The sequence below is a fragment of the Chiloscyllium punctatum genome, chromosome 38 (genome assembly GCF_047496795.1).
Source record: "Chiloscyllium punctatum isolate Juve2018m chromosome 38, sChiPun1.3, whole genome shotgun sequence".
In the NCBI taxonomy this organism is placed as follows: domain Eukaryota; kingdom Metazoa; phylum Chordata; class Chondrichthyes; order Orectolobiformes; family Hemiscylliidae; genus Chiloscyllium; species Chiloscyllium punctatum.
Window position 1 is genome coordinate 18,755,377 of NC_092776.1, and position 72,089 is coordinate 18,827,465.

Consider the following 72,089-nt stretch of genomic DNA (forward strand, 5'->3'; position numbering starts at 1 on the left):
GAAGGCAAAGAGCAAAGGAAGCAGCAGTGACATGAAGAAAATCTTCTGTCCCATAGCAAATAGTTCACATTTGCACCTGCACTGCCCGTGAGTATAGATAAAACAGGTCCAGTCGAGGTATTCCAAGGCTCCTTTAATATTGTCATCGTCAAAAGTGGGAAATCCCGGTACATCATTGCAAATGACAAGGCTAAAGCATGGGCAGTCATCATCAGCCAGCAGTGTTAAGGTCTTGATCCTCAGTTTGAGGCCCATCATCACAGATGCCAGTTTTCCACCATTTCAATTCACTCTACACATTATCAAGAACGAAAGCCTGGGGCAACAGCTGCCAAGGCGCTGAGGGGAAAGACCACTGTCAGGTCTTCTTGCTGAAGGTAAATGGGGCTCGGTTCAATATCGGATCCCCCCACTGTATCAAATGCATGTAAATATAATCTTGTACAAGTAAGAGATGCCTTCGGTTTGTTTAGGTAGAGTCAAATTCCAATGTTTGCTTGTTTCCTTGATACAGTACTGTACAGAACTGAACTGCATTTATGAATATGTCTATATAATGATATTTTTAATGAATAACTTGTATTCTTGAAATTTAAAAAAATCAAGAAATGATTGGATGCACAGGACATTGCGAAGGCTTTGGGCCCTGACAGCATTTTAGCAATAGCACTGAAGACATATGCTCCAGAACCAGCCCGGTCCCTATCTAAACTGCTCCAGTACAGCTAGATATCTGCCCTACAATGTGGAAAATTGCTCAGGAATTTCCTGTACACAAAAAGCAGGACAAATCCAAATTGGTCAATTACCACCCCATCAGTCTACTCTCAATCATCAGTAAAGTTCTGGAAGGGCTTATTGAAAGTACTAAGTTAAAAATCACAAGCTAGTGCTTCCAAATAAACCTGTTGGACTATAACCTGGTGTTGTGTGATTTTTAACCTATTTTTAACCCCAGTCCAACACCGGCATCTCCAAATCTTGACGGTACTATGAAGCAACACTTCCAAATGAATAACCAGATCACTGACAATCAGTTTGGGTTCCACCAGGGCTATTCAGCTTCCGAGCTCATTACAGCCTTGGTCTAAATATGGACAAAAAGCTGAATTCCAGAGATGAGGTGAAACTGGTTGCTCTTGGCATTAAAGTTTTTTTTGATGGAGGATAGCGTCAAGCAGCTTGAACAACATTGAAGTCTATTGGAACTGGAAGCATGACTCTACAGGTCGGGAGCACACCTATCACAAAGGAAGGTGGTAGTGGTTGTTGGAAGGAAATCATTTCAATCCTAAGGTGGCACTACGGATGTTCCTCAGGGTAGTTCCTTTGAACCATCTTTAGCTGTTTCATCAATAGCTTTTTCTCCATCAGAAGGCTGGAATTGGGGATGTTCTCCAAAAATTAGACCATAAGACCATAAGACATAGGAGTGGAAGCAAGGCCATTCGGCCCATCGCCACCACTCCTCCATTTAATCATGGCTGATGGATGTTTCAATTCCACTTACCTGCTCTCTCTCCGTAGCCCTTAATTCCTTGTGAGATCAAGAATTTATTAACCTCTGCCTTGAAGATACCCAACATCCCAGCCTCCACTGCACTCCTTGGCAGTGAATTCTACATGTCCACCACTCTCTGGCTGAAGAAATGTCTTCTCATTTCCATTCTAAATTGACCCCCTCTAATTTTAAGGATGTGTCCACGGGTCCTAGACTCCCCATCTAACAGAAACATCTCCCAGCGTCCACCTTTTCTAAGCCATGCATTATCTTGTAAGTTTCTATTAGATCTCTCCTCAACCTTCTAAACTCTAATGAATTCAATCCCAGGATCCTCAGCCAATCATCATACGTTAGGCCTACCATTCCAGGGATCATCCTGGAATGGTAGGCCTGAAAATTGCACAGTGTTCAGCACCATCCACTACCGCCTCAGATACTAAAGCAATCCATGTCCAAAATCTGCAGGGCCTCAATATCTAAGTTTTCAACCAATAATTGGGGAATAACATTCATGCCACACAACTGCCAGACTACAGCCATTTTCAACAAGGGAGAATCTATCCATTGCCCCTTCACATTTAGTAACACTACATTGCTGAATACCCAACTGTCAACATCCTGGGGACAATGTTCACCAGAAGATGTAGGGGACCTGCCTTTATTAATACTGTGACCACAACAGTAGAACAAAGGCTGCAGCAAACAATTAATTTCCTAACTCCTCAAATCCTACCCACCATCTGCGAGGCAAACGTCAGGAGTATGGTAGAATACTCTCCACTTGCCTGGATGGGTGCAGCCCCAGTAACACTCAGGAAGCTTGACACCATCCAGGATAAAGCAGCCCACTTGATTGGCACCACACGCACAAGCATCCCCTCCCTCCACCATTGATTCTTAGCAGCAGCAATGAGTACTATCTACAAGATGCATGACAGCAACTCAGCATGGCTCATTTGACACTTCCTTCCAAACCTGTGACCTCTACCCTCTAGAAGGACATGGGAAGGAGATATATGGGAACACTGTCATCTGCAGGTTCCCCTCTAAGTCTCATATCAGGCTGACTTGAAGCTATATCATTTTTTTCTTCACTGTTGTTGGGTAAAAATCTTGGAATCTTTATCCCAGTAAATGAGCCACCATGCCAAGAAATGCAGCAGTTCAAGAAAGTAGCTCACTACCATCCTCCTCACAGATCTCAGAGAGAGCAATAAATGCCAGCCCAGCCATGGGTGCAATATCCCCTGAGTTGGATCGTTACATAGAACATAGAACATAGAAAAATACAGCGCAGAACAGGCCCTTTGGCCCTTGATGTTGCGCCGATCCAAGCCCACCTAACCTACACTAGCCCACTATCCTCCATATGCCTATCCAATGCCCGTTTAAATGCCCATAAAGTGGGAGAGTCCACCACTGCTACTGGCAGGGCATTCCATGAACTCACGACTTGCTGAGTAAAGGATCTACCCCTAACATCTGTCCTATACCTAGCACCCCTTAATTTAAAGCTATGCCCCCTCGTAATAGCTGACTCCATATGTGGAAAAAGGTTCTCATGGCCAACCTTATCTAAACCACTAATCATCTTGTACACCTCTATCAAGTCACCCCTAAACCTTCTTTTCTCCAATGAAAACAGCCCCAAGTGCCTCAGCCTTTTCTCATACGATCTTCCTCCCACACCAGGCAACATCCTGGTAAACCTCTTCTGCACCCGTTCCAGTGCCTCCACATCCTTCCTATAGTATGGCGACCAAAACTGCACACAATACTCCAGATGCGGCCGCACCAGAGTCTTATACAACTGCAACATGACCTCAGGACTCCGGAACTCAATTCCTCTACCAATACAAAACCAGTACGCCACATGCCTTCTTCACCGCACTATTTACCTGGATGGCAACTTTCAGAGATCCGTGGACATGGACACCAAGATCCCTCTGCTCATCCACACTACCAAGTATCCAACCATTAGCCCAGTACCCCATCTTTTTGTTACTCATACCAAAGTGAATCACCTCAAACTTACCCACATTGAACTCCATTTGCCACCTTTCTGCCCAGCTCTGCAGCTTATCTATATCCCGCTGTAACCTGACACATCCTTCCTCACTGTCAACAACTCCACCGACTTTCGTATCATCCACAAACTTGCTCACCCAACTTTCTAGCCCCTCCTCCAGGTCATTTATAAACAACAATGGTCCCAAAACAGATCCTTGCAGAACACCGCTAGAAACTGCACTCCAAGATGAACCTTTACAATCAACTACTACCCTCTGTCTTCTTCCAGCCAGCCAATTCCTAATCCAAACCTCCAACTCACCCTCGATGCCATATCTCTGTATTTTTTGCAGTAGCCTACCATGGGGAACCTTATCAAACGCCTTACTAAAATCCATATACACCACATCTACCACTTTACCCTCGTCCACCTCCTTAGTCACCTTCTCAAAGAATTCAATAAGGTTTGTGAGGCACGATCTGCCCTTCACAAAACCATGCTGACTATCCTTGATCACATTATTCCTATCCAGATGTTCATAAATCCTATCCCTTACAATTCTCTCTAAGACTTTGCCCATAACAGAAGTGAGGCTCACCGGCCTATAGTTACTAGGGTTATCCCTACTCCCCTTCTTGAACAAGGGAACCACATTTGCTATCCTCCAGTCTTCTGGCACTATTCCTGTAGACAACGAGGACATAAACATGAAGGCCAATGGCTCTGCAATCTCCTCCCTTGCTTCCCAGAGAATCCTAGGATAAATGCCATCAGGCCCAGGGGACTTATCTATTTTCATGCTTTCCAGAATTTCCAACACCTCTTCCCTACATACCTCAAAGCCGTCCATTCTAATTCTAATTCTAATTAAAATTCTAATTACATTAAAATGAAACATTTATGTGGTAAAGGCAAGGTAGTGAGACAAGGAAAATTGCTCCTTTAGATAGCCAGAACTGACACAATGGGATAAATATACTGTAACCATTCTATTATTCAATAAATTGCAATACCACGTTCAAATATCACATCAATATTTACTATCTGCAGGGTCTCAGTGCTCACACTGGGCTCCCTAAAAATGGTATTTCATTGTTAGACATTATATACTTCATATGCTCTTCAGCTAAGGTTCATCTGTCTGTTCATGCTTTCATTAGAGGTGAAAAGTCCCAATACATTACCTGTTCCTATGGGTGTTCATCTTGGACAGCAATCCCCAATATCCCAGCACATCTTCCATGAGGAGTGACTGCCTGCACCCTTCAGCCATAGACATTGGCATTGGCCACATAGCAGCCTCAATGCACCCACATGGCACATCCATAACACACAGACATTACTGCCTTTGTCCTTCCAGGGGGTAGAGGCACAAGTTTGAAAGGAGGCATCCAATGAACCCTTGTATTCATATCATCAAAAAACAGATTTACTGCTTGTTTGTCACTGTTTGTGGAACTTTATTCAGGGCAACAGGTCTGCATTAACCACAGAGCTTGTCCTTCCAAATTGTCTAACTCCAAGATTAATTTTGAGAGGCTTATTAGAGATCTGATAAACTGTTATATAATCAAAAGCCTTTTCCTTTCATCTAGCATTGCACATGAAAAATGGCCATGATTGAGAAATCTATCAAAGAAAGCAGAGCACTCCAACATGAGCTATGATCTTTGAGAGGGAGAAATGAAAGGTATTATTGAAAAAGGAAAAGAAAACATGGTTTCTGAGCCCACATTGGTGGTTTGATTCTTTAGAAGATGCAGTCATGTTGCATAACTCAGCAAGGCCGACACAACACCAAATAGTTTTAGTGTGAAAGTATCACAGTTGATGTGGAGAGACTCACAAGAGGTTTTGAGTTTCAAACTATATCTCTTAAATCTTTTATATTTAACATCAAAGATAATCAAATCGACAGATCAACTGAAAATGCTGAGAGGTTTTTGAAAGTTAATCACATACAGTGAATTACTTTTTAAAGGACAACTCTTATGAAGCTTCTCATGCATTTGCTTCATTTATTGGCACCTACTGTTTCTTGTTAAATTCTCTTTGCTTTAGTCTGATTTCTTTCCCCATTAGAAAGGGCTCCAGCTGAACTAATAGAAAATTGTCAATTGACTGCTGTTCTTGAAGGACATAGTCTTCAGCAGCTTCTCCATTTGGGAGAAATCTTGGACAGAATCTTCCCAACCTCTGAATATTGTGGGTGTTGGCAAGTCCCTTGGGAAAATACACACTCTGAATATTTGTCAGCTGGAAATAATTGATAAACATTTTGTTCTTCAGTTTCTGAAAGCTGTAGAACCTAAAGGAACAGTGAAATAAAATGTGTATTGTTATTTAAACTACAGAACAGACAGAAGTCCTGAATGCAAGATTAGTCCTAGGGACTGGAGGATTGCATGCATGACACCATTGTTTAAGAAAGGGGCAAAGGGTAACCTGGGAAACCATAGGAAACCATAGGAAACCACAAATCTATCAGCTTGACATCAATAGGGCAAACTGATGGAGACCATAATAAAGGTTAAAGTAAGCACACACTAAGAGACTATTATAAGTTAATCTTAAATAGTCAACATGACTTTGTTAAAGGCATGTCACATCTGATAAATTTGTTTGAATGCTTTGACAAGGTGATACAGGCTGTGGATGACGGTACTACTGTGGATATTGTATATTTAGGCTTTCAGAAAGCATTTGTTACATCGCCACATGGCAAGTTGGTTAGCAAATTAGAAAGGTTTGGGATTGATGGGTCCTTAGCAGCATGGATTGGAAATTGGTTAAAAGGTAAGAAACAGGGTAGGTATGGATGAGCATTTCTCAGACTGGAGATAAGCGTTGTTCCCCAAGGATCAGTGTTGGGACCCTTGCTTGTTCTGATTCATTTAAACAATTTGGAGATGGACGTTGAGGGCAAAATCTCTAACTGTGCAAATGATATTAAGCTGGAGAGCTCAGTGAACTGTGAGGATGATGCTGAGCAACTTCAGAAAAGCATTGACAAATTGGACAAATGGGCATACATCTCAATGCAGAGAAATATAAGATAATGCATTTTGGCAGGAGAGACATGGAAACACAATACAGGCTCAATGGTGCAACTTTGAGGGGAGTACAGGAGCAAAGGGACTTTGGGGTTCACATGTACATAATTCTCTGAAGGTGACCAGGCAAGTTGAAACAGATGTTAAAAAGGCATATAGGATCCTTCGGATTATAAATAAAGGCATAGAGTATAAAAGCAAGAATTTGATGCTCCACCTCTACAAATCATTAGTCAGACCACATTTGGAGTATTGTGTTTGGCTCAGAGCACCTTATTTAAGGAAGGATGTTAAAGCTCTTAAGAGAGTTCAAAGGACATTCCCTAGAATGATACCAGGAATGAGAGATTTTAGACACAAAGAAAGATAAAAGAGATTGGGTTTATTCTCTTTGGAGAAGAGCAGATTAAGAGGTGATCTTACCGAGGTAGTCAAAATGATGAGCAATTTTGAGTGGGTAAAGAAGAATCCTATTGTCAGCAAAGAGAGCAATGAGTGATTGAAGAGAAACTTCTTCGTTGTTAGGATCTGGAATGTTCTGCCCGGGAGAGTGGTGCAAGCATATTCGATACAAGGTTTCAAAAGATAGCTGGATATATATTTGAAAGTGATCAGTTCAGAGGGCTACACAGGGCTGGAAAATGGGGCTAACTGGGGAGCTGGAACAGACATGATGGGTCAAATGGCCTCCTTCTGTAGTGTAAAATTCTATGATTCTATGAACAAAGGCAGCAAATAAATATTCTGTTTTTACAATCAGAGTTTCCAACAAAAGCAATGCTATTAATAGACAGGTTAATTATCAGGATCTAAGCTGCTAAATTGCTACAAAACCTGTCATCATGATTACTTGAACCAAAGAATATAGAAAATGCAGACCGGACTACAAGAGCCGTGACAAAATGAGAACAGATGCAGTTTGCATGTGGCTAGCTATTGTGTTGTAGTGAGACTCATTCTTATCAAACAATAGACCCTCACTGTAATAGCTCGTGAAGATGTACAAAGGTACTTATGGGTCCACTTTACTCACACTGTGAAGATTACAGGAGCTGGATATTAATAATGGAGCCTGTTATCCCCTACAGACCTCAGCAGGCATAATTTAACCTGTGAGACTGCGTTCCAAATACAACCAATTACTATTAAGAAAATCAACTCCCTTTCCAGAAAGGATGATTACTTATGGGAAGAGGTTCCAAAGCTCCTGCACAAGGGGAAAAAAGGACAGAAGGAAACTTAGTGATAGAAGTAATGCCTCCACACATTGTGCAACAGAACTAATGCAAGTTAATGAAAAAGGAAAGTTTATTTGTCATCACAAGTCGGGCAAAATGAAAGGAAGAGGACTGTGTGGGTTATTGCTAAAAACAGCGTTTCTCAGGCAATCAACAAAAACCCACCAATGGAAACATTAATATAACCACAGTTAAGGCACTTGGGGGATATCTTAGAGGAGTCTGAGTGAAACAGCCACTAGTGGGACTTGAGGCAGAATTGGACAGTTCTGACAGCATCTTGCTGTACTGTTTCTCCATGTGACGAGTAGCAAGGCAAATTTCTTGCTAGACGCCAATTAAAGGGGATTGGGGCTTATTAAACACCTCATCAGTGCCACAATTCTTAAATCTTCAGCTTCTTCATCTTACCAAATGCACGTTAGATGGTGTTAAATCCCAACATGGAAGTCAGCACGGAGCCCTGGCAAATTCAGCTCATTCACAGGGTGTGCCAAGCCTCCCCATGTTGCTCAGCACCTCAGGGTGGACTGCAGTCACAGCCAGCTCTCATCCACAGATACTGGCATCCAACACTTGCCAACCCCTCACAACAACCATGGTACCTCTCTGATCCATGTACAGGTGCCTTAGGCAGTACAGCCTCACCTTGCAGGCCACATTGGTAACTCACATTGGAAGTGGTGCTGGAAAAGCACAGCAGGTCAGGCTGCATCCGAAAAGCAGGAAAATCAACGTTTCGGGCAAAAGCCCTTCATCAGGGTGCTGCCTGACCTGCTGTGCTTTTCCAGCACCACTCTAATCTAGATTCCGATCTCCAGCATCTGCAGTCCTCACTTTTGCCTAACTCACATTGGAAGTCTGCTGCAAGGAGACTTAAATGTGGCTGATTTGCTTGTATTTTACTTGCATACTTTTTACAGGGCATCAGAACTCAACGCCGGCTGTTTCTAGTATCCCTTTGTTTGAATTAGGGCAATTACTGCGAGCACAGACATATAGTTTCTTGTCTTCAGTCAGGCAGGTTCCAAGAAAACGGACCTCTCTCCAACTCTGATGTTAGTGTTTTTTTTAAACAAAATACCATCCAAAAACTTTCAGCTTACCTTTCATTTTAACGTAAGTAATCCTTTGCGAACTAGAAGCACATTGCAGCTGTCAAATATTTCTCACTCTATGATTTTCAAACTGATATTTGACCCTTCCAAATTTAGTTTTAGGAAATGGAGATGTAGAAGTGTACCCCAAACCTCAAGACAGTTGACTCTCTAATGCTGACAAATCAACTCTTGTCCTCTCCAGCAGACTGAACTGCAGATTCAGGAAATCAAAAGCAAACAGCCCTTCCTGCGTGTGTGGGGGGGTAGAAATGAGTGAAAGGTTTGGCTGTCAAAGTGCTATTGTTGTTCTCAAAGGGTTCAATCACTTCAACCACCAACATGAAATAATTTACTTCATGTCTCTGGAAGTTGGTTTTCTCATACTTTGTTCTGACGATTACTCTGATTGAATATGTGCTGTCCCACCTCCTTCCCCCCACCCACTCCCCACACCTGCTGCATAGACCACCACTGGAGATTATGACCGTCGTCTGTCAGTGTGAGGATATAGAAACCATTGAGGGGGTCCCTTTATAGGTCACAGGGGTCGCACAGGGTAACTCTTTTATTGTCCTTTTTTCCTACCCTCTTCCTCTTCACCACCCCTACTATTCTCAACCCATTCCCTCCTTCCTGTTCCCAGCAGCGACCTCAACTGCAGCACCATCACCGCTTTATTCCCCCAGCATCATGGCCAAGTGGCATGGCCTGTAGCACTGTAGGTATTGCACAGAAGGAAATGGATTAAACCAAATGAAGAGGGAAGAAAAAGGTCAGAAGGGACAGACCGATTTAAAATATAGCAAAAGAATGAACAAAATTGCTGTACATTGAACATGTTTGTATATCCCTGCCATCGCCCCGCCAGAAGGACAGGAATATATCTCATGCCCTTCAGAATGAGCAATTTTACTGGGCACTGATTGGGCACTCCCAGATTTCAACAGAGTTCATAAAATCTTCTGATTGTGAGATGCATTGATTGCAGTGATGACAGACTGAACTCATTTCTGGAGCAAAGTAGCACTCTTCCTCACCCCAACATGGGAATTGACTTGATGCAATGAATTATTGAGTGGCCTGAATTATAAGTTATGTTTGTGTGTTCTTAAAACAGCTTGTTTCTTGTACATGTGGTCTTGTCTAAAATGATGAAACAATTTCTCCAGGAGGTGTTCTAACTAAGTGGGATCACCCACACTGCGACAATCTCATATGGGAAGCCTCTCTTGAGCCATGCAATGATTTTTCTTTGATATTAATTATTTAGCTTGGCTTTTTTTTTGAGCACTGTACAGTACCTCTGCTTGGGGTCAAAGGTGAGCAGTGGAAGGATTGGAGAAAAAAAAACAAGTGAAGCTTGAGGCCTGTCATGTGATCTGGAATTTGCGAGTGCTTTATGTTTTTCACAGGATGTCCCTTGAGATTATGACGCTTCAGCCCAAGTGTGAGGATGTAGAGACTGCAGAGGAGGTAGCACTAACTGTCACAGGGGTTGCTCAGGTAAATAACCCCAAAATCCCAAAAAGTAATCTAATTTCTAAAAACTCTTTGCAGCCTAAGTCTGTTAAAAGGCACAAAAAACCTACTAATCCTTTTGCTTATCTTAACAAAACAGTCGGAGGCCACTTATTCTGTAATTCTTGCATAAATAACATTCAAGGGTGGAAAATGTGTTTAGCTAGGACCTGACTGTGATAGCATTCAGGCTCATGGTTGTTTATATTGTTCAAGGGTCCTCCATTCATAGATCATGTTTTCTTTCCTCACTGAGCCCCACTGTGAGAGTGTTGAAGCTTGTGGTGACATAAAGCAGATCCATGGAAAGTTCCCTCAGAGAGTCCTGGGGTTTCACCAACAAAATTGTGCATTTGTGGACGAAAAGGTCCCAAAAGATTTGATGTGAAATCTTGCACACATACAATTTTCCACCCCTGATTATTAAAGGTGAGCTGTTTGTTCAATTTGAAACAGTGGGAACATTTTCTGTAACGTTCAATTAACTTTTCAGGCTTTGGTGACTGTTGTTCAATTTTTTAAGTTTCATTTTCTATTCCTATTCCGCCTCAACTGGTTAAGTGGAACTGCATGATCTTCCAATGAAAGGCATTCCCCCTGGTCTGAGCCCACACAGCATGGGAAGTCGCAAGCATCCGGAGTTCTTAGTGTCACCCATTGGGACAACCAACCCATTGCAGTACACAATGCACCGAAGTGCTCTGTAACTTCCATCAAACTACTTGAGAATTCACTTGGCATTGATGACAAATAAGTGAAATCTGGGAGCCTTGAACTTAGTGCTAATGAAGTTCCTTGAGCACAGATACATTTTTAAAAATACAAAAGCATGTTGGTTCCTCTGTTTTACCAATGGAGGCACTACATACAAAACCATATAAGTTATCCTAAACCTTGTAAAGATGATTGGGAAGATTAGTGCAAGCACTGCCTTCCTAGAGCACAACATATTCCTGATGAAGAAGGGCTCATGCCCAAAACGTCAATTCTCCTGCTCCTTGGATACTGCCTGACCTGCTGCACTTTTCCAGCAACACATTTTCAGCTCTGATCTTCAGCATCTGCAGTCCTCACTTTCTCCTAGAGCACAACATATATTCAAGTCCCATAAACTTGGATACAGTTTGGCAGAGTTCTCAGTGTTCCTAGATGTGCATAGGGTTGCATTTGGAGTTTCATTAATTGAAGCAAGAAACCCATCAGCATCATTCATTGAGCTCTTTTCTTCATAGTGGTATAATTTGCAAAAGTATCAAAGTCCTGCTGTACATTCCCTATCCTTGGGTTGGTGAGGACGATGAGCGACCAGCTAGGAAAGCATTGGAATCGTTGAATCAGGAGCTGATAAAGGTCTGGAATCTGAGTTTTGTTGATAGTTGGGCTGGGATGGGTATTGTTACAGCAGCCCTTGATGATGTAGAGGCTATAGGGTTTGAAGCACAGTTTCATTAAGAACACCAAGGTTCCAAGTCGTTCAGCTGGAGATAGTGTCTGGGAAGAGGGAGTGAGATCAATATGCAGGGTACATTGATGGGCCATCTTTTTATTTATCAGGGTGCTGCCTGATCTGCTGTGCTTTTCCAGCACCACTCTAACCTAGATTCCGATCTCTAGCATCTGCAGTCCTCACTTTCGCCTAACTCACATTGGAAGTCTGCTGCAAGGATATTTTGTGCACAAAGTTCATGGGTTGATGCAGACTACATCTCAGGGCTGTTCACTTGCTCTGTTAGTGCCTGGTCTGGGTCTGTTAGTGTTCCAGCCAGAGTCAAGGGCCCTCAGTATCGCTGTATTGACATGCTGTTTTGCACAGGAACATAGAAAGCCAACTTCTCAGCAGCAACATGTCCAGACCCTGGCAGAGGGAGCATCTTTCCGTACAATACACCGCCACGTTAATCTAACACCTACACTGTACCAGCTTCCTGTGTGTCAAATATATTGTGTGTACATTCAGTTAAGCAACTGTGTCAGAACCTGGGTGGGGTCAGTGCACAGTCCATGATCGGTCAGGAGATCCTAGTACCACCGGCACGGTGCACACACTGTGCAGGCATTCTGCCACAGGTGGTTGTCCACTCTGAGGGGTGGCACGGTGGCTCAGTTGTTAGCATTACTGCCTCACAGCGCCGGGGATCCGAGTTCGATTCCAGCCTTGGGTGCCTGTTTGCACATTCTCCCAGGTCTGCGTGGGTTTCCTCAGGGTGCTCCGGTTTCCTCTCACAATGTGCAGGTTAGGTGAACTCGCTATGTTAAATTGCCCATAGTGTTTAGGGATGTGTAGGTTAGATGTGTTAGTCAGGGTAAATGTAGAGTAATAGGGTAGGGAAATGAGTCTGGGTGGGTTGCTCTTCGGAGGGTCGGTGTGGATTTGTTGGGCCAAAGGGCCTGTTTCCATACTGTAGGGATCCTGTGACTCTCTGAATGCTCATGGTCAGGGGATCTGTCCAAAGACAGTCTGTGCAGTGGCAATGGTCAATGCTGTAGGGCCAGTACCAACAGTCAAGGGGATCACATACCTTCAGTCAGGATCTGCAAACACAAGAATCAGGGGTCTGGGCAGTCCCTGGTGTTGGATGCTTATGGATGCTTCTGATCTGAATATTTTGATCATTCTAGAAGGGCAAGGAGGGCCTGTAAGGGCTTCAGTGGGAATCACTGCACAAACAGCAGCATGGGAGCAAAGGCACCCGGGGTGGTGGGGACAAGAATGATGATGGGAGGGTAGGATCTCCAGGTTTTGGGCGGTATGTTAGGTTACACAAGAGGGTTTATTGGCAGTAACCATACCACGGCCGCCACAAGGGGAAGCAGAGAGGAGCAGGATGGGAATTATCAAGGTCAAGTGTCAGGGGTCAAGGTGCAGGGAGGGCAGACAGAAGTTATAGTGATTGTAAATGAAATCAGCTGGGAAGACCTCATAGAATATGAGTCTTCAGATTTGGGGCTGCTAATCTGGTCCAATCAGGGAGCCCTGGCAGAGCTTCTGTTCACTCTGAAAGCTGGCCAGTTTAGATTAGATTCCCTACAATATGGAAACAGGCCCTTCGGCCCAACAAGTCCACACTGACCGCCCAAAGAGTAACCCACCCAGGCCCATCCCTCTACCGTATATATACCCCTGACTAAAGCACCTAACACTATGGGCAATTTAGCATGGCCGATTCACCTAACCTGCACATCTTTGGACTGTAGGAGGAGACCAGAGCACCCGGAGGAAACCCATGCAGACACTGGGAGAATGTGCAAACTCTACACAGACAGTCGCCCAAGGCTGGAATCGAACCCAGGTCCCTGGTGCTGTGAGGCAGCAGTGCTAACCACTGAGCCACCATGCTGCGCCTTGTTCAATGCATATGTAAATAAAGGGTGACTTGGTGACAGGATACCGGCCTCTATGGAGGTTTTTCAGAGGTGAAGCTCAATGTGATAAGTCTGTAAATGAGGAGTAGGGGTGGGGGGTGATGTAGGGGTGGAGGTGTGTGGAAATGGGATGTGGGGTAGTGTGAGGTATAAGGGACATGAGCCTGTGGAGGGTTGGGAAAGTGTGGGGGTTGGCGGGGTAACTTGGTGACCAGTAGAGCCCAGGTGAGGGTGTCCTCCATGAACTGTCAGTTGATGTGGGTCTGGAATGGTAAAGGGCAAGCAGGCACTGTGTTTTCAGGCACTGTGTTGGTCACGAAGTCAGTGTGGCACATTCACCATGTTGGAGCACATGCTGAGGCTGAAGTTGACTGAATGATAGAGACGCGGCCTGCATGATCTGGGTGCTCGCTGGTGGAGGAGTGTGTACAGGCCTCACCTATAGGGCACACCATTGACATTCTGAGACCACTTTCACTCCTCTTGTTCTCAGTGTTTGGTCATTTCCACCAAGAGCAGTGCAGCTGGCCGCTGGTGAGACGCTGGGCTCAGTCAGTGTGACTGCCGACCTAAGCAGGTGAAGATGGACACAGGAAGGTCAGGGCTGTTGACAATCCCAGGAAAAACAGCAGGCCCCACTGCAGAGGACAAAGGAGCTCCCAGATCAAGGGGACAGCACACACTTGCTGGGGTCCTCAGGATGCTCAGAGTTTTCTTACCTCGACACCATTTCCAGGGGATGAGCAAGGTGCAGTGTTAGTGCAGGCTCTGTAGGTCCCAGGGTGCTGTGTGCCAGACGTTAGCCAGATGCTGAAGAGGCCATGAAGGCTGCAGGAGTGGGAGGCATACATTTCCAAGGGACTGTGAAGATCACTGCCATTCTCTCTGCAGCTGGCTCATTCCAGGAAGTGATGCGTGACCTGTGTAGGATCTCTTTGTGCATTGACAAAGGCATCAGGGCAGTGACCAGTGCCATTTATGCAAGGTAACCCAGGCTATTTAGTGCTCACCAAAGTCAGTGCTGCAATCTGGACAATACAGACTGTGAATGAGTCATACAGTCATAGAGATGTACAGCATGGAAGCAGGTCCTTCGATCCAACCTGTCCATGCCGACCAGATATCCCAACCCAATCTAGTCCCACCTGTCAGTACCCAGCCCATATCCCACCAAGCCCTTCCTATTCATATACCCATCCAAATGCCTCTTAAATATTGCAATTGTATCAGCCTCCACCACTTCCTCTGGCAGCTCATTCCATACACGCACCAGTCTATGCGTGAAAACGTTGTCCCTTAGGTCTCTTTTATATCTTTCCCCTCTCACCCTAAACCTATGCCCTCTCGTTCTGGACTCCCCGACCCCAGGGAAAAGACTTTGTCTATTTACCCTATCCATGCCCCTCATAATTTTGTGACCCTCTATAAGGTCACCCCTCAGCCTCCAACACTCCAGGGAAAACAACCCCAGCCTGTTCAGCCTCTCCCTATAGCTCAAATCCTCCAACCCTGGCAACATCTTTTATGAACCCTTTCAAGTTTCACAACATCTTTCCGATAGGAATATGTGGTTGGAAGATGCAGTTCAGCTGCCCACCAGTGTAGTCCAGACAGAGTATACCACATCGTCCTGGCTGTAGTACTCTGCACAAATACAGCAGGAGGTAATCTGCTGGATACTGAGGAACCAGGAGAACTGGACCAATCTTCTGAGGAGGAGGGGGATGAGGACATTGGGGAGGAGGAAGAGCTCCTTGTCTGTGACAGAGCTCAGCTGCATTGGACTCTACAAACATGACAGGAGCTGACTAATACCCTTCCCAGTTGGGTTGTAGCTAAAAGCAGATAAACCTCAGGGCCTGGTGGTTAAACAGTAACTAAGGTGAGAGAATGGGGTTGTATGTGCTTTGGAGTGTCAGTCAGTACTGTAAGTAGTGTGGCTTGGTGAGTGCTGTGCTATTACATTGCTGGGGAGGGACAACGCTGGATTGCCAATCTTTGTCCAGGTTCACAGTGCCCTTTTAAAGATGGCGCAGGTGCAAGGGATGCCAGTCTTTGTGAACATCTGTTGAGCAGCGAGCTGTCCGGGAAGCGTACACAGTAAGTCAGGGCTGGAATTGAATGTGAGAGATGGCACAGGGATTGGCATCAAACATTAATGAGGTATGTTTGGTAGGATTTGACAAGAAAATGTTCTGTGCCTTATAGTAAGAAGTCCCTCCACAAATAAATCAGTACAACTCATGTTTGTCCAAAAACGTTGAGATTCAACTCTTTTGTTTGGAAAATCCTGTAAGCACATGATAATACTATTTGAATCCAAAATAATTCATTAGAAGTCGACTGAAACTTCGAGAACTGTGATGACTTAATACTGAGTTCTTGTTCATTAGCTACCACCAATACAATGGACCAAATGAAGCTATTATGGTCTTGATCTCACAATCATAGTTTCTCTTTTTACAGCAAGTCATGAATCCATCATCAATCTGACTGGAATTGTCAAAAATGTAAAAATAGCTCTGCAATGATACAGTGGTTCAATGATCTTTACTTTCAAGAGAGCAAATGATTAGCAACAATTGATATCATCGTGCCCCAAATTAAATCTCATTGTCAATGACTTGGAACTGTTTCAATGTTCACATACATGACCATGCTCGAGTAGGTTTTACTGCAATTCTGTTCTGCAGTACACAAGGATTAACGTATGCTCCAATTGTTCAGTACCTCTATTGACAGCTAACAATGTGTGTCGATGCACATTAAGAATTAATGAGAGGGTGGAATCGTTAGATGAAGACTCATTTGCAGATGCCAGTAGGAACAAGCAATAATATTTAATTGAAGTTGATTTATGACAGCAGCTTTAGAAAACTATTCATAGATGCACAGGCGAAAATAATTGGACGAGGACCATTGATTCTTTCAATTATAATAAAGCATAACACTTGGAAGTTTGTTCTTGTAATAGAATTTTGAAGGCAGAAGTGAGGATTGCAGATGTTGGAGATTAGAGTCGAGAGTGCAGTGCTGGAAAAGCACAGCAGGTCAGGCAGCATCCGAGGAGCAGGAGAGTCGACATTTCAGGAAAAAGCCCTTCATCAGAAATCAGGCTTCCTGATGAAGGGCTTTTGCCCGAGCTGTTGATTCTCCTACTCCCTCAGATACTGCCTGACCTGCTGTGCTTTTCCAGCACCGCACTCTTGACTCAAATAGAATTTTGTAGTTTGTCTCAAAATTACTTTGAAGCTTTTGCTCAATTATTAATTACTTGTGTTTACAAGAGGGAATAACGTATGCAGAATACTTGAGACGAATGAATTATTTGCAAAATAATTTACAATCTCAATTTGTAGTTCTCCCTGAATTGCTCATAAATGTAAATTCAAGAGAAGCAATAAATTACCTGCATGTCGAAAACCATAGCGTAATCCCATTCAAATCATGAATAAGAAATTGATCAATCTATGAATAACCAAATAATATGGGACAGAAAGAAATTTCATTTATAAAGTTCTTTCAGATTCCCTGCCACTTATGTAGACAATGAGTTATTTTTTAAAGGGTATTTGTTGGTGCTTTGTAGATGAATATATTAGAAAAGCATATCTGAAATTCCAATATGTGCTGCATGTGATTTCCTACCTCTTGAATTGACAGCTGATGTATACTTCAGTGGGCAAGCAGACAAAATCATACAATTATAGTATTAATCTGTGCTGACGTCCAATCACTAACCATACGCACTCTACTAGATACACACTGGTGAAAAATGTGTTGCTGGAAAAGCGCAGCAGGTCAGGCAGCATCCAAGGAGCAGGAAAATTGACGTTTCGGGCATAAGCCCTTCTTCATAAGCCGTGACCTGCTGCGCTTTTTCAGCAACACATTTTTCAGCACTGATCTCCAGCATTTGCAGTCCTCACTTTCTCCTAGATACACAGTGGCAATCTTTTATTCTCTTTTATTTCTCGGTCTGGTTTTCTGTTCTTTAACAAATCATTGATCCGGTGATAATTCATCACCTCCAGTGTCATAAACCCTAACTTGTGTAACAACCTCTTGTGCCGCACCTATTTCAAGAGCTTCTGGAAATTCAAACAAAATACATTCACTGATTCCCCCCACCAACTCTGCCAGTTATATTCTCAAAGACTCCAATATGTTTGTTGAGCACAATTTCTCTTTTTCTTAATATGTCCTTACCACCCTTCTTAAACAGTGACACCATGTTAGCCAACCTTCAGTCTTCCGGCACCTCACCTGTGACTATTAATGATACAAATATCTCAGCAAGAGGCCCAGCAATCACTTCTCTAGCTTCCCACAGAGTTCTAGGGTACACCTGATCAGGTCCTGGGGATTTATCCAATTTTTTGTGTTTCAAGACATCCAGCACTTCCTCCTCTGCAATATGAACATTTTTCAAAATGTCACTGTCTATTTCCCGACATTCCATATCTTCCATGTCCTTTTCCACAGTAAACACTGATGTAAAATACCCGTTTAGTATCTCCCCCAACTCCTGCAGCTCCACACAAAGGCCGCCTTGCTGATCATTGAGGGACCCCATTCTCTCCCTAGTTACCCTTTTGTCCTTAATGTGTTTGTAAAAACTCTTTGGATTCTCCTTAACTGTATTTGCCAAAGCAATCTCACATGTTCTTAACAATAGATTTGATCATTTTCTCTTTGACATCAGACAAACGGACCTCAAAATAAGGGGAGGAATGAGGAGGGTGTGCAGATTTAGGACTGAGTTGAGGGGGAACCTCTTCACCCAAACTGTTGTGAATCTGTGGAATTTCCTGCCCAGGGAAGCAGTTGAATGATTAAAGCAAAGGTAGAAAGATTAGATTACTTACAGTGTGGAAACAGGCCCTTCGGCCCAACAAGTCCACACCGCCCCGCCGAAGCGCAACCCAACCATACCCCTACATTTACCCCTTACCTAACACTACGGGCAATTTAGCGTGGCCAATTCACCTGATCCTGCACATCTTTGGACTGTGGGAGGAAACCGGAGCACCCGGAGGCAACCCACGCAGACACGGGGAAAACGTGCAAACTCCACACAGTCAGTCGCCTGAGTCGGGAATTGAACCCAGGTCTCTGGCGCTGTGAGGCAGCAGTGCTAACCACTGTGCCACTGTGCCGCCCTAAAGATTTTTGGAACAGTAAAAGAATTAAGGGTGCTGGTGAGCAGATGGCTAAGTGGAGTTGAGCCCACGAAAAGATCAGCCATGATCTTATTGAATGGCGGAGCCGGCTGAAGGGCCGGACAGCCTACTCCTGCTACTAGTTCTTATGTTCTTATGACCTGCAGTTCCTTGTTCTCTCTCTTTCCTTTCTCTAGCCAGGTGGTTACATTAGTTGCATTCCAGGCCATGAAATCATTTTAGAATCTAGGGAATTCAGGAGGATCAAAATTAATGCGCTCAGTAACATCACTGCTAGTGCAGGCCCTGATCCATTGTCATATTCTACACACCTACTTTTCGATTGAACGGTTCTGCTAAATTTTACCATTTACTTTGCAGTATAATTACCTGTCCAAACAGAGGTCATATTTGATTTCTGAAATGTTGCAATCTCAGTCAATGTGGAGAAAGAATGTTGAACACAAGACGAAAATTAATTTTCCAGACCCCATTAATCAATATCTCTCCCCCATGTTCAATCCTAAAATTGTTATCCTTGACTGTGGAAACCCATAAATCCCTACGCGACAGGTTTATTTTGCAGGTGCAAATCAATACAAATAATTTACACTAAAACTCAAAGTGGACGCAGGATTTCTTTATCCTCCAAGTTGATGTTTTACTGCAGCCTTTAACCAGTGATGTATGCATGCTCACAGTGTGCACGTTAACTGAGGCCGCAAGGTTTACAAACTTTGTCATGAGATGAATGGTCAGAGGAGCAGGGCCATCTCTGCAGTGTGAGATAACAGTGTGACAGCAGCCACACTATCCTGCGACATTAATATTAACGATATAAGGTAAACAGCAGAAGTTTGGTGGAGATAGTGACCCAATTTGAGAACGCTCATATGAAGTAATTCTAATGTAAAAATCTAATGATTTGACTAGTTGACGCTCTCACTTACTGTTTAATCACCAGCTACAGCAGATAAGGCATGACTTACAAACATTCAAACATATAAATTAGGAGCAGAGATAAATAATTTGTCTGCCACACCTGTTCCTTCGTTAAACACAATCATGGCTGATCCATTTGCATTTCAAATTCCATATTCCCGTCTGCTCCTGATAACCCTCGATTCCCCGGTCAAACAAAAATCCATCCGACTCTGTCTTACAAATATTCATTCACCTTGCATCCACTGCTTCTGAGGTGGAGTTGCACAATGCCCTGACATTTAAAGGAAACAGCTCTCCTCATCTTTGTCCTGGCAGAACCCACCATCGTTTTAAAACAGTGACCCTTAGCCTGGATGCAGCCACAAAAAGGACTAACCTTTCCATGTCCACTCTGCCAAGATCATTCAAGTTCTTGTAGATATTAATAAAGTCACTTTTCACTTTTTCAAAGTGGAAACAATCCAATCAGTCCAACCGGTCTTTATAAGATAACCCATTCATTTCCAATTTATTAAACCATCCTCAGAACCACTTTCAATTCATTTACATTCATCATTAAACAGAGAGAACAGAAGTACATATAGTATTTAAAATACAATCACACCAATGCCCTGTATAACTGAAACATAACATCCTTACTTTAAAGTTTGATTTGATTTGATTTATTACTGTTACATGTACTGAAGTACAGTGAAAAGTGTTGTCTTATGTGTTTTACGGGCAGATTGTGCTACACAAGTGCATCAGGGGACAGCACAGAGTGCACGAAACAGTGTTACAGCCGCCGAGAAGGTGCAGAGAGATCAATGCGCCTTTTTATTATAAATGATAGCATCCTATTAGCTTTCTAGATTAAGTACTGCACCTGCGTGCCAACTTTATGTGACTCATGCACTTGAATATCTAAAACCTTCTGTGCCTGGGAATTCTGCTGTCATTCTCCATATAACTAACACTCTGCTTGCTGCTAGAGTGTACAACTTCACATTTTCCCACATTATACTCCATCTGCCCAGAATTTCTGTCCACTCACTCAACTGTATCGATCTGCAAACTCCTCATGTCTTCTTGAAAACATGCTTTCCCACAGGTTGTGGTTTCACCTGCTCCCTTCATTTCAGTCATTTATGTAAATTAGAAGCAGTTGAAGCCCCAGTACAGACCCCTATAGGACCCCATTCATTATCCTGCCAATCAGACCCTTTATCCATATTCCCTGTTTTCTATCAGCCAGCTAATCTTCTATCCATGCTATTATATAGCCCTCTATACCAAGAGCATTTATTTTCTGCTATCAACTTTGTTATGCCACCTTTTCAAATGCCTTCTGCAAAACCAAGTATAATACAGGCTACCCTCTGTCCACAGTTCATATTACTCCATCATAGAACTCGGATAAATTGGGAGCATGATTTTCTTTTAGCAGAGTAATGTTGACTCATCCCGGTTACCTTGAGGTTTTATAAGTTAACAGCTGTACTCTTTTTAATGATCGATTCTAACACATTCCCTATGACAGCTGTCAAATACCAGCCTATAGTTTCCTGTGTTCTGTCTCCCTCTCTTCTTGATTAGAGATGTCATACTTGCAACTTTCTACTCTGGTGGAACCTTTCCTAAATCTAGAGAATTTTGGAAAGTTAACTCCACAACTACCTTACTAGCTACCTTATTTCAGATGTTAGGATGAAATATCCAGAAACTTTCACAGCACCACTTGCCCCATGATTGTAATTTTGCTAAATTCCTCTCTTCTTTCCACCTCCTGATTAAAGCTAGTATTGGAGTGTTTTTTGTAACCTCTATAAGGACAACAGAAGTGAAATATATGTTCATTCCATCCACTATTGTAATAGTTACATCATTGGACTGGTATTCCAGGACCCCTGATTTGACTAACCCCTAGTTAATGCTCTGAGGGGGCATGGGTTTGAATCCCACATAACAGATGGTGAAATTTAAATTCAATAAAAAATGCAAAATTAGAAAAATTTGACAGAATGGTGACCATGTAACCATTATCAATTGTTGTAACAACCCATTCAGTTCAATAATGTCCTTTCGGGAGGGGAAGCTGTCATCATTACCTGGTGGCAGTACATGTGAGTTCAGACCCACAGCAATGTGGTTCATTCTTAACTGCACGCTGGACAATAAATGCTGACCTAGGCAATGTTACTTACATCCCATGAACAGATAAAAAACAAGCATGAGTTGATATCTACATTGACAATATAGAGAGGTCAGTCTGGTTCAATATGGTGCAGCCCCGGCTTGCTATGAGAGTGCCGATTCCAACCTGCTTTTTTAAAAATTATGTCTAGCTTCAATCAGAATTTCCCACAAGAGTTGAATTAAGTATTTATCTGGCCACAGAATGTTGCTCCTCAGGAGCAGAAGGTCACACTGAGCATTGTTCTTTAATGAATTAATTTCCTGACAAACAATCTGACTCCACGTTACATTCCTAAGTGCAGAGTGGTGTCTGGGTTTGAGGCTATGTCTTCTTGTCCTAGTTTCATCCACTCTCTACATCCTCTCTACATCTATCTTATCAATTCCCTTCAAAATTTTATATGTTTCTATAAGATCCCCCCTCATTCTTCTGAATTCCAATGAATATAATCCCAGTCTACTCAGCCTCTCCTCATAAACCAACCCCCTCAACTCCAGAATCAACCTAGTGAACCTCCTCTGCACTCCCCCCAGTGCCAGAATATCCTTTCTCAAGTAAGGAGACCAAAACTGTACACAGTACTCCAGGTGTGGTCTCATCAGCATTCTGTAGAGCTGCAACGTAACCTCCCTGCTTTTAAACTCAATCCCTTTAGCAATGGAAGGACAAAATTCCATTTGTCTTCCTAATTATCTGTTGTACCTACAGACCAACCTTCCGTGATTCATGCACAAGGACACCAAGGTGCCTCTGTATAGCAGTATGCTGCAACTTTTTACCATTCAATAATAGTCCCTTTTACTGTTACTCCGACCAAAATGATTAACATTGTATTCCAACTGCTAGACCTTTGCCCACTCACTCAATGTATCTATGTTCCTCTGCAAAGTTTCACAATCCTCTGCACACTTTGCTCTGCCACTCATTTTAGTGGCACCTGCAAACTTTGACACATTACACGTGGTCCCCAACTCCAAATCATCTACATAAATTGGAAATAATTGTGGTCCCAACACTGATCCCTGAGGCACATCACTAGTTACTGATTGCCAATCAGAATAGCACTCATTTATCTCCACTCTTTGCTTCTTGTCAGTCTATCCATGCTAATACTTTACCTGTAACATGGTGCATCATTATCTTATGCAGCAGCCTCTTGTGCAGCACCTTGGCGAAGGCCTTTTTGAAATCTAGGTACACCACATCTACTGGGTCCCCATTGTCCACCTTGCTCATAATGTTTTCATAGAATTCCAAAAGATTAGTTAAGCATGACCTGCCCTTCATGAAGACATGCTGCGTCTGCCCAAAAGGACAATTACTATCAAGATGCCCTGCTATTTCTTCCTTGATAATAGACCTAAGCATCTTCCCCATTACAGAGATTAAGCTAATTTTCCAACTATAATTCACCATCTTTTGTCTACCTCCCTTTTAAAAACAGTGGCGTTTGCTGTTAAACATTTGCTGTTTTCAAACCTGCTGGGAATTTTGGAAAATTACCACCAGAGCACTTGCTATTTCTCCCGCCATCTCTTTTAGTACCCTGGGATACATTCCATCAGGGCCAGGAGACTGGTCTATCCTTCGCTCCGTTAGCTTGCCCAACACTTACCTCTTCCGTAATAATGATTGTTCCCAGGTCCTCACCTACGTCCGTCTCTTTGTCATTTACTGGCATGTTATTAGTGTCCTCCACTGTGAAGACCGATACAAAATACCTGTTCAATGCCTCAGCCATTTCATCATATCCCATAACTAAACGCCCCTTCACATTGAATGTATTTAAGACAGAGATAGCTGGGTTCTTGATAAGTAAGGGGATCAAGGGTTACGGGGAGATGGTTGGAGAACACGGTTGAGGAATGTAGCAGCCATGATCGAATAGCAAACAGACCAGATGGGCTGAATGGCCTAATTCTGCTCATATATCTTCTGGTCTAAAAAAAGGCTCCCATTTTAACAAGTGTACTGAAAATAAAATTTTGATTTTGATTCAAACATGCAATTAAGGAAGGAGCTGAAATATTATAACAAACTTTAAAAGGTAGCAAAAAGTATCTATTATTTTTAAAATGAAGTAATTTTGGTATGTCATTGGAAGGGAAAGATACACCAAATTGTAAAATACATTTTTCAGGGTGAGAGAATTTGTTCAGCAATATTTATGACTGCATACACTGGTAAACAGTCTTACTCAGACTACTGAGTGTAGGAGTTGGGACGTCATGTTAAGGTTGTACAGGATGTTGGTGAGGTCTCTTCTGGAATACTGTGTCCAGTTCTGAGGACCCTGTTATATTAGTAAGCTGGAGGGGGGGTTCAGAAAAAATTTACTATGATGTTGCTGGGAATGGAGGCTTTGAGTCATACAGAGAGGTTGGATAGGTTGGCACTTTTCTCACTGGAGCTTAGAAAGTCGAGGGGTGACCTTATAGAGGTTTATAAAATTATGCAGTATAGGCAGGTATCTTGTCCCTATCATTGGGGACTTCAAGATTAAGGGGCATATTTTTAAGGTGTGAAGAAAAAGGTTTAAAAAGATACAAGGGGTGATTTTTGACCCACAGAGTAGTGAGTATTGGAATGAACATCCAGAGCAAGTGGTGGATGTGGTACAATTGCAATGTTTAAAAGACATTTGGATAAGCATATGAATAAGAAATGTTTGAAGGGATATCGGCCATGCACAGGCAGGTGGGATTAGCCTAGTTTGAGACTGTGGTGGGCATGGACTGTTTGGACTGAAGGGTCTGTTTCCATGATGTATGACTCTATGATTCTATGGTTGAACTATTTTCTTTACAATGAATTTACCATGTTAAAGCTAATGTTCACGTCAGATCGGGGATTCTGTATTGATTCCATTTGTGAAGACTGAAAAGCTGCACTTTATAGAAGAGCAAATTATCAATAACTGTTTGGATTTATATGTTTAACTGCCCATGTGTAGACGCCAGAAGTTGCTGTCTGTTTTAAAAAGGAATGAGGTTTCCAGTAATGACAGTTTCATTGCCATTCCAACCATAAAATCTAGGTTGATATATAATTTAACCTGATATATTAAGGCCTACTAAAGTTTAGAGAAAGAGGAAGTGAATCAGCAATAATTAATTTTTGATACAATAACACTTGTTAATGAATACATAAATACCACGAATACAGTAACACCGAATGCAACATACCTTATGTTGCAAAGAAAATAAACTTCCCATTTGAGCAATGTTCCAATTTAGCTGTTTATGCATCATTTCAAAAGATACAGCTTTCAGACTATTCAGAGGAACTCAAGGTTATGTTGTGAAATGCTGACAAAACGCTAATGAAATATGTCAATAAAAGTCTTTTGAGTTCTGAATCATAACTGTCAGTCAGAGTGACAGTTCATGTTCCCCATGCATGAAATTTTCATCTGCCTTTGTTTTTTACGTTTCCGTTTTCACAATGAGTATTCTCAGCACATATTTAGCTCTCACAACAAAGGAAACTTTTAACCTCATTGAGCAGCATGAATAAAAGAGGAAATTGGGAGTACATGGTGTGGAATCTCACTCATAATATATTCAAGCTCTACATTACTAGCTTAATTGCTGAGTTTGTTGATGAAAGGTTACTTCAAGTGCAATAAAGATGGGCACACATCATTGAACTTTGGTCAACATTTGGCCCGACTATTTTGAATAGGAATGGCAGCTGTACAACTTCCTCAATTTTTGCAAGGACCATTTGTCAAAAACATACAGAATAATGGAAGGCATAACAAGCATGTTACACTCGAGAGTGGGATGCTGGAAAAGCACAGCACGTCAGGCAGCACCAGGATGAAGGGCTCTTGCCCGAAACATTGATTTTCCTGCTCCTCAGATGCTGCCTGACCTGCTGCGCTTTTCCAGCATCCCACTCGCGACTCTGTCCAGCATCTGCAGTCCTCACTTTCTCCAAGCATATTACACTGCCTAATGCCTAATGGGCTGAGGAAACATCAAGAACTTTGTGCCTGGCTGACCCAAGTTTAGACTATCTCTTTCCATTCACTCGTGGTAGATTGGGAATGTTTTACAAATCACTCAGCTGAGTTTGCCATTCTCAGCCATATTTTGAAGCTTTTCTGAGTTGGCATATTTCATGTCGCCCCTCCTCATGTCTCTCTCTTTGGCTTAGTGTCACATTTTGTCCCTTGGGACATGTCACCACTGTTATTATGGCATTACAGATGGAGCTGAGAAATAAGAAGGGTGCAGTTATATTGTTAGAGCTGTATTACAGGCCTCCCAACAGTGAGCATGAGGTAAAAGAACAAATAGGTAAACAGATGGTGGAAAGATGTTGAAGCAATAAGGTAGTGGTGATGGGAGATTTTAAATTTCCCAACATTGACTGGGATACATTTAGTGTCAGAGGTCTGGATGGAGTAGAATTTGTAAGAAGCGTCCAGGAAAGTTTTATAGAGCAGTACGTCAATCGTCCAACGAGGGAAGGGGCCATGGGGAATGAGCCAGGCCAGGTGGTAGACGTGGCAGTGGGAGATTTCTTTGGGAACAGTGACCACAATTCTGTAAGTTTTAGAATTCTCGTAGACAAAGATGAGAGTGGTCCGAAAGGAAGAATACTAAACTGGGCCAAGGCCAATTGTATCAAAATTAGGCAGGAGCTGGGAAACGTAGATTGGACACAGCTATTTGAAGGGAAGTCCAATTTGGTATGTGGGAGGCTTTCAAAGATATGTTAAAGATAGTGCAGGATAGGCATGTTCCGTTGAAAGCAAAGGATAGGAAGAGCAAGATTCGTAAACCGTGGATGATAGGAGAAATCGTACGACTAGCCAAGATGAAAAGGGAAGCGTACATAAGGTCCGGGCAGCTAAGAACAGAATGGGCCCTGGAGGGATATCGGAAGAATAGGGCCAGTCTTAAATGAGGAAGCAAGCAGGCTAAAAGGGGTAATTAAGTAGCTTTAGTGAGCAGAATTAAGGAGAATCCCAAAGCATTTTATTCTTATATAAGAAGCAAGCGGGTAACGAGAGAAAGGATTGGTCCACTAAAGGATAATGAAGAAAGGCTACATGTCAAACCTGAGAGAATGCGTGAGATTCTGAATGATTACTTTGCATCAGTGTTCACTGAGGAGAGGAACATGTTGAATTGAGGAACATTAGAGATTGAAATTTGATTCGAGTGGATCACGTTGATGTAAGTAGAGAAGATGTGTTGGGTCGGCTAAAGGTTATTAAGGTGGACAAATCCCAGGACCAGATGGGATCCATCCCAGGTTGCTGAGGGAAGCAAGAGAGGAAATAGCTGGGGCCCTGACAGATATCACTGTAGCCTCCTTAAACACAGGTAAGGTGCCGGAGGACTGGAGGGTTGCTCATGTTGTCCCCCTGTACAAGAAGGGTAGTAGGGATATTCCAGGTAAGTGGAATAGTGACCAGTGAGCCTGATGTCAGTGGTGGGAAAGTTGCTGGAGAAGGTACTGAGGGAGAAAATCTATTTATATTTGGAAAAGAATGGGCTTATCATGGATAGGCAACATGGTTTTGTGTGGGGGAAATCATGCCTTACCAACTTAATAGAGTTCTTCAAGGAAGTGACCAAGTTGATAGATGAAGGAAGGGCTGTTGATGTCATATACCTGGACTTTAGTAAAGCGTTTGATAAGGTTCCCCATGGTAAACTAATGGAGAAAGTGAAGTCACATGGTGTGCAGGGTGTTCCAGCTAGGTGGATAAAGAACTGGTTGAGCAACAGGAGACAGAGAGTAGTAGTTGAAGGGAGTTTCTCGAAATGGAGAAAGGTGACCAGTGGTGTTCCACAGGGATCAGTGCTGAGGCCACTGATGTTTGTGATATACATAAATGATCTGGAAGAGGGCACTGTTGGTATGATCAGCAAGTTTTCAGATGACACGAAGATTGGTGGAGTAGAAAACATAAGGGACTATCAAAGTATTCAGGAGAATATAGATAGACTGGAGAGTTGGGCGGAAAAGTGGCACATGGAGTTCAATCTAGGCAAATATGAGGTAATGAATTTTGGCAACTCTAATTCTAGAGCGAATTATACAATGAATGGAAGAGCCTTGGGAAATGTTGATGAGCAGAGAGGCCTGGGAGTGCAGGTCCCTTGTACCCTGAAGGTTGCTGCACGGGTGAATAGAGTGGTCAAGAAGCATATGGTATGCTTGCCTTCATTGGACGGGGTATTGGGTTTAAGAGCTGGCAAGTCATGTTAAAATTGAACATGAAGTTGGTTCAGCCATATTTAGAATATTGTGTACAGCTCTGGTTGCCACCTTACCAAAAGGATGTGGATGCTTTGGAGAGGGTGCAGAGAAGGTTTACAAGGGTGTTGCCTGGTATGGAAGGTGTTAGCTATGAAGAGATGTTGAGTAAGCTAGGTTTGTTTTCATTAGAAAAAAGGAGACTGAGGGGGGACCTGATTGAGGTCTACAAAATCATGAAGGGTATAGGCAGGGTGGATAGAGACAAGCTTTTTCCCAGGATAAACGATTCAATAACGAGAGGTCATGCTTTCAAGGTGAGAGGTGAAAAGTTTAAAGGGGACGCACATGGCAAGTACTTCACACAGAGGGTGGTAGGTGCCTGAAACACTTTGCCAGCAGTGGCCGTAGAGGCAGGCACAGTAGATTAACTTAAGATGCATCTGGACAGATGTATGAGTAAATGGGGAGCAGAGGGATACAGATGCTTAGGAATTGGGCAACAGATTTAGACAGTAGATTTGGGTTAGCTCAGGCTTGGAGGGCCGAAGGGCCTGTACCTGGGCTGTAAACTCTCTTTGTTCTTTGTTATAAATGCAAGTTGTTCTTGCTGTATTGGTTTGCAATATTCAGAATATGAGTTGATCTCCTATGGAGTGGGAACAGTTAATGGACAGTGAGTTTTCACTGAAAGAGTCATCCAATGGCCAGAAGGTGGGCTCACTGTACACTGAAGGATGGCAGATGGATCTCCAAAACACTTGTCAGCTGAGCGAGAGAGAGGAGATGTTCCCTGATGGAAGTTACTCCCTGCATTTGTTTTTAGCTTTGCATTTACTTGAATGGCCTCAGCAGTCAGACAAATGTAGCAGATGGGAGAAAGTGAGGATTGCAATGCTGGAGATCAGAGTCGAGAGAGTGTGCTGCTGGAAAAGCACAGCATGTCAGGCAGCATCCGAGGAGCAGGAGAATCAATGTTTCTGGCAAATCAGGAATATGGCAGATGGTCTGCAGCTGCAGTTAAAGCCAACTATGTGGGAGCAATCTCTCTGCAGGGCCTAGAGAGCTGGCTCACTCACCTACTATTGTGAGGCCACTTCTCAGCATTTAACTTGTTATCTGATATTTCCAGGAAGCTGGTCTCCAATAAGTGGACTTAACAGGCCTTTAGTGAAGTAAATTGGATCCCAGCTGCTAAACCAGCACACTGTCCAGCAACACAAACTGGCCAGGATGCTTCAACAGCAACATGAATCATTTTGTCCCTTTATTGGTGTTTAAGTGAACTGGACCAGCTATATAACCATGGTGGCTACCACAGCAGATCAGGGGTTGGGGTTTCTGCAGAGAGTAACCCACCCTCTGACTCCCCAGATGTTATTCACCACTTTCGAGGCACTTTCGAGGAATATTCTCCAATTGCTCGGAATGAAAGTAGCTCCACCATCACACAAGGAGCTTGATCCCATCCAGGACAAACCAGCCCATTTGATTGGCGCCCCAATTACAGCAGTGCACAAGATGCAGGGCAACAACTATCCAAAGGTCCTTCAATAGCACCTTCCAAAAACAAAGTGTCCACCGCTGGCAATAGCAGCACATACATAGGAATGGCACTACCTGCAAGATCCCCTCCCAGGCACATCATCTTCACTTTGGTGTGATTCCTTCACTGATGTGACATTAAAATCCTGAAACTTCCTTCCTCAAAACTCAATGGTGCATCAACACCACAATGACTGTGACAAATTGAACCAAAATGCCTGATGAAGCCACATAAACTGAGTGGAAAACAGGCCATTGGGCCCATACTGACCCTCTAAAAGGCATCCCAATCAGACTACCCCATAACCCTGCATTCCCCACAGCTGATCCACCTAACCTACACATCCCTGAACACTATGGACAGTCAGCATCACTAATCCAGAATCTGGTTTCCAGCATCTGCAGTCATTGTTTTTACCTACAGTTCAGCATGGCCACTCCACCTAACTACACATCCCTGAACACTATGGACAGTTCAGCACGGCCAATCCACCACACCTTCACATCCCTGAACACTATGGACAGTTCAGCACAGCCAATCCACCTAACCTACACATCCTTGAACACTATGGGCAATTCAGCACAGCCAATCCACCTAACCTACACATCCCTGAACATTATGGGCAATTCAGGATGGCCAATCCACCTAACTTACACATCCCTGAACACTATGGGCAATTCAGCATGGCCAATCCGCCTAACTTACACATCCTTGAACACTATAGACAGTTCAGCACAGCCAATCCACCAAACCTACACATCCTTGAACACTATGGACAGTTCAGCACAGCCAATCCACCTAACCTACACATCCCTGAACACTATGGACAATTCAGCACGGCCAATCCACCTAACCTACACATCCTTGAACACTATGGGCAATTCAGCACAGCCAATTCACCTAACCTACACATTCCTGAACACTATGGGCAATTCAGCATGACCAATCCACCTAGCATACACATCCCTGTTCACTATGGGCAATTCGGTATGGTCAATCTACTAACCTACACATCTTTGGATTGTGGGAGGAAATTGGGGCAGCAGCAGAAAACCCACGCTGACACAGGGAGAAAGAATATGCAAACCCCACACAGACAGTTGCCTGAGGGTGGAATTGAACTCGTATCCCTGGTGCTGTGAGGCAGCAGTGCTAACTGCTGAGCCACTATTCCTGTCGCAGTGCAAGTTAAGGAGCAACCACGAGCTAAAATGGGGTCTGGGACAGAGTCGGATAGTGATGAGCCAGTTCCTGAATTGGAGGACCTGGACACAAAGCAGTCAGTGGCACAGCAAGTCCTGCTTGCAGCTACAGCTCAAATAGATGAAGGACCAATCAGCAAATCACAAAAGTTGAGAAATGAAAAGAAGACATGGAAGGCAATGACAAATCCAATGCTTCACCAGGTTACTGGGATAACCAGAGTCTCTGTAAGGAAATCAAAAAACACTTTGTCATCACAAAATCATAAGTCTACAACAGCCCTGTGTCAAGTTAATTATAATGCTTTTGCCAAATTGAGATTAAAGGTTTATCTCAGCGAGCTCAGGGTACTGCTGCAGGGTGAACTTGTTAACAAGATCCAAGCACCTACACAGTCTCTGACTGTACAGGAGGAAAGAGAAGAGGAGGAGGTTGTTGAGACCAGTGTGGTGGTTAAGGACATAGAACTAGCTACGTCCCAAACCAACGTGGCTAGGGGTAAGGCTGTGTGAGCACTGAAAAATAATAATGCAAATACTGTTATGGAGTTGATGATGTAAGCATCTGGAGTAGGTGACAACCCTGTTTGAAGCAAAGAACAAAGAAAATTTACAACCCAGGAACAGGCCCTTCGGCCCTCCAAGCCTGAGCCAATCCAAATGTACTATCTAAACCTGTCAGTCAATTCCTAAGCCTCTGGATCCCTCTGCTCCCCACCTACTCATGCATCTGTCCAGACGCATCTTAAATGAATCTATCGTGCCTGCCTCTACCGCTTCTGCTGGCAACGCATTCCAAATGCCCACCACCCTCGTGTATCCCCCTTAAACTTTCCACCTTAAAAGCGTGACCTCTGGTTATTGAATCCTTCACCCTGGGAAAAAGCTTGTCTCTATCCACCCTGTCTATACCCTTCATGATTTTGCAAACCTCAATCAGGTCCCCCCTCAATCTCCTATTTTCTAATGAAAATAAACCTAACCTACTCAACCTCTCTTCATAGTTAGCACCTTCCATACCAGGCAACATCCTTGTAAACCTTCTCTGCCCCCTCTCCAAAGTGTCCACATCCTTTTGGTAATGTGGCGACCAGAACTCTACACAGTATTCCAAATGCAGCTGAACCAATGTCTTGTGCAATTTTAACAAGACTTGCCAGCTCTTATACTCAATACCCCATCCAATGAAGGCATTGACTACTCTATACACCTGTGCAGCAAACCTCAGGGTACAATGGATCTGCACTCCCAGATCACTCTTCCCATCAACATTTCTCAAGGCTCTTCCATTCATTGTATAATTCGCTCTAGAATTAGTCTTGCCTAAATACATCACCTCACATTTGTCTAGATTGAAAACCATCTGCCACTTTTCCGCCCAGCTCTCCAGTCTATCTATATTCTCCTGTATTCTCTGACAGTCCCTTATGCTTTCTGCTCCTCCACCAATCTACGTCTCATCTGCAAACTTGCTGATCATACCAACAGCGCCCTCTTCCAGATCATTTATGTATATTACAAACAACAGTGGCCCCAACACTGACCCCTGTGGAACACCACTGGTCACCTTTCTCCATTTTGAGAAACTCCCCTCAACTACTACTCTCTGTCTCCTGTTGCTCAACCAGTTCTTCATCCACCTAGCTAGGACAGCCTGCACACCATGTGACTTCACTTTCTCCATTAGCCCACCATGGGGAACCTTATTAAGCACCTTACTAAAGTCCATGTATATGACATCAACAGCCCTTCCTTCATCTATCAACTTGGTCACTTCCTTGAAGAACTCTATTAAGTTGGTAAGGCACGATCTCCCCCGTACAAAACCATGTTATCTATCACTGGTAAGCCCATTCTTTTCTAAATATAAATAGATTTTCTCCCTCAGTACCTTCTCCAGCAACTTCCCCACCACTGACGTCAGGCTCACTGGTCTGTAGTTACCTGGAATATCCCTACTACCCTTCTTGTACAAGGGGACAACATGAGCAACCTTCCAGTCCTCCGGCATTTCCCCTGTATTTAAGGATGCCACAAAGATATCTGTCAGGGCCCCAGCTATTTCCTCTCTCGCTTCCCTCAGCAACCTGGGATAGATCCCATCCAGTCCTGGGGATTTGTCCACCTTAATAACCTCTAGCCTACCCAACACATCTTGGTACAGCCTCAGTGCATTTGCACCATTTATATTGCTAAACCTCAAATAAAAATTGTCGATTGAAATAGTTTAAAGAAAAAGGACTCACACCACCATCTTCTGAAGGAAAATTAGGGTTAGGGAATAAATGCTGGCCCAGTCAGTGAAGCCCGTATCCCCTGAAAGTGTAATAAAAATTCATGGAATTAAAAAAAACACGATTCTAAAGGTCATAGAACTATGTATGTCAAAGTAAGTAACTTTGTGTAGAACAGGATCACTCAAACTAGACAACTGCCAATTTAAAAATATAAAACAAAATTTAAGAGGAATAGGACGGCCTGACATTCTGAACCCGTTCAACATTTACTGAGTCGGTAACTAAAATTGCAACATAGTCTTACAGCCTGTGCTAACTGTTGCTTTGGTTTGGAGCTGTAAATTTAATAAACTACAAATTAATTGAGCTGGTTTCAACCAGTTTTCAGCTGTCTTATATTACAGACATGAAATTAATCATTATTTGGCATCTGTCGATAGATCGTTTACAAAGACTATGAAGCCGGCTAGTATGGAATATGGAAATTGCTACTGGCAACATTTTAAAACTAATATAAAACTATAGTGTTGAATTGTGAAAGAAATTACTCTATCCTTGCCTTAGCCTTACTCTGGGGTCTGAGACTCGCCAAAATATTCAGAGAGAAAATCAACAATTTTGCACTGTGCAGGGAACTGTTGTGTAAATGTACTTTCTGTCTCACAGTCTCTAATGGTTCACATTTCTCTGGATTTAGTTATTTAGTCGCTGTTGTAAGGAATATCGATGTCACATATACCAGCTACCCATCACTTTAAGGAGTACATTTTGTGTATCTGACACATTATTACAGTGCTGATGCACCACTGAGACCAACCTAAGATGATGTTGAATAACACCATTTATTCAGGTACAGCTTGCTGTACAACTTGGTAGCTCCCTCTGTGGATAGTCTGAAAGCTCATTGCTTGTAAACATTTCACAAAAGCTAGAAGATGAGAAATTTTGGAATATATAAAAGCAATATCTGTCAGGTTGCACAAAGACAAAGCATTTACTCATCAGACCTAAATATTCTTTGTAATTTGATGTAATAGTTCTTGGAGGACCTATTAAGCCCATTAACTGCCTGGTTGCTGGAGAGATTAATATAGTATTGCCACAACTGGGTTTCATCATCCGCTTTATTCTTGAAAAGTTTCTGAGTAAGATGTTTTACTTCTCTAAGGCCTCATCCAAAATATTGGTGTATTTTCATTTTGCACACTTTACACAGATTTCATCATTTTCAACAGTCTCTGTATATTTTTATTTTGATTAGCAATGTACAATTACTTGGAAATTAGATAAAGAAACAGGTTAAAACTCAACATTTTCTGTTCTGGTATTTATGCTCCACACAAACCTCTTCTATTTAATTTAACACCATCAACAAAATCCTTCTATCACTTTCTCCCTTCGCCTTACGTGGCTTCCTCTTAAAGACAGATCAGAGCATACATTTCAACTACTCCTTGAGCTATAGAGTTGCACACCCCAAATAAATCACTGGGAAAAGAAGGTTCCTCATGAATTCATTGGATTGGCTGGTCATCCTATCTGGATGGCATTAAGTGTGAATTGGTCTTGTTACATTAAATTGATTTTAACCAAACTTAAATGATGGCACTGCCCAAGTAAAGCAAGAATTCGAGCAAGGACTAAAAAGGAAAGGCAGCCAAAACTAAAAGCCAATGGGTGTGTGAAGGGTCTGATACAGTCAGTGGTGATGTTGGTAAGGCGAACCAAGACGTTCAGTAAATAGAAGTGCAGTAAACAATTGAGTAACGATTTTAACTTAGGTCAATTGCAGACTCTGAGATTAATTGATGCTTCTTACAAAGCCTACATTGCTGAGACTATTAACACGTTTTAAAATAATTATGCAGTGCATAATACTTTATTCTACATGTGTTATAGTAATGTAATCTGACCCAATGTTAATATCAGCAATGAAGTGTGTGAGCAATAGCAGTGACAATATTGCTTACCGTGTCATTACGAGAGCTCAGGTTTTTTTTTGTAAAAACTGTTTTTCTTTATTGAAGCACATATTTAACTGAACTGGATCTATGATCCCATTTTGAACCTTAAATACAATATGGTAAAAATGGTAACTTTGTGTTATAATGCCAAAAAGTTTGAATCAGGATGTTGTTCAGTTGAAATTGCCTGCTGCTTTCCTTGCTGGTCGGAAGGATTTCCTGTGCATTTGGGATAGTAAAGAATGGCTTATCAATTTGTGACATATACAATGGGGGAGGGAGTGTGCTGTGAGCAGTCCTGGGAAAGATGGGAAAATAGAGAAAATTGCAAGGGAATTTATAGTAATTTTCTCGACAAACCTTCAATGGTTTAGAATCTTGCCATTGAATGACAAATACCTTATCTCCATGAACTTGCATCTCAAAAATTCATAAACTTGCTTTATTTGTATTCCATTTCCAACTCCCCCCAACTTCCCAAGAAACAAGGTGGTGCGGATTCCTGACAGATAAATCAGAGCTGCAGCTGACCGAATTGTTGTCCTAGCCATCATCCAGCTGCTTCTGTGCAACATCATCTCTGAATGCTCCTTGACCACCATCCTCCTCAACCCTCCATCCACACAGGTCAGCCTTGACAATCCATCATGTCTTCTAATTGCTCAACTCAGACACTCATCAACCCTTCAATATTTTACGTTGGAGCTCCAGACCACCTACATATTGCTGCCATGTTGTTTTATGTACATCAACATATGTGCAGCTGATGTATTTACAAATTATATCTGTCAGTTTGCGTTCCTACTGCTCACTCACTTTGGGCTGCAAGAAAGAGGAATGCCCTCCACAGCACCATCTCATTCACCAGTACTTCCAGGCCTCTGTCTGTGAAGCAGCAGCAAGCTTACCTTCCTTCTATCTAGGTTGTCAGAGATCATATACTGGATTAGTGGTGCTGGAAGAGCACAGCAGTTCAGGCAGCATCCAACGAGCAGCGAAATCAACGTTTCGGACAAAAGCCCTTCATCAGGATGCATTCCTGATGAAGGGCTTTTGTCCGAAACGTTGATTTCGCTGCTCGTTGGATGCTGCCTGAACTGCTGTGCTCTTCCAGCACCACTAATCCAGTATTTGATTTTCAGCATCTGCAGTCATTGTTTTTACCTTGTCAGAGATCATAGCCAATCCTTATAGCGTGAAGGCTCACTCTTGGCTTGCAGAATTGGAAATGGAGTCTGAGGGGAATTTTAATGTGATGCCAGCAACATGAACACCAGATGGTCTCAGTCATGGTGAGGATTTCCAACTCTCCAATCACACCATTCCCTGAGAAAGGGGTCCAAAAGCCCAGGTCCAGAATTAACGAGGTGAAGTGCTGACGACTATATAAGAAAGGTTACTGTGAGCCCTGACAGATTGGACATCCTGAATCTCACTTAACAAAACACTTTAACTGTAAATGTGAAAGCTCAGCCCTGGTTAGAGAGGAGCCAACATCTACAACATCACCTGTATGTGTCACTAAAAGCAATAATGAATGATAACTAATGCCATAAATAATTTCGATTGTTGCAGCATGTCACATGTGAAATTGAAACAGTCAACTGCTAGACTGCACACGTGAAGGGACAGAAAAGATGTTGGAAGCCTCCTTCAGACATGCAATGTATCAGCAGGGATAGTTTCCAATCCAATCTCCTCACATTTTCTTAGCTTCAAAAATTAGAAACACGGCAGTTATTTCCAGCAGATTGAGAACGTCCACGTATTTGTCCTTGAAAATACAGTAACAAAGTGGGTTTTTAAAGGACATTGAGGATTTTGATCGAACTATTGCCTGCTTTCTGTATGACATGGCTCAGTTATATATTTTACAATTTTCATGTTGTAACAGTAACATCCTGGCAGACAGCAGAATTGGAATACACAACCAACAACAAATATTTCACTGTTCATACAATGCACTGAAATTACGTGGATTAACATTGATTGGGAAAATGCTTTAGGGCAATATCTCTAACATTCCCATGGAAATTTGACACAGAGGAGTGTGCAGTGAGTCAGTATCACTGTGATACAGACTGGGAGGAGTGTGTAGTGAGTCAGTATCACTGTGATACAGACTGGGAGGAGTGTGCAGTGAGTCAGTATCACTGTGATACAGACTGGGAGGAGTGTGCAGTGAGTCAGTATCACTGTGATAGAGACTGGGAGGAGTGTGCAGTGAGTCAGTATCACTGTGATACAGACTGGGAGTGTGCAGTGAGTCAGTATCACTGAGACAGACTGGGAGTCTGTAGTGAGTCAGTATCACTGTGATACAGACTGGGAGTGTGCAGTGAGTCAGTATCACTGAGACAGACTGGGAGTCTGTAGTGAGTCAGTATCACTGTGATACAGACTGGGAGTGTGCAGTGAGTCCGTATCACTGTGATACAGACTGGGAGTGTGCAGTGAGTCAGTATCACTGAGACAGACTGGGAGTCTGTAGTGAGTCAGTATCACTGAGACAGACTGGGAGTCTGTAGTGAGTCAGTATCACTGAAACAGACTGGGAGTGTGCAGTGAGTCAGTATCACTGAAACAGACTGGGATGGGTGTGCAGTAAATCAGTATCACATTGAAATAGAGTAGGATGAGTGTGCAGTGAGTCAGTAGCACTGTGAAACAGACTGTGCCGAAAGTGTGCCGAACCTGCGGGAAGTCGGTACACGTGGCAGCGGATTGCAAAGTGACCATCTGCAGGAAATGCAAACAGGAGGGTCACTTGACTAAGGACTGTCAGGAAGAAAAGAGCTGCAACCTGTGCGGAGAGGCGGGCCACATGTATAAGACCTGCCCAAGACGGGGGGGCCCCACTTACGCACAGATGGCTGGAGGTGGCAACACGAGCCGCGGACCGACTAAGTCCAGCGAGGTACCGCAAATCAGCACAGGAATGGTGTCTGGAGGCACCCAGAAGGAAGGGCAGGCTGTAGCGGAGCAGGCGGCAGACAGCGGGGAGATGCAGCAGCCGACCCAAGCTCCTGCAAGACAGACGGAGGAAATGGAAGAGGAGGGATCAAAGGAGGCAGAGCAGTGGATTATCGTCAAAAACAGGAAGAGGAAACCTCTCGAGGGCCCCAAAGCCACCAAGCGAAGGGGGAAGAGACACCTACAAGATGAGGATACAGGCAGCTCCTCCGAGGGTGAGGACGGGCGCAAGAAGGGTCGCCACCTGAGGAAGAGGCAGAGCGCCGTGGGGAGAAAGGAGGGCAGCACCGCCCAAGAAGGAAAAGTCGATTCCTCTGAGGGGATGGGTGAAGGCCTCCCCCTACCCGGTGAGAACCAAGGGGTACCCACCGGCCCACAGCTCCAGGTAACTGGGAGCAGCGTCCCAGTGACAGCCCTGCTGTCAGATGGAGAACGGGGCGATGCGGACCCTGGGTCCGACACGATGACACCAGAGCGGGGAAATGACTCCAGCGTGGAGCTGGACAACTACCTCAGCCCTGGGAAGGTCCAGCAGTTTGCCGTCACCATGGGGATGCACGCAGCTACCCCACTGGAGCAAGACCAGAAGAAAATGGACACTGGTAACCCCGTAAACTGGTAAAATGGGGTTTAAAATTGCCAGCATAAATGTGCGTAGCATCAAATCGGCTACGCAATGTGTTTCAACGCTGGCCTTCCTGGCCAACGTCAAAGCCGATGTCCTGTTTCTGCAGGAGTGTGGAATCCCGCACCTCAGCAGTTACAGGAGATGGTCGAGCTTGTGGGCCCATGGGCCGTCAGTGTGGTCGGGGGGCAACGATAGCCGTGCCTCCAGCCTGGGTATCCTGTTGCGGGGAGGCAACTTCACCATCTCCGAGGTTAAGGAGGTGGTGGGCGGGCGCCTCCTCGTCGTGGACGTTAAATAAAGAAACGCTCCCGTGAGACTAATCGACGTGTACGCCCCAGTGGGTAAGAGTGAACGGTTGGCCATCCTGCAACAGCTTCCACTGTTACTGGCTACGTCCAGGCCGGTCATTCTGGCCGGAGACTTCAACTGCATCATTGATGCAGATGGACGATCCGGCGGGGGGGACAGTAAACCGGACGCTATGTCCAGAGCCCTGATGGAAACGGTCAAAGATGCCAAGCTGCACGACGTCTTAAGCACCCCTGTAGACGGAGCGCAGCGTAGATACACCTGGTCACGGGCAGACGGGTCTATCCACTCAAGGATAGATTACCTGTTTGTGTCCCGAACGCTCTCAGTCAGATCCACCGACGTCAAGCCGGTGTTCTTCTCTGACCACTGCCTCCTGCTGGCCGACTGTCACCTACAGGACGAACAGCGGGCGGGCAAGGGAATGTGGAAACTGAACACTAAGCTGTTGACCCTGGGAAACATCAAAGAGCTCAAGAGGGATTACGCAGGTTGGAGAACCGTGAAGCCCCTCTTTGAGTCTCCAGCAGACTGGTGGGAAACGGTAAAAGGGAACATCAAGACCTTCTTTATCCTCAAAGGTGTCCAGGAGGCGAGAGAGAGGCGGGGAAAACTGTCGCAGCTCCAGGAAAGTATGCAGAACCTGCTCCTGCTGCAGACGATGGGGGTCGATGTCACGGAGGACCTCAAGGAGGTGAAGGGCCAGCAAGCCTCGCTCTTTGCCTCGGAGGCCTCCAGGATAATCTTCCGGTCCAGGGTCCGCTCGGTGGAGCAGGACGAGACGTGCTCACGTTTCTTCTTCCAGAAGGTGCACAAAGAGAGCTCCGTGCTCAGCAGCCTGAAGAAAGAAGATGGCTCGGTAACGTCATCTCAGGCTGACGTCATGAGGATCAGCAAATCCTTCTATGCCAGTCTGTATGACTCGAAGCCAACCGACAGCGCGGCCTCCCAGTCGTTCCTGTCCTCTATCACGGAGGTCCTAGACGACGGAACACGAGAGAGGCTGGACCAGCCGCTATCTCTGGATGAGCTGACCAAGGCCCTCGAGTCCTTCGAAAAGAATAAAACTCCTGGAAGCGACGGCTTACCGATCGAGATTTATTCCGCTCTTTGGGACTTGATCGGCCAGGACCTGCTGGAGGTGTATGTCAGTATGCTTCGGGCAGGTACCATGAGTGAATCCATGAGGAAAGGCATCATCACCCTCGTCTACAAGCGGAAGGTGGAGAGGGAGGAAATTAGAAATTGGAGACTGATCTCACTGTTAAATGCAGACTACAAAATCTTGTCAAAGGTCATCGCCAACCGGGTCAGGTCTGCTCTGGGATCGGTGATCCACCCGGACCAAACCTGTGCTATACCGGGCAGGAAGATCTCTGAGAGTCTTGCACTCCTCAGGGATACGATCGCCTACGTGCAGGACAGGGGGGTGGACACCTGCCTCATCAGCCTGGACCAGGAGAAAGCCTTTTACAGGATATCTCTTACATATATGAGGGATGTCCTCTCCAAAATGGGCTTTGGGGAGGGAATTGGAAATTGGATCAGACTGCTCTACACCAACATTGTCAGTGCAGTCTCAATCAATGGGTGGGAATCAGATAGCTTCCCTGTAAGATCTGGAGTCAGGCAGGGATGCCCCCTCTCACCCGCCTTGTTTGTGTGTTACATAGAGCCATTTGCTGAATCCATCAGGAAGGATGCGAGCCTGAGAGGGGTGACTATTCCTGGCAGCAGGGGCCTACAGGTTAAGGCCTCCCTGTACATGGATGACGTTGCTGTTTTCTGCTCGGATCCGCGGTCCGTGCACAGACTCGTGTGCATCTGTGACCAGTTCGAACGGGCCTCGGGGGCCAAGGTAAACCGAGGCAAGAGCGAGGCCATGCTCTTCGGGAACTGGGCCGACCAATCCTCTATCCCCTTCACCGTCAGGACTGACCACCTGAAGGTGCTGGGTATTTGGTTCGGGGGGGCTAGGGCGTGCGCCAAGACCTGGGCGGAGCGGATCAGAAAGATGAGACAGAAACTAGGCAGATGGGGGCAACGGTCGCTCTCCATCGCGGGAAAAAACCTGGTCATCAGGTGTGAGGTACTCTCAGTATTGCTATATGTGGCACAGGTCTGGCCTATCCCCAGGACCTGTGCCGCCGCAGTCACCCGGGCCATCTTCCAATTCATTTGGAGATCAAAGATGGACCGGGTCCGAAGAGACTCAATGTACAAAGACCGGTGCAATGGGGGAAAAAACACGCCCAATGCCACCCTCACCCTGATGGCCACCTTTGTGTGTGGCTGCATCAAGCTGTGCGTGGATCCCCGGTACGCAAACACCAAGTGTCACTACGTACTGAGGTTCTACCTGTCTCCGGTGTTGCGAAGGATGGGCCTGGCCTCGCTGCCACGGAACGCTCCGAGTAGTTGGACCGTTCCGTATCACCTGTCCTTCGTGGAGAAATTTATGAGGAAAAACACCTTTGACCACAATTCCATCAGGAAGTGGTCAGCACGTAGTGTCCTTGAGACCCTTCGGGAAAAGGAGAGGGCGGATCCTGTCGAGCGGTTCCCTGAGCAGACTGTCAAAGCCATTTGGCAGAATGCCTCATCGCCAGAACTTTCCAACAAGCACCAAGACGTGGCTTGGCTGGTGGTGAGAAGGGCTCTGCCTGTGAGATCCTTCATGCACGCCCGGACTCTCTGCCGCACCGCACACTGCCCTCGAAGTGGCTGCGGGGGGGACGAGACTGTCACACACCTCCTTCTGGAATGTGCCTATGCAGAGAAAGTCTGGTGAGGAATGCAGTGGTGCTTGTCGAGGTTCATCCCGAGCAGCGCCGTGACGCGGGACTCACACCGAGACGAACATTAACTGCGCCTGGAGGATCATCAACTCGGTGAAGGACGCTCTCTGGGCAGTCCGAAACCTGTTGATCTTCCAGCTGAAGGAGTTGACCCCGACCGAGTGTTGCAGACTGGCACATTCCAAGGTCCAAGACTACGTGTTGAGGGACGCGCTGAAGCTTGGGGCAGCTGCCGCCAAGGCGCGGTGGGGAAAGACCACCGTGTAAGATCGGCCTGCCTAAAGAAGAACAGGGGGCCCATGCGGACGTTTTTTGGGCTCTGCTGATGCCTCAGCCAAATATATGCATAAGATTGAGAAATGCACAGACCTGTATATGACATTGATAAATTCGAATCTGTGTTTGTAAATGTGGACATATGTATGGCATGACCAAATGTACAGACCATCAAATCATTTTATGAATAAATTATATTTTTGAAATAAAAAAAATGACTGGAGGCATGTGCAGTGAGTCGGTATCACGGTGAAAGAGACTGGGTGGACTCGACAGTGAGTCGGTATCACTGAAACAGACTGGGAGGACTGTGCAGTGAGTCAGTATGACCGTGTAACAAATGGGAGAAGTGTGGTGCATCAATATCATTGTGAAACAGACTGGGCCGAGTGTGCAGTAAGTCAGTATCACAGTGAGGCAGACTGGGAGGAGTCTGCAGTGAGTTAGTACAACAATGAAACAGATTGGGAGGAGAGTGCAGTGAGTTAGTATTACTGTGCTTAGCAAAAACATCATGCCAGGCGTCAGAACTCTCAGTGGGAGCGCATTTCGGTGATAGTGATCACAGCTCCATGATGTTTACTATTCTCATGGAGAAGGATAGGAGCAGATGGTTTGGGAAAGTATTTATTTGGGGAAGGGGGAATTACAATGTTATTAGGCAGGAACTGGAGTGCCTAATTTGGGAACAGATGTTGTCTGGGAAATGCATGACAAATGAGGAGGTTGTTTAGGAAGCACTCGCTGATAGAGCTGGACAGGTGTGTCCCACTGAGGCAAGGAAGGGATGGTAGTTTGAAAGAACCTTGGGTGACAAGGGATGTGGAACATCTAGTCAAGAGGAAAGAGGAAGCTTACTAAAGGTTAAGGAGGAAAGGAACAGATAGGGCTCGAGAGGGTTACAAGGTAACCATGAAGGAACTGAAGAATGGACTTAGGAGAATGGGAAGGGGGCATGCAAAGGTTTTAGCGGGTAGGATGAAGGAAATCCCTAATGCATTCTAGACTGGAAAGAGACTAGAAGGAGCGTGCAGTGAGACAGTATCACAGTGAAGCACACTGGTAAGAGTGTGCAGTGAATCAGTATTGCTGTAAGGTAGACTGGGAGGAGAGTGCAGTTAGCCAGTGTCACAGTGAATTTGACTGGGAGGAGTGTGCAGTGTGTATCACTGAGGCACTGGGAGGAGTCTGCAGTGAGTCGGTATCACACTGAAACAGACTGGAAAGAGAGTGCAGGGAGTGAATATCACAGTGAAACAGACTGGGAGTGTGTGCAGTGAGTGAGTCTCACTGTGAAACAGGCTGTGAGGTGTGTGCAGTGTATCAGTATCACTGTGAAAGAGATTGGGAGGAGGGTGCAGTGGATCAGTATCACTGGAACAGACTGGGAGGAGTCTGCAGTGAGTCAGTATCGCTGTGAAAGAGACTGGGAGGAGTGTGCAGTGGTAAAAACAATGACTGCAGATGCTGGAAACCAGATTCTGGATTAGTGGTGCTGGGAGAGCACAGCAGTTCAGGCAGCATCCGAGGAGCAGTAAAATCAGGCTTTTGCCCGAAACGTCGATTTTGCTGATCCTCGGATGCTGCCTGAACTGCTGTGCTCTTCCAGCAACACTAATCCAGAGTGTGCAGTGGGTCAGTATCACTGTGTAACAGACTGGGAGGTGTATGCAGTGAGTCAGTATCACTGTGTAACAGGCTGGGAGGTGTGTGCAGTAGTCAGTATCACTGTGAAAGAGACTGGGAGGAGGGTGCAGTGGATCAGTATCACTTGGAAACACACTGACAGGAGAGTGCAGTGGGTCAGTATCACTGAAACAGACTGGGAAGATCTCTGAGAGTCTCGCACTCCTCAGGGATACGATCGCCTATGTGCAGGACAGGGGGGTGGACACCTGCCTCATCAGCCTGGACCAGGAGAAAGCCTTTGACAGGATATCGCATACATATATGAGGGATGTCCTCTCCAAAATGGGCTTTGGGGAGGGAATCGGAAATTGGATCAGACTGCTCTACACCAACATTGTCAGTGCAGTCTCAATCAATGGGTGGGAATCAGATAGCTTCCCTGTAAGATCTGGAGTCAGGCAGGGATGCCCCCTCTCACCCGCCTTGTTTGTGTGTTACATAGAGCTATTTGCCGAATCCATCAGGAAGGATGCGAGCCTGAGAGGGGTGACTATTCCTGGCAGCGGGGGCCTGCAGGTTAAGGCCTCCCTGTACATGGATGACGTTGCTGTTTTCTGCTCGGATCCGCGGTCCGTGCACAGACTCGTGTGCATCTGTGACCAGTTCGAACGGGCCTCGGGGGCCAAGGTAAACCGAGGCAAGAGTGAGGCCATGCTCTTCGGGAACTGGGCCGACCAATCCTCTATCCCCTTCACCGTCAGGACTGACCACCTGAAGGTGCTGGGTATTTGGTTCGGGGGGGCTAGGGCGTGCGCCAAGACCTGGGAGGAGCGAATCAGGAAGATGAGACAGAAACTAGGCAGATGGGGGCAACGGTCGCTCTCCATCGCGGGAAAAAACCTGGTCATCAGGTGTGAGGTACTCTCAGTATTGCTATATGTGGCACAGGTCTGGCCTATCCCCAGGACCTGTGCCGCCGCAGTCACCCGGGCCATCTTCCAATTCATTTGGAGATCAAAGATGGACCGGGTCCGAAGAGACTCAATGTACAAAGACCGGTGCAATGGGGGAAAAAGCACGCCCAATGCCACCCTCACCCTGATGGCCACCTTTGTGTGTGGCTGCATCAAGCTGTGCATGGATCCCCGGTACGCAAACACCAAGTGTCACTACGTACTGAGGTTCTACCTGTCCCCGGTGTTGCGAAGGATGGGCCTGGCCTCGCTGCCACGGAACGCTCCGAGTAGTTGGACCGTTCCGTATCACCTGTCCTTCGTGGAGAAATTTATGAGGAAAAACACCTTTGACCACAATTCCATCAGGAAGTGGTCAGCACGTAGTGTCCTTGAGACCCTTCGGGAAAAGGAGAGGGTGGATCCTGTCGAGCGGTTCCCTGAGCAGACTGTCAAAGCCATTTGGCAGAATGCCTCATCGCCAGAACTTTCCAACAAGCACCAAGACGTGGCTTGGCTGGTGGTGAGAAGGGCTCTGCCTGTGAGATCCTTTATGCACGCCCGGACTCTCTGCCGCACCGCACGCTGCCCTCGAAGTGGCTGCGGGGGGGACGAGACTGTCACACACCTCCTTCTGGAATGTGCCTATGCAGAGGAAGTCTGGAGAGGAATGCAGTGGTGCCTGTCGAGGTTCGTCCCGAGCAGCGCCGTGACGCGGGACTCCGTGCTCTACGGCCTGTTCCCCGGGACTTACACCGAGACGAACATTAACTGCACCTGGAGGATCATCAACTCGGTGAAGGACGCTCTCTGGGCGGTCCGAAACCTGTTGATCTTCCAGCTGAAGGAGTTGACCCCGACCGAGTGTTGCAGACTGGCACATTCCAAGGTCCAAGACTACGTGTTGAGGGACGCGCTGAAGCTTGGGGCAGCTGCCGCCAAGGCGCGGTGGGGAAAGACCACCGTGTAAGATCGGCCTGCCTAAAGAAGAACAGGGGGCCCACGCGGATGTTTTTTTTGGGCTCTGCTGATGCCTCAGCCAAATATATGTACAAGATTGAAAAATGCACAGGATTGTAAATGACAAGGATAAATTCGAATCTGTGTTTGTAAATGTGGACATATGTATGGCATGATCAAATGTACAGACCATCAAATCATTTTATGAATAAAGTATATTTTTGAAATAAAAAAAATGTGTACTGCCTGCAGGATTTCCCTGGGGCAGGCAACTTCGATGTGACCTTCAGAAGCGTGAAGCAGTGCGAACAGCTCCTGAAGGTCTTCAAGGAGAAGGAAGGGGAGCCGCTGTTTTCCATCTTGTCAGCGACCCCATTGTGTGTGCTTCCTGCACAGAGGAATCGGATTGTTACAATCCATATGTACAACCCCTATGTTCCAGCGGCTGACGTCCTGACCTTCCTGGGAAGGTAAGTCCAAGTTGAGGGAGAAGCCACTGATGTGATCAACCCCTTTGGGATCTGGACCAGTAAGCGGCAGGTCAGGGTAACTCTGAGGGCCGATGATAGTGGGAACATACTCCACCCACCCTCGAGCTTCGCAATTGGAGGGAGCAGAGGCTACCTGACATATGCAGGGCAGCCGAAAGTGTGCCGAACCTGCGGGAAGTCGGGACACGTGGCGGCGGATTGCAAAGTGACCATCTGCAGGAACTGCAAACAGGAGGGTCACCTGACTAAGGACTGTCAGGAAGAAAAGAGCTGCAACCTGTGCGGAGAGGCGGGCCACATGTACAAGGCCTGCCCAAGACGGGGGGGCCCCACTTATGCACAGATGGCTGGAGGTGGCAATGTGAGCCTTGGACCCCCAAAGACCAGTAAGGTCCACCCGGACAGCAGGGAAACGGAGTCTGGTGGCACCCAGAAAGAAGAACAGGCTGGAGTGGAGGAGGCGGCAGCCAGCGGAGAGACACAGCAGCTGATCCTAGCTCTAGCCGGGCAGATGGAAGAAATGGAGGAGGAGGAGGTAATCAAGCAGGCAGAGGAGTGGATACCGGTTAAAAACAGGAAGAGGAAATCTTGCCAGGTCCCCAAAGCCTCACAGCAAAGGGGGAAAAGACAGCTGCACGAGGGAGGGATGACCAGCTCTTCAGAGGGGGAAGATGGATGCAAAGAAGGCCATCACCACCAGAAGAAGAGACAGAGCGCCGTCGGTAAAGAGGAGGGCATTTCCTCCCAACCAGGAAACAATGGACCCCCTGAAGTCCACCCTCCACCCAGTGAGAACCAGGGGGTACCCACTGCCCCACAACTACAGGCAACCGAGAGCTGTGAACCTCTGACAGTCCCATTGTCAGACACAGAACAGGACGGTGAGGACCCTTGCCCTGGCTCAATGACACCAGAGCGGGTAAGTGACCCCAGTGAGGAGCTGGATAGCTACCTCAGCCCAGCGAAGGTCCAGCAGTTCGTGCTTACCATGGGGATGTAGACAAGCTACCCCTGAGACAGGACAGTCAAATGGACAATGGTAACCCCCATAAACTGGGGGTTAAAGAAGTTTCATTTGCTTTCATATAACAGGGCACCCACTCAGTAGGTGGGTTCCGCTGAAGCCACAGCTAAATACCAAATACCAATAGTTAATAAAGGGAACTGTTAATAGGATAACTGTGAATTCGATTAATTCAATTTGTTCTTTGTAATTAAGACATGCAATGTATATAACTATGAACGACATGGAAAATTGTACAAGTACCAAAGATTTATTTACATGAATAAAGTATATTTTGAAATAAAAAAAACACACTAGAAGGAGTGTGCAGTGGGTCAGTATCATTTGGAAACAGACTGACAGGAGAGTGTAGTGGGTCAGTATCACACTGAAACAGACTGACAGGAGAGTGTAGTGGGTCAGTATCACACTGAAATAGACTGATAGGAGAGTGTAGTGGGTCAGTATCACACTGAAACAGACTGATAGGAGAGTGTAGTGGGTCAGTATCACACTGAAACAGACTGACAGGAGAGTGTAGTGGGTCAGTATCACACTGAAACAGACTGATAGGAGAGTGTAGTGGGTCAGTATCACACTGAAACAGACTGATAGGAGAGTGTAGTGGGTCAGTATCACACTGAAACACACTGATAGGAGAGTGTAGTGGGTCAGTATCACACTGAAACACACTGATAGGAGAGTGTAGTGGGTCAGTATCACACTGAAACAGACTGATAGGAGAGTGTAGTGGGTCAGTATCACACTGAAACAGACTGATAGGAGAGTGTAGTGGGTCAGTATCACACTGAAACACACTGATAGGAGAGTGTAGTGGGTCAGTATCACACTGAAACAGACTGATAGGAGAGTGTAGTGGGTCAGTATCACACTGAAACAGACTGATAGGAGAGTGTAGTGGGTCAGTATCACACTGAAACAGACTGATAGGAGAGTGTAGTGGGTCAGTATCACACTGAAACACACTGATAGGAGAGTGTAGTGGGTCAGTATCACACTGAAACAGACTGATAGGAGAGTGTAGTGGGTCAGTATCACACTGAAACAGACTGATAGGAGAGTGTAGTGGGTCAGTATCACACTGAAACAGACTGATAGGAGAGTGTAGTGGGTCAGTATCACACTGAAACAGACTGATAGGAGAGTGTAGTGGGTCAGTATCACACTGAAACAGACTGATAGGAGAGTGTAGTGGGTCAGTATCACACTGAAACAGACTGATAGGAGAGTGTAGTGGGTCAGTATCACACTGAAACAGACTGATAGGAGAGTGTAGTGGGTCAGTATCACACTGAAACAGACTGATAGGAGAGTGTAGTGGGTCAGTATCACACTGAAACAGACTGATAGGAGAGTGTAGTGGGTCAGTATCACACTGAAACAGACTGATAGGAGAGTGTAGTGGGTCAGTATCACACTGAAACAGACTGATAGGAGAGTGTAGTGGGTCAGTATCACACTGAAACAGACTGATAGGAGAGTGTAGTGGGTCAGTATCACACTGAAACAGACTGATAGGAGAGTGTAGTGGGTCAGTATCACACTGAAACAGACTGATAGGAGAGTGTAGTGGGTCAGTATCACACTGAAACAGACTGATAGGAGAGTGTAGTGGGTCAGTATCACACTGAAACAGACTGATAGGAGAGTGTAGTGGGTCAGTATCACACTGAAACAGACTGATAGGAGAGTGTAGTGGGTCAGTATCACACTGAAACAGACTGATAGGAGAGTGTAGTGGGTCAGTATCACACTGAAACAGACTGATAGGAGAGTGTAGTGGGTCAGTATCACACTGAAACAGACTGATAGGAGAGTGTAGTGGGTCAGTATCACACTGAAACAGACTGATAGGAGAGTGTAGTGGGTCAGTATCACACTGAAACAGACTGATAGGAGAGTGTAGTGGGTCAGTATCACACTGAAACACACTGATAGGAGAGTGTAGTGGGTCAGTATCACACTGAAACAGACTGATAGGAGAGTGTAGTGGGTCAGTATCACACTGAAACAGACTGATAGGAGAGTGTAGTGGGTCAGTATCACACTGAAACAGACTGATAGGAGAGTGTAGTGGGTCAGTATCACACTGAAACAGACTGATAGGAGAGTGTAGTGGGTCAGTATCACACTGAAACAGACTGATAGGAGAGTGTAGTGGGTCAGTATCACACTGAAACAGACTGATAGGAGAGTGTAGTGGGTCAGTATCACACTGAAACAGACTGATAGGAGAGTGTAGTGGGTCAGTATCACACTGAAACAGACTGATAGGAGAGTGTAGTGGGTCAGTATCACACTGAAACAGACTGATAGGAGAGTGTAGTGGGTCAGTATCACACTGAAACACACTGATAGGAGAGTGTAGTGGGTCAGTATCACACTGAAACAGACTGATAGGAGAGTGTAGTGGGTCAGTATCACACTGAAACAGACTGATAGGAGAGTGTAGTGGGTCAGTATCACACTGAAACAGACTGATAGGAGAGTGTAGTGGGTCAGTATCACACTGAAACAGACTGATAGGAGAGTGTAGTGGGTCAGTATCACACTGAAACAGACTGATAGGAGAGTGTAGTGGGTCAGTATCACACTGAAACAGACTGATAGGAGAGTGTAGTGGGTCAGTATCACACTGAAACAGACTGATAGGAGAGTGTAGTGGGTCAGTATCACACTGAAACAGACTGATAGGAGAGTGTAGTGGGTCAGTATCACACTGAAACAGACTGGGAGGTGTGTGTAGTGGGTCAGTATCACACTGAAACAGACTGATAGGAGAGTGTAGTGGGTCAGTATCACACTGAAACAGACTGATAGGAGAGTGTAGTGGGTCAGTATCACACTGAAACAGACTGATAGGAGAGTGTAGTGGGTCAGTATCACACTGAAACAGACTGATAGGAGAGTGTAGTGGGTCAGTATCACACTGAAACAGACTGGGAGGTGTGTGCAGTGGGTCAGTATCACACTGAAACAGACTGGGAGGTGTGTGCAGTGGGTCAGTATCACACAGAAACACACTGACAGGAGAGTGTAGTGGGTCAGTATCACACTGAAACAGACTGGGAGGTGTGTGCAGTGGGGAAGTATCACACTGAAACAGACTGGGAGGAGTGTGCAGTGGGGAAGTATCACACTGAAACAGACTGGGAGGAGTGTGTAGTGGGGAAGTATCACACTGAAACAGACTGGGAGGTGTGTGCAGTGGGGAAGTATCACACTGAAACAGACTGGGAGGTGTGTGTAGTGGGGAAGTATCACACTGAAACAGACTGGGAGGTGTGTGTAGTGGGGAAGTATCACACTGAAACAGACTGGGAGGTGTGTGTAGTGGGGAAGTATCACACTGAAACAGACTGGGAGGAGTGTGCAGTGGGGAAGTATCACACTGAAACAGACTGATAGGAGAGTGTAGTGGGGAAGTATCACACTGAAACAGACTGGGAGGAGTGTGCAGTGGGGAAGTATCACACTGAAACAGACTGGGAGGAGTGTGCAGTGGGGAAGTATCACACTGAAACAGACTGGGAGGAGTGTGCAGTGGGGAAGTATCACACTGAAACAGACTGGGAGGTGTGTGCAGTGGGGAAGTATCACACTGAAACAGACTGGGAGGAGTGTGCAGTGGGGAAGTATCACACTGAAACAGACTGGGAGGAGTGTGCAGTGGGGAAGTATCACACTGAAACAGACTGGGAGGAGTGTGCAGTGGGGAAGTATCACACTGAAACACACTGATAGGAGAGTGTAGTGGGGAAGTATCACACTGAAACAGACTGGGAGGTGTGTGCAGTGGGGAAGTATCACACTGAAACAGACTGGGAGGTGTGTGCAGTGGGGAAGTATCACACTGAAACAGACTGGGAGGTGTGTGCAGTGGGGAAGTATCACACTGAAACAGACTGGGAGGTGTGTGCAGTGGGGAAGTATCACACTGAAACAGACTGGGAGGTGTGTGCAGTGGGGAAGTATCACACTGAAACAGACTGGGAGGTGTGTGCAGTGGGGAAGTATCACACTGAAACAGACTGGGAGGTGTGTGCAGTGGGTCAGTATCACACTGAAATAGACTGGGAGGTGTGTGCAGTGGGTCAGTATCACACTGAAATAGACTGGGAGGTGTGTGCAGTGGGTCAGTATCACACTGAAATAGACTGGGAGGTGTGTGCAGTGGGTCAGTATAATACTGAAACAGACTGGGAGGTGTGTGCAGTGGGTCAGTATCACACTGAAATAGACTGGGAGGTGTGTGTATTGGGTCAGTATCACACTGAAACAGACTGGGAGGTGTGTGCAGTGGGTCAGTATCACACTGAAATAGACTGGGAGGTGTGTGCAGTGGGTCAGTATCACACTGAAATAGACTGGGAGGTGTGTGCAGTGGGTCAGTATAATACTGAAACAGACTGGGAGGTGTGTGCAGTGGGTCAGTATCACACTGAAATAGACTGGGAGGTGTGTGTATTGGGTCAGTATCACAAAACAGACTGGGAGGTGTGTGTATTGGGTCAGTATCACAAAACAGACTGGGAGGTGTGTGCAGTGGGTCAGTATAATACTGAAACAGACTGGGAGGTGTGTGCAGTGGGTCAGTATCACACTGAAATAGACTGGGAGGTGTGTGCAGTGGGTCAGTATCACACTGAAATAGACTGGGAGGTGTGTGTATTGGGTCAGTATCACAAAACAGACTGGGAGGTGTGTGTATTGGGTCAGTATCACAAAACAGACTGGGAGGTGTGTGCAGTGGGTCAGTATAATACTGAAACAGACTGGGAGGTGTGTGCAGTGGGTCAGTATCACACTGAAATAGACTGGGAGGTGTGTGTATTGGGTCAGTATCACAAAACAGACTGGGAGGTGTGTGCAGTGGGTCAGTATAATACTGAAACAGACTGGGAGGTGTGTGCAGTGGGTCAGTATCACACTGAAATAGACTGGGAGGTGTGTGTATTGGGTCAGTATCACAAAACAGACTGGGAGGTGTGTGCAGTGGGTCAGTATCACACTGAAATAGACTGGGAGGTGTGTGTATTGGGTCAGTATCACAAAACAGACTGGGAGGTGTGTGCAGTGGTTCAGTATCACACTGAAATAGACTGGCAGGAGTGTGCAGTGGGTCAGTATCACTGTGAAACAGACTGGGAGGAGTGTGCAGTGAGTCAGTATCACTGTGAAACAGACTGGGAGGTGTGTGCAGTGGTCAGTATCACTGTGAAAGAGACTGGGAGGAGTGTGCAGTGAGACAGCATCACAGTGATATCGACTAGGAGGAGTGTGCAGTGAGTCAGCATCACTATAAAACAGACTGGGAGGAGTCTGCAGTGAGTCAGTATCACACTGACACAGACTGGCAGGAGTGTGCAGTGAGTCAGTATCACAATGAAACAGACTGGGATGAGTGTGCAGTGAGTTAGTAGCACTGTGAAACAGACTGGGAGGAGTGTGCAGTGAGTCAGTATCCACTGTGAAGCAGACTGGGAGAAGTGTGCAGTGAGTCAGTATCACAATGAAACAGACTGGGAGAAGTGTGCAGTGAGTCAGCATCACAATGAAACAGACTGGGAGGAGTGTGCAGTGAGTCAGTATCACTGAGAAACAGACTGGGAAGAGTGTGCAGTGACTCAGTATCACAATGAAACATGTACTGGATTAGTGGTGCTGGAAGAGCACAGCAGTTCAGGCAGCAATCAACGAGCAGCGAAATCGACGTTTCGAGCAAAAGCCCTTCATCAGGAATAAAGGCAATGAGCCTGAAGCGTGGAGAGATAAGCTAGAGGAGGGTGGGGGTGGGGAGAGAGTAGCATAGAGTACAATGGGTGAGTGGGGGAGGAGATGAAGGTGATAGGTCAAGGAGGAGAGGGTGGAGTGGATAGGTGGAAAAGGAGATAGGCAGGTTCGACAAGTCCGGACAAGTCAAGGAGACAGTGCTGAGCTGGAAGTTTGAAACTAGGATGAGGTGGGGGAAGGGAAATGAGGAAGCTGTTGAAGTCCACATTGATGCCCTGGGGTTGAAGTGTTCTGAGGCGGAAGATGAGGCGTTCTTCCTCCAGGCGTCTGGTGGTGAGGGAGCGGTGGTGAAGGAGGCCCAGGACCTCCATGTCCTCGGCAGATTGGGAGGGGGAGTTGAAATGTTGGGCCTTGGGGTGGTTTGGTTGATTGGTGCGGGTGTCTCAGAGATGTTCCCTAAAGCGCTCTGCTAGGAGGCGCCCAGTCTCCCCAATGTAGAGAGGACCACATCGGGAGCAACGGATACAATAAATGATATTAGTGGATGTGCAGGTAAAACTTTGATGGATGTGGAAGGCTCCTTTAGGGCCTTGGATAGAGGTGAGGGAGGAGGTGTGGGCGCAGGTTTTACAGTTCCTGCGGTGGCTGGGGAAAGTGCCAGAATGGGAGGGTGGGTCGTAGGGGGGTGTGGACCTGACTAGGTAGTCGCGGAGGGAACGGTCTTTGTGGAAGGCGGAAAGGGGTGGGGAGGGAAATATATCCCTGATGGTGGGGTCTGTTTGGAGGTGGCGGAAATGTCGGCGGATGATTTGGTTTATGCGAAGGTTGGTAGGGTGGAAGGTGAGCAGCAGGGGCGTTCTGTCCTTGTTAAGATTGGAGGGTGGGGTCTGAGGGCAGAGGTGCGGGATGTGGACGAGATGCGTTGGAGGGCACCTTTAACCACGTGGGAAGGGAAATTGCGGTCTCTAAAGAAGGAGGCCATCTGGTGTGTTCTATGGTGGAACTGGTCCTCCTGGGAGCAGATACGGCAGAGGCGGAGAAATTGGGAATACGGGATGGCATTTTTGCAAGAGATAGGGTGGGAAGAGGTGTAATCCAGGTAGCTGTGGGAGTCGGTGGGTTTGTAAAAAATGTCAGTGTCAAGTCGATCGTCACTAATGGAGATGGAGAGGTCCAGGAAGGGGAGCTAGGTATCAGAGATGGTCCAGGTAAATTTAAGGTCAGGGTGGAATGTGTTGGTGAAGTTGATGAATTGCTCAACCTCCTCGCGGGAGCACGAGGTGGCGCCAATGCAGTCATCAGTGTAGCGGAGGAGGAGGTGGGGAGTGGTGCCAGTGTAATTACAGAAGATCAACTGTTCTACATAGCCAACAAAGAGACAGGCATAGCTGGGGCCCATACGTGTGCCCATGGCTACGCCTTTGGTCTGGAGGAAGTGGGAGGATTCAAAGGTGAAATTGTTAAGGGTGAGGACCAGTTCGGCCAAACGAATGAGAGTGTCAGTGGAAGGGTACTGTTGGGGACGTCTGGAGAGGAAAAAACGGAGGGCTTGGAGGCCCTGGTCATGGCGGATGGAGGTGTAGAGGGATTGGATATCCATGGTGAAGATGAGGCGTTGGGGGCCGGGGAAACGGAAGTCTTGGAGGAGGTGGAGGGTGTGGGTGGTGTCTCGAACATATGTGGGGAGTTTTTGGACTAGGGGGGAAAGGACAGTGTCGAGGTAGGTAGAGATGAGTTCAGTGGGGCAGGAGCATGCTGAGACAATGGGTCGGCCAGGGTGGTCAGGCTTGTGGATCTTGGGAAGGAGGTAGAACCGGGCAGTGCGGGGTTCCCGGACTATGAGGTTGGAAGCTGTGGGTGGGAGATCTCCTGAGGTGATAAGGTTCTGTATGGTCTGGGAGATGATGGTTTGGTGATGGGGGGTGGGGTCATGGTCGAGGGGGCGGTAGGAAAAGGTGTCCTCGAGTTGGCGTTTGGCTTCAGCGGTGTAGAGGTCAGTGCGCCAGACTACCACTGCGCCCCCTTTATCCGCTGGCTTAATGGTGAGGTTGGGTTTGGAGCAGAGGGATTGGAGGGTTGCGCGTTGTGAGGGTGAGAGGTTGGAGTGCGGGAGGGGGGTAGACAGGTTGAGGCGGTTAATGTCCCGGCGGCAGTTGGAAATGAAGAGGTCGAGGGCAGGTAATAGGCCAGCGCGGGGTGTCCAGGTGGATGCAGTGTGTTGGAGGTGGGCGAAGGGGTCCTCGGAAGGTGGGCGGGAGTCCTGATTGTGAAAGTAAACTCGGAGGCGGAGGCGACGGAAGAATTGTTCGATGTCACGGCGTGTATTAAATTTATTGATGCGTGGACGGAGGGGGATGAAGGTGAGTCCTTTGCTGAGGACTGATCGTTCGTCCTCAGTGAGTGGGAGGTCTGGAGGGATGGTGAAAACTCGGCACTGCTGGGAGCTGGGAACTGGTGTTGGTGTGGAGCTGGGAGTGGGGTTGGAGCCAGTACCTGGAGTGGGTGTGATGGTGGGGGGAATGGGGGTGGAGGCATGAGCTGGGGTAATGTTGCCCTCGGGGTTCTGGGGGGTGGGGATAGTGACAGTGGGGTCTGTGGGGGGCGTGTCAGCAGAATGCAGGTGAGTGGCACTGGTGGGGGCGGAAGTGGTGGTGATCATGGCAGTAGGGGTGGCGGAAGTCACTGATCGTGTCACAATGAAACAGACTGGCAGGAGTGTGCAGTGAGTCAGTATCAAACTGACACAGACTGGGAGGAGTGCGCAGTGAGACAGTATCACTGTGATACAGACTGGGAGGAGTGTGCAGTGAATCAGTATCACTGTGAAACAGACTGGGAGGAGTGTGCAGTGAGTCAGTATCACAATGAAACAGAGTGGGAGGACTGTGCAGTGAGTCAAGGTAAAAACAATGACTGCAGATGCTGAAAACCAAATACTGGATTAGTGGTGCTGGAAGAGCACAGCAGTTCAGGCAGCATCCAACGAGCAGCAAAATCGACGTTTCGGGCAAAAGCCCTTCATCAGGAATAAAGGCACAGAGCCTGAAGCGTGGAGAGATAAACTAGGGGAGGGTAGGGATGGGGAGAGAGTAGCATAGAATACAATGGGTGAGTGGGGGAGGAGATGAAGGTGATAGGTCAAGGAGGAGAGGGTGGAGTGGATAGGTGGAAAAGGAGATAGGCAGGTTCGACAAGTCCGGACCAGTCAAGGAGAGTGTGCTGAGCTGGAAGTTTGAAACTAGGATGAGGTGGGGGAAGGGGAAATGAGGAAGCTGTTGAAGTCCACATTGATGCCCTGGGGTTGAAGTGTGTGGTCTTCTCTACATTGGGGAGACTGGGTGCCTCCTAGCAGAGCGCTTTAGGGAACATCTCCGAGATACCCGCACCAATCAACCAAACCGCCCCAAGGCCCAACATTTCAACTCCCCCTCCCACTCTGCTGAGGACATGGAGGTCCTGGGCCTCCTTCACCACCGCTCCCTCATCACCAGACGCCTGGAGGAAGAACGCCTCATCTTCCGCCTCGGAACACTTCAACCCCAGGGCATCAATGTGGACTTCAACAGCTTCCTCATTTCCCCTTCCCCCACCTCATCCTAGTTTCAAACTTCCAGCTCAGCACTGTCCCCTTGACTTGTCCGGACTTGTCCGACCTGCCTATCTTCTTTTCCACCTATCCACTCCACCCTCTCCTCCTTGACCTATCACCTTCATCTCCTCCCCCACTCACCCATTGTACTCTGTGCTACTCTCTCCCCACCCCCACCCTCCTCTAGTTTATCTCTCCACGCTTCAGGCTCACTGCCTTTATTCCGGATGAAGGGCTTTTGCCCTAAACGTCGATTTCGCTGCTCGTTGGATGCTGCCTGAACTGCTGTGCTCTTCCAGCACCACTAATCCAGTGTGCAGTGAGTCAGTATCACAATGAAACAGACTGGCAGGAGTGTGCAGTGAGTCAGTATCACACTGACACAGACTGGGAGGAGTGTGCAGTGAGTCAGTATCATACTGACACAGACTGGGAGGACTGTGCAGAGAGTCCCTATGACTGTGCAATAAACTGGGAGGAGTGTGGTGCATCAATATCATTGTGAAACAGACTGGCCGAGTGTGCAGTGCACAGGAAAATAGCAGTCAATTTATTGGAAGTTTTCTACAGCTTACGAATATCAACAGAGACATGGAGGAACAGATTGTGAGACTATTTTTGGAAAGTTGCAGTAGCAACAAGTTGTCGTCATGGGTGACTTTCAATTCCCTACTATTGATTGGAACCTTCTTTGTTCAATTAATTTGAATGGAGCAGTTTTTGTCAGGTGTGTCCAGGAAGGGTTCCTGACTCAATATGTAAACAGGCCGACTAAAGGGGTGGCCATATTAGATTTGGTGCTTGGCAACAAACCATGCCAGGTGTCAGAACTCTCAGTGGGAGCACATTTCGGTGATAGTGATCACAGCTCCATGATGTTTACTATTCTCATGGAGAAGGACAGGAGCAGATGGTTTGGGAAAGTATTTAATTGTGAAAAGGGGAATTACAATGTTATTAGGCAGGAACTGGAGTGCCTAATTTGGGAACAGATGTTGTCTGGGAAATGCATGACAAATGAGGAGGTTGTTTAGGAAGCACTTGCTGATAGAGCTGGACAGGTGTGTCCCACTGAGGCAAGGAAGGGATGGTAGTTTGAAAGAACCTTGGGTGACAAGGGATATGAAACATCTAGTCAAGAGGAAGAAGGAAGCTTACTAAAGGTTAAGGAGGAAAGGAACAGATAGGGCTCGAGAGGGTTACAAGGTAACCATGAAGGAACTGAAGAATGGACTTAGGAGAACGAGATGGGAGCATGCAAATGTTTTAGAGGGTAGGATTAAGGAAAACCATAAGGCATTCTAGATTGGAAACAGATGGGAAGGAGTGTGCAGTGAGTCTGTATCACTGAAAGTGACTGGGAAGAGTGTGCAGTGAGTCAGCATCGCTGTGAAACAGACTGGGAGGAGTGTGCAGTGAGTCAGAATCACTGAATGTGACTGGGAAGAGTGTGCAGTGAATCAGTCTCACACTGAAACAGACTGGAAGCTGTGTAAAGGAGCGGATATCACAGTGAAATAAGCTGGGAGCTATGTGTAGCGTGTGATTATCACTGAGGCAGACTGGGAGGAGTGTGCAGTGAGTCAGTATCACACTGAAACAGACTGGGAGGAGTGTGCAGTGAGTCTGTATCACTGTGATACAGACTGGGAGGAGTGTGCAGTGAGTCACTATCACTGTGATACAGACTGGGAGGAGTGTGCAGTGAGTCACTATCACTGTGATACAGACTGGGAGGAGTGTGTCACTAACATACTGAATCAGACTGGGAGGAGTGCGCAGTGAGTCACTATCATACTGTAACAGACTGGGAGGATTGTGCAGTGGTCAGTATTACTGAAATAGACTGGAATCAGTCTGCAGTGAGAGACCATCAGTGTGACCCGGAGTGGAAGAATGTGCAGTGTGTCAATATGACTGTGAAACAGACTGACAGGAGTCATTAGTGGGTCAGTATCACAGTGAAACAGACTAAGAGTGTGCAGTGAGTCAGTATCACAGTGAAACATACAGGGAGGAGTGTGCATTGGGTCAGTACCACTGAAACAGACTGGGAGGTATGTCACTGTGAAATAACTGGGAGGAGTCTGCAGTGAACCATTATCACTAAAATGGTCTGGGAGTTGTACTCAGTAAGTCAGTATCACTTAGACTGGGAGTTGTACGCAGTAAGTCCGTATCACTTAGACTGGGAGGATGTGCGTAGTGGGTCAGTACCACTGAAGTATACTGGGAAGGAGTCTGTAGTGAGTCAGATTGTGAGGAGAGTGCAGTGAATCAGTATCACTGAAACAGCCTGGGAGGAGTGCGTAGTGGGGCAGTATCGCAGAAAACAGTAGGAGTGTGCAATGAGTTGGTATCACTGAAGCAGTCTGGGAAGTATATATACTGAGTCAAGATCGCTAAAACAAAGTGGGAGTTGTGTGCAATGAGTCAGTATCACTGTGAAGCAGACTGGGAAGAGTGTGCAGTGAATCAGTATCACTGTGATACAGACTGGGAGGAGTGTGCAGTGAATCAGTATCACTGTGATACAGACTGGGAGGAGTGTGCAGTGAGTCAGTATCACTGTGATACAGACTGGGAGGAGTGTGCAATGAGTCAGTATCACTGTGATACAGACTGGGAGGAGTGTGCAGTGAATCAGTATCACTGTGATACAGACTGGGAGGAGTGTGCAGTGAGTCAGTATCACTGTGATACAGACTGGGAGGAGTGTGCAGTGAATCAGTATCACTGTGATACAGACTGGGAGGAGTGTGCAGTGAGTCAGCATCACTATGAAGCAGACTGGGAGGAGTGTGCAGTGAGTCAGTATCACTGTGATACAGACTGGGAGGAGTGTGCAGTGAGTCAGCATCACTATGAAGCAGACTGGGAAGAGTGTGCAGTGAGTCAGCATCACTATGAAGCAGACTGGGAGGAGTGTGCAGTGAGTCAGTATCACTATGAAGCAGACTGGGAGGAGTGTGCAGTGAGTCAGTATCACTGAAGCAGACTGGGAGGAGTGTGCAGTGAATCAGTATCACTGAAGCAGACTGGGAGAAGTGTGCAGTGAGTCAGTATCACTGAAGCAGACTGGGAGGAGTGTGCAGTGAGTCAGTATCGCTGAAGCAGACTGGGAGGAGTGTGCAGTGAGTCAGTATCACTGAAGCAGACTGGGAGGAGTGTGCAGTGAGTCAATATCACTGTGAAACAGACTGGGAGGAGTGTGCAGTGAGTCAGTATCACTGTGAAGCAGACTGGGAGGAGTGTGCAGTGAATCAGTATCACTGAAGCAGACTGGGAGGAGTGTGCAGTGAGTCAGTATCACTGAAGCAGACTGGGAGAAGTGTGCAGTGAGTCAGTATCATTATGAAGCAGACTGGGAGGACTGTGCAGTGAGTCAGTATCACTGAAGCAGACTGGGAGGAGTGTGCAGTGAGTCAGTATCACTGTGATACAGACTGGGAGGAGTGTGCAGTGAATCAGTATCACTGTGATACAGACTGGGAGGAGTGTGCAGTGAGTCAGTATCACTGTGATACAGACTGGGAGGAGTGTGCAATGAGTCAGTATCACTGTGATACAGACTGGGAGGAGTGTGCAGTGAATCAGTATCACTGTGATACAGACTGGGAGGAGTGTGCAGTGAGTCAGTATCACTGTGATACAGACTGGGAGGAGTGTGCAGTGAATCAGTATCACTGTGATACAGACTGGGAGGAGTGTGCAGTGAGTCAGCATCACTATGAAGCAGACTGGGAGGAGTGTGCAGTGAGTCAGTATCACTGTGATACAGACTGGGAGGAGTGTGCAGTGAGTCAGCATCACTATGAAGCAGACTGGGAAGAGTGTGCAGTGAGTCAGCATCACTATGAAGCAGACTGGGAGGAGTGTGCAGTGAGTCAGTATCACTATGAAGCAGACTGGGAGGAGTGTGCAGTGAGTCAGTATCACTGAAGCAGACTGGGAGGAGTGTGCAGTGAATCAGTATCACTGAAGCAGACTGGGAGAAGTGTGCAGTGAGTCAGTATCACTGAAGCAGACTGGGAGGAGTGTGCAGTGAGTCAGTATCGCTGAAGCAGACTGGGAGGAGTGTGCAGTGAGTCAATATCACTGTGAAACAGACTGGGAGGAGTGTGCAGTGAGTCAGTATCACTGTGAAGCAGACTGGGAGGAGTGTGCAGTGAATCAGTATCACTGAAGCAGACTGGGAGGAGTGTGCAGTGAGTCAGTATCACTGAAGCAGACTGGGAGAAGTGTGCAGTGAGTCAGTATCATTATGAAGCAGACTGGGAGGACTGTGCAGTGAGTCAGTATCACTGAAGCAGACTGGGAGGAGTGTGCAGTGAGTCAGTATCGCTGAAGCAGACTGGGAGGAGTGTGCAGTGAGTCAGTATCACTGAAGCAGACTGGGAGGAGTGTGCAGTGAGTCAGTATCGCTGAAGCAGACTGGGAGGAGTGTGCAGTGAGTCAATATCACTGTGAAACAGACTGGGAGGAGTGTGCAGTGAGTCAGTATCACTGTGAAGCAGACTGGGAGGAGTGTGCAGTGAATCAGTATCACTGAAGCAGACTGGGAGGAGTGTGCAGTGAGTCAGTATCGCTGAAGCAGACTGGGAGGAGTGTGCAGTGAGTCAGTATCACTGAAGCAGACTGGGAGGAGTGTGCCATCAGTTGGTATTACTGTGAAACAGAATGGAAGGAATGTGCAGTGAGTCAATGCGACTGTGAATAGATTGGGAGAAGTGTGCAGTGGGTCAGTATTACAGTGTAACAGATTGGGGAGTGTGCAGTGGGTCAGTATGACTGATTTAGACTGGGAGGAGTGTGTAGTGAGTCAGTATCCCAGTGAAAGAGACTGGGAGAAGTGTTCCATGGCTCCGTATGACAGTGAAACAGACTGGAAGGAGACTGTCAAGAGGGACGGAGAGTGCAATGAGTCAGTGCCGCTGTCAAAACTGGTCAGGGATGTTATAACACTCACCTCTAAAGCTAATGTAAGCATCCTAGCTCTGGGGTATGGTCACTATCTTTGCACGGCATGTATTGGAGACAGTCAAAAAAGGTTCACTAGTTTTGATCTGGCATGAAGAGGTTGGCTTATCACATCTGACAAAACAGATGAGTCCTTTAGTCATTCAAGTTTTGAAGAATGATCTGCAGTCTTATTGAAAGGTATAACATTTTTAAAGGGCTTGACAGCATGGATGTTGAGAAGATGTTTTCAGTGGTAGGACGATCCTGAACTCAGTGACACAGTTACAGAATAAAGGGACATTCATTTAAAACTGAGAGAGAAAGGTGTTTCTTCATTCAAAGGATAGGAAATATTTGGATCTATCCAGCGAGTTGCAGAGGCAAGATCATGGAAGGTATTTAAAGACAAGCTGGAGATAGGTTTGAAATGTTGTGGACAATGAGTAGCTGGCACTAAAGCGGATTTTGGATTAGTGGTGCTGGAAGAGCACAGCAGTTCAGGCAGCATCCAAGGAGCAGTGAAATCGACGTTTCGGGCAAAAGCCCTTCATCAGGAATAAAGGCACAGAGCCTGAAGCGTGGGGAGATAAGCTAGAGGAGGGTGGGGGTGGGGAGAAAGTAGCATAGAGTACAATAGGTGAGTGGGGAGGGGATGAAGGTGATAGGTCAGGGAGGAGAGGGTGGAGTGGATAGGTGGAAAAGGAGATAGGCAGGTAGGACAAGTCCAGACAAGTCATGGGGACAGTGCTGAGCTGGAAGTTTGGAACTAGAGTGAAGTGGGGGAAGGGGAAATGAGGAAACTGTTGAAGTACACATTGATGCCCTGGGGTTTAAGTGTTCCGAGGCGGAAGATGAGGTGTTCTTCTTCCAGGCGTCTGGTGGTGAGGGAGCGGCGGTGAAGGAGGCCCAGGACCTCCATGTCCTCGGCAGAGTGGGAGGGGGGGTTGAAATGTTGGGCCACGGGCCGGTGTGGTTGATTGGTGCGGGTGTACCGGAGATGTTCCCTAAAGCGCTCTGCTAGGAGGCGCCCAGTCTCCCCTGGGACAGATTAGCCATGGTCTTCCAGAGTGGTGGGACAAGCTTAAGGGGCTAAACTCTGCTTTCATTACAACTGATCAGACATGTACATGTATCAGAAAATAGATCAAAGTCCACTCACCCCAAAGGAATGGGATTTTATTAAAGAAAGCAAAACTCTCACTTTAACACAGTTAGCAAACTACCCTCTGTCAGTCGGTGAATACACTGTCTGCATTGGCACAGAGCCAAAATGGCCACAAATTTATTTGTGGTAGAAAGCAAGAGCACATTGTAATAGGCTCAAAGACATCAGAGTGTGAATGTGCTGGAAAAGCACAGCTGGTCAGGCAGCATCCCAGGAGATGACACTTCGAGCACAAACTCTTTAAACATGACTGTGCTATGCATGTGATCATGGTGTGATCGCATTCCCTTGAACTCTTCCACCTGACTGAGAATCTTGTGTTCAAGTATATCACTGCCCACTATAACGATTCCAACACAGTACAAAATTCCTGCAATTGCAAGAGTGTAGAATTAGGAAGTACGAGAAGCCATTTGGCCCATCAAGTCTGTGCCAGCTCTTTGGTAGGCGTTATGCAATGAATCCCCCTGTAGTAGATTTTATCGGGTGTTGTAGTCCTGGCACTAGCTCAGCTGTAATGTCAGAGAGGATACATCCCATCAACCTCCCCCCACCCCCCACCCCCGCTGTCCAGCAGCAATTTAAATTGGGAGTAGAGTTAATTGCTTTCGGGTGAGTATTCTGCTATACTCTCTGGAGGAAGCTTGCCTCAGAGATCTGGAGCAGTCCTGACATGTTAAGGAGCCCAGGTAAGTACAAGATCAGTGGTCTCAGGGAAATGCAGAGGGTGGGGTAGATGTAAGAGGCTGAGGGAGGATTCAAAGGAGGGAAATAACCTGGGGGATTTTCTCTGAAGGGTTACCAAAGTATTCCCTACCTCCACTTGCCCGACACCAACCCTTTGAACTGGTGAGGCCTACCCCCACCATGGGTAAACATACTGCAAAGGTATGGTGAGGTTATTACTGAGCTACATCTGGAGCATCAACAGGTGGGTCAGCCACACTAAATCTCCTCAGCTGCCCCTGAAAAATTGGAACGGTGAACATTTAAGAGACCTCACCTTCAAACCTGCTGGTGAGGGACCTGTAAAGTCCCGTCCCCTTTTCCAGTCTTGGATTCATCCGTTATCTTTAGGAAGTACTGAGTCTGCTTCCATAACCTTTCTCAGGCAGTGCATTTCAGACAACACTCACTGGGTACAAAATGTTTCTTTATGCAACTTCTGCTTCTTTAACTGTGTGCATGCACACCGACTACTGAACAAGCTGATGCTGGAAGCAATTATTTCCATGATCAAAACCAATTCTGGTTTTGAGCTGCTCTATCAGGTTCGCTGCAAACCTTTCATTTGCTGAGGAAAGCATTAGCAACCCCTCCAGTCTCTCATCAATGAAGGTCCTTGTCAGTAACAAAACTCTTCTGCATCATCTGCAAGACCTGGATATCTTTTCTGAAGCAGCATGAGCAGAACACTTTAACAGAGACCTAACCAATCTTGTTTAAATGTTGAACATTAATTCTCTTACCTTTGTACCTACTGTTCCTGTAACCTCTTTAACATTGTATGTTACTTTCATATTTCCTCTTTTCTTTCTACCCCACAAAACATATTTGTCACATTTCTCTATATTCATTTGCACCTGCCTTGCAATTATGCATTTAAGCATCTGTGTTCCCCCAATACATGTTACTGATCTATTTGTTGCTTACTGCACATTTATGTTATCCATAAGCTTAGAAACAATGTCCTGTCCACTGAAACCCAGGTCATGGAGACATATGAAAAAATGCAATGGTTTCCAACCCTTGGAGATGCCATCCCATTCTATTGCCCAGTCCTGAAGAACAAATGCCCACCATCAATTCTGTCCCTTAGCCATTTGTGGAATTGTTGCCATTGTCTTTTTTAACCCCATAGCTTTAATTTTGCAAGCACAATTGTTAGTTTGTGTTGTGTTATCCGCTGGGGAAAGTGTCAGGGGGCGGAGACTCAAGGTGATAGCTGTGATTTTGGGCTGTATCTGGGGTGCACTGCTGGGCGTCGAGGAGATAGGCAGGCAAGAGACTTGTCACATGCACAGTGGCAATTCACTGAGGATCGTCCCCGAATCTGCCTTTATTCTGCTAGCGTGCATCTTTTAAATGGTGTAAAAATCCCCGAGGTTAACATAATGACCAACGGGTATTGGAGGGCAGAAGAATTCAGTGAAAAAGTTGGGATCTGGGGCGCGGATGTGTGGAGGGGTTGGGGAGGTTGACAGTGTCAGTACTGGAGGGTATCTTGTCATGGGAAATCCAGAAGTAGAGAGCGCACAAGAAGCCGTCCATTTCAAATGGATTGGGCGAACTTGATTCTCTCAGGGGGACTTGGAGATTTTTAACCAGCCTGGTCAGACGCGCTCACTTCTGGAGCCCGATGGAATTTGAATCCCGAGACAGGAATCCTCTCAGATGCTGGCTAATCTTTGCAACTTTTTTTTTGCACCCTGAAAGCAGCTGAGGGGGCTGCGGCATTGGGAGTATTGAAGACAGAGAGGGATTTGAACTCCAGATGAGTCTGGGGTTGGGGAGGGGAGAAGTGGGGCAGGCAGGAAAATGAAATTCAAGGGAAAATCAAACTTGACTGGATGACGAAGCAAGTTAGAAGGGCCGAGAGATCTACCCCTTACCCACTTTTCCTGACTTCCCTCTTTTGCCAACTACTTGAAGATCTCCAATACACTAATACATCATTTCAAGAGAGCGTGACTTTGAAATACAGCGAATTTCGCTGCTCCTTGGATGCTGCCTGAACTGCTGTGCTCTTCCAGCACCACTAATCCAGTATTTGGTTTTCAGCATCTGCAGTCATTGTTTTTACCTTCGTGACTTTGAAATGCCTATTCCCTAAATCCGCTTGGGAGTGTCTAATATTGATTGCGGTATAGATTTGTTTGAGGTGGACTGCCGTGCTAATACCTTCCACCAATGGCAGGCAGAGGACTGGCTCTACCTTACTCATCAAAAGTCACAAAGAAAAAAATAACATTCGCAAAAATAAAAGCAGCGGAAGGAGGAAACAGAACTGACTGGAGTCCAGACGGAGCCGACAGAGGCAGGGCGGTATTTTGGACAGGTCCGGGAGACACACCTTTGTATTGGGGCAGGGTGGGGGGGTCTCTGACTGAGTTCACACGGAGCCAGCGAGAGGAGGTGCTCGGACATACACACACGCACAAAGACAGACAAACAGAGAGAGAGAGAGAATCTCCTCCCTCACTCTATCAGACCAAGCGCTTTTCATCCAGCGAACATTGAGCAGACTGAGAACAAAAAGCAGGAGAGAGAGAGAGAGACAAAATAAAAACCACTCGGGGGATTCAGCCAAGCTTGAACTGAGCAAAGAAAACCGTAAGTAATTCATACAGGAGGAAGTATTGGTGTGTGAGTAGGAAATATACACGGTTCAGCCAGAGGGGATAACGTTGGTGGTCCCCACTGCAGTGGAACTTCGGGGTGCGTGTGGTTTCAATCTGAGCACCAGCCCAAAAGTCCCAAGTTGGAACCAACGGATCGGAATTTTGGCCGGAAAGCTTTGGGAACAGTCTCTGGAAACCCTGAAGGGGGAGTTGGTTGGAAGAGCGGGCACACAAGGAGAAAGCGAGAGGAGAGAGGATTTGCTAGAGGGGCCGATGGAGCAGCGGGCAGCCGGCCTGGCCCAGGGGGAGAACCGCAGCTCCCGGCTCAGCTTCCTGCAGGAGTTCGCCAACCTGTCCTCGCTGTTCCAGGGCATCCAGCTCATCCAGGAGTTCAAGCCCCTCATCATCCCGTGCTACGCGCTGGTGGTCTTCGTCGGTATCCTCGGCAACTACCTGCTCATCCACGTGATCTGCAAGACCAAGAAGATGCACAACACCACCAACTTCCTGCTGGGCAACCTGGCTTTCTCAGACATGCTGATGTGTGCCACCTGTGTGCCCTTCACCCTGGCCTATGTCTTTGAGCCCCGGGGCTGGATCTACGGCAGGTTCATGTGTTACTTTGTCTTCCTCATGCAGCCAGTCACTGTCTTTGTCTCAGTCTTCACCCTGACTGTGATCGCCGTGGATCGCTACTACGCCACAGTGCACCCCCTCAGGAAGAGGTTGACCATCCCCGGCTGTGCCTACCTGCTGGTCACCATCTGGCTGCTGGCATGTCTGCTGACAGCTCCGGCCTTGGTGCACACCTACTACGTGGAGTTCTTCCACCAGGATCTGACCATCTGCGAGGAGTTCTGGGTGAGCATGGAGAAACCCAGGCTGTTCTATGCCTACAGCACCCTGCTGGCCACCTACGTGCTGCCCTTCTTGGTCATCTCGCTTTCCTACCTCCGCATCTCCGTCAAGCTGAAGAACCGCGTGGTGCCCGGCAACATCACCCAGTCCCAGGCCGAGTGGGACCGGGCCAGGCGCAGGAGGACCTTCCGCCTCCTGGTGCTGGTGGTGGCCGTCTTCGGTCTCTGTTGGCTCCCCCTGCACCTCTTCAACATGATCAAGGAAATTGACTTTGACCTGATCGACAAGCAGTACTTCAACCTCATCCAGCTGCTGTGCCACTGGCTGGCCATGAGCTCGGCCTGCTACAACGCCTTCATCTACGCCTGGCTCCACCACAGCTTCAGGGGAGAGCTCAAGAAGATGTTCACCTGGCGGACCCAGAAGGTGGCTCCCACTGCTCACTGTGTGATGGCCAGTGTGGTCCTGTAAACAGAGCAGGGCTCCAGGTGGGGCCAGACAACACCGTCTCTCAATACTAACCAAGAACAACTAAGACTTGTACGCCAGGGACTGATAATCTGGGGAAGACCGTGCAGTATCTGTGTGCTGGTAGTGGGAAGGGGCAGGTGGCAGGTTGAGAGGCAGGGGGAACACAGCCGACAGGATGAGTGCAAAAGCAACAAAGTTATGATGAACCCTTTCAGAGTTCTAATTCAACCTCAGTTGGAATGCAGAGTATGGGAGAGACAGGTTCAATCCTGCCCTTTTAAAATTGAGTTGGATAACCATTTGAAAAGAAAGGACTTGCAGACTTGCAATGATGAATATGGCTAGCTGAGTAGTCATCGTGGATAGCTTGCATTGGCAAGGCAGGTCGAATGGCCTCTCTCTGTGCTGTTACCATTCTCAGACTGTAAGAGCAAAGGAGCGAGAGGCTTGGGAAACTCGATAGATCACAACAATTTTTGACATGGTTTCCAGAAATGCTCTCTTATGTCCCAGTCTCCCAACTTTCAAATTGCTTTTTCAGAGTGGTAAAGCACAATATGAATCTTGAATGCTCCCCCAATTGTACTGAAATATTTATACAACAGGCGATGATCGAACATTGTTGATGTGTTCTATGAAAACAAGTGTCTTAATTGCATGCTGAAATGTGAATTATATATAAACCATAAACTGCAGCACAATACTAGTAGGAGGTATGTTAATGAATATAAATATCCTTTATCAACTGTTGGGAGATGAAACTCTTGAGTTAGTGAGATTGCACTGCCTGAATAGGAGCCATAGGGAGGGAAATTAATGCACCTTCAACATTAGCTTTATGAGACCATTGTCAGTAAAGAATATTTCCTGGCTGAGTTCAGATGAATTGCCCACAAGGTCTGTTTACGCGGACAGTTCATTAATTTGCCTTACTCGATGCAACATCACACTTTTCTGTCACACAAATTAAGCTAATGAGAGAGATGGTATTATTAAAATGTGATGCAGAGGTTCTCTAAGACATCCTTGATTACCAAGGGTGATCCACTGTTCATTGTTACTGCCATACCAGCTCTTTTTAAGGACTGTGATAGACCAGGATGGGAACTTCTGCATTAAATAAAGACTGGCAGACGAAATGATTCTGATCAATCTGCCTCACTTTCCTCCCACAGTGTCATTGACATTGCATGTGAACGTACTTGCAAAACAGCTTGCGATGCCAACAGCAAAGATGAAAGATTAGTAACATCAATCTGAGCTGAACTGAAACAGAACAGATTGTGACAGAGTCTTATTCCCACTGGGTAATCAGAGAAATTTACTTTCTTATAAAATCGATCTTTTATAAGCTTGTGGCCAGAGTCACTTTAATTCATATTACTGTTTCACTCCTTGTCCCTTCTCCTGTTCTTCATTCTTGGAGTTTGTTTATTTTTCATTCAATAATAGCCTTCTGAAATTAAATGTTTAAGCGTTACGCTGTCAGTAATGTTATTGATTCTGTGAACTTAAAAGGATGTACCTTTCTAAGAGCAAAGGCCAGTAAGTTGGAGGACAATATAAAACACCAACATGACTTATATATAAGAAGCAATGTGATTCCTTGGTTATTTAGTAATGGTCATTGTATTACTCATGTTTGACATCATACCATTAAAACATGTATTTGTGCTTAAAGTTTTACATTTCCTCTAAACCCATAGGGTAGATTCATCAATCAGCTGTTAGTTGGTAACTACTAATAGCTTCTGCTTAATCATTAATACACTGAGTTCAATTAATTTTATAGGTGTGAGCAAGGTCAATCTCAAAGATATAGCCTGGCATTGGTTGTTCACTAGAATATGATAAGGTGTTACGCGCAAGTAGCTCTCAATGAGTTTTGCCCAGTGAGCAAGGATGTGAAATTGGGGTGGGAAATGCCATACAATTTTATACATCAGTCAGACCTCAGTTGGTCACACCCTGACCTCTGAAGCAAGAGATTATGAGTCCAAATCCCACTTCACAAATTCAGCACCATGGTTGATTGGTTGATTCTCCCATGCAGCACTGAGGGAGTGGCTGCACTCTGAGGTATCATTTTCAGATGAGTTCTAATCTGTGGGCCTGTCTGCTGTCAAGCAGATACAGAAGATTCCATGGCACAATTTTGAAGAAACCAAGTAGAATATTTTTGGTGTTCTCGCCAGTATTTTTCAATCAGCTGTTCCTTTAGAAATGTTGATTTATTTGGTGTTTTACCTAATTTCTGCTAGCCAGAGTTTGCTGTTTGCAAATTAACTGTTTTGGTTCCTACATTGCAGTGGTTACTACATTTCAAATCTATTGAATTGGTTGCAAAATGCTTTGGAATGTGTTACAGTTACAAAAGTTGCTATGTAAATACATTTTATTCTAGGTTTGCTTATCACAGAATATTAGACATAATTTTATCTGGACTGGGTGATGGCTGAGCTCCATATTAGCATATCTACTTAAAAAGCTCATGTGTAATGTCACTGAGCTCCAATATTAAGATAATTATATATAGACTGATGGAAAAGTGGCTGCAGTACAAAACCCAATCAGAGATCTAGATTGGTGAAATGATTAAAAATTCGTTGTAATTAATGACTAGTAGACAAGCAGGAGGCTGGAAGACCACAACAAGACAGGCAGCACCAGTAGGTGGAGAGGTCAATGTTTTGGGTATAACCCTTCTTTAGTCCTGAAGAAGGGTTATACCCGAAATGTTGACTTCTCCACCTCCTGATGCTGCCTGGCTTGCCGAATTATTCCAGCCTCCTACCTGTCTACGTTGGATTCCAGCATCTGCAGTTTTTTTTGTCTCTAATGTAATTAATGACTATATGGTTTTCTAATTCTTACATTTTATTTCCAGCACCTTAACTGCGACTGACTGTTTGCAACATCTACGATCACAATTGAAAAGAAATAATTTAATTAATAAAAGGATCCACATATTTCATCAGTTAGGAAGATTGTTTGGCTCAATGCTAGATTCTGATTAAAAATTGTGAAGAATACTTCCTTTCTGTACGATTCCTCAATTGTTCCAGAAAACTGGAGTACTCATACTGGAACATTCAGCTTGATCACTTGACAAGTACTGTTGATGAACTGTCTGCAATCCAATAATAGATGATGCAGCTTGACTCCACAATCAATCCACGAAAATATAAACTGACCCTCAAGGCTCAGTCAGACTTTCTTCCTATTGCTGTGGGCCCTGTGGGAATCTATAAACTAGAACAACTAAATGTACTGAAACCCTCCAACTCCCACGCCCCATCCGCAACACCATAAAGTGAAGAAATTACTTGGCAAAATTTCACTTTTTGTAAATTGTACTTTAACATGAGTCAGTCTAAACATCAATTGAATAATAATTAACAGGCAAATCACAGTCAAAACAAAAAATAAAATTATACTAGAACAATAGACAGTCTTTGTTCTATCTAATAGAGTTAATAGGCAGTCTACTGTATCTATCCCACTTTTAATCATATTGTTCCTTCCAGCAGAATATCAAAGCCTTTCCTTCACACATTTAGCTTGTTCATTGCAGGCAACAAGTTCAATATCAACAGGGTTCCGCCTATGCAATCATCATAGAGAGTGTGCTTCTTTCTAGAACCCTCCTAACCCTCAGCTCCCATCAAATTGTGATCCACCAGAATGTTACTATTTAAGCTTTCCCCTTTCCATTTTGTACCCATTTTCAGTACAGCTTCTGTATTTTAACTTCCTGTTAGTACTGTTTCCAGATCAGGGGTCTCCAGGCCACATGACTAGTATTGTCTGTTACCACAAAATTATAATTGACCCTTTTACAAGTGCCACATATATTTAAATGTCCCTTTCAATATGAAATATATATATGTTTAATTTAAAACAATTGCAGATTCCTCTGGGTCAAAAGCCATCACAGTTCAATGGGTTTAGGTTTGAGTTTCTCTCCCCATGGCAACGGAATACTACGGGTACATCTCTAGAGATGCTTATCCAGATTTAAATTTTTGAGTTAAAGTTATATTTCAATACATAGCTGTGTGTAAGATTCAGAGTTTATGACACTGTATGTCAGCCCTGTTGCAGGTTGCTTTTTTATGTAATGTACATTATGTTATTTATTATATCAGATGAGACAAGGCCCACATTTGGAACCCTGTTGATATTGAACCTGTTGCCCTTGAGGTGAATGGCTTGGTAGACCATTTCAGAGCACTAACCTAATTGTAGCCACAAAAGCTACATTGATGACCAAGTAACCACTGTTGATTATTATCGAAAACTACCTGGTTCATTAATGATCTTTAAGCTCGAAAGTCTGCAATCCTCCCTTGTCTGGCCTACATGTGACTCCAGACCACAGTAATGTGGCTGACTCTTAATCTGCCTCTGAAATAGCCAAGCCAACCTGTCAGGGTAATTAACGATCAGCAATGAATGCTGACCTTGTCAGCGACACCAAAGGACTTGCCCTGTGCTGGCTGTTCCAATACAGCTCTGAACGAGACGGGCTTCTTCCGAAGAAGCTGGTGAGAGTAGAAAGTGCTGTCTTCAGCAAGACTGTCAAGCCCATGATTGATTTAAGAGTGCGGTGCTGGAAAAGCACAGCCGGTGAGGCAGCATCTGAAGAGCAGGAGAGTCGATATTTCAGGCGTAAGGGCTTATACCCAAAA

The 72,089-nt window shown here is 45.9% G+C and overlaps 1 protein-coding gene and 1 pseudogene across 1 annotated transcript in view; both read left to right on the top strand.

Moving 5' to 3' along the window:
* Positions 1 to 10,334: 10,334 nt before the first annotated feature.
* On the top strand, positions 10,335 to 31,550 carry LOC140463263 (nascent polypeptide-associated complex subunit alpha pseudogene; annotated as a pseudogene).
* Positions 31,551 to 65,849: 34,299 nt separating this feature from the next.
* LOC140463417 (prolactin-releasing peptide receptor-like) overlaps positions 65,850 to 72,089 on the top strand; it is a 7,110-nt gene continuing 870 nt past the window's right edge. Inside the window, exons 1-2 of the mRNA XM_072557326.1 lie at positions 65,850 to 67,415; positions 70,286 to 72,089. The exon at positions 70,286 to 72,089 is cut by the window's right edge and continues 870 nt beyond it. Coding sequence (XP_072413427.1) covers positions 66,343 to 67,398 — 1,056 coding nt within the window. The 5' untranslated portion in view covers positions 65,850 to 66,342 and the 3' untranslated portion in view covers positions 67,399 to 67,415; positions 70,286 to 72,089. The remainder of the gene's footprint in view (positions 67,416 to 70,285) is intronic.